The sequence below is a fragment of the Cornus florida genome, unplaced genomic scaffold (assembly GCF_030987335.1).
Source record: "Cornus florida cultivar Cherokee Brave unplaced genomic scaffold, ASM3098733v1 CherokeeBrave_3.0.0_Hap2_Chr08, whole genome shotgun sequence".
Taxonomy (NCBI): domain Eukaryota; kingdom Viridiplantae; phylum Streptophyta; class Magnoliopsida; order Cornales; family Cornaceae; genus Cornus; species Cornus florida.
Window position 1 is genome coordinate 83793225 of NW_026775578.1, and position 72089 is coordinate 83865313.

Consider the following 72089-nt stretch of genomic DNA (forward strand, 5'->3'; position numbering starts at 1 on the left):
TGAGCTCAGCGATATCAACAAGAACTCTATTCTTCTTCCATTCAAGATTCCCAAACACTTCTTTATTCCATCTCTTTAACTCAGTTGTAAGAAATTGAAACTTTCTAGCTAACACATAACTAGCAGAGCCTGTGAAATTCGCTTTCTCCCACCAAGACTGAACCTTCCCTTGAAAGTCCTCGGATTTAAGCTATATGTTTTCAAAGCGGAAAGGAGTGCGTCTAAAACTCAAGCCACCACAATCAAGAATTAAAGGCACATGATTAGATGTGACTATAACCAACACAGCCTGAGAGACATCCGGGAAATGCTCTTCCCGCGCCTCAGAAATCAGAAATCTATCCAATCGGGAAAAAGTAACCGGTTCCCTACCATTAGACCAAGTAAAGGCCGCTCCTTCCAATGGTAGGTCAATAAGGAAATTACTGTCAATGAAACTTGAAAACATGGTCATTTTTGAAAACTTTGATTTTTTATTTTTGTTTATTTTTATTTATCACCAATTATTCACACACAACTTGAAAATCTGTGAATTTCAATGTTGTTTTAGAGGGCATTTTTCGTTCATAGTGACATTTTCAATTTGAAGCATCAATGCTCTATAATTTTATTTTATTTTTTTGATAAGTACAATGCTCTTTTTTTTTTTTTTTTTTAAAGTAGAGTAGGGCCCCTAAACACTCGAAGAGTCCAAAAGATCAACAAGCTCCTCCAAAGACTTGCAATTTCTCCCAAGAACCCAACAAAAAAGGGAACCAATAATGGAGAACTTTAGTGTTCCAATAGGATTCTCCTTTCCTTCAAAGGATCTCCTATTCCTTTTGAGCCATAAGCACCACTAGATGCACAAAGGCGTAACCCTCCAGAAATCACGAACTTGGGCCCCCCATTGTACAACCTCTCCAAGCCTCAACCAAGGTTCTGGAAGATCTGGGCATATAACCCATTGAACCCCAAACAAAACCAACATCAAAATCCAGCAGTCCCGGGCCACTGGGCAATGCAAAAAAAGGGTGATAAACCGTTTCCTCATCATTCTTGCACATGTAACACCAATTGACCACTATTTGATTCCTCCTCTTCAAGTCATCTTGAGTCCAGATCTTCCCCAAAGTAGAAGTCCACGCAAAGAATGCCACTTTGAGAGTGGCGTTTGAACGCTAAATGGCCCTCCAAGGAAAGGACGTCCCTGGGGCTTCCGACAAACACTGATAAAAAGACCTAACATCAAAGTGACCCTTAGAAGAAGGAATCCACACCCAAAGATCTGAAACCTCACCCATTATCTCCTAGCGATAAAGCAGCTCCTAAAAACCAAAAGCATCCTCAATCTCCCAATCTTGAAAACTCCTCCAAAATTGCACATCCAGACCGTTCTTCCACCATCAAGACGATAGTAGTCGACCACCAAGGTTTGTCTATCTGTAGCAATCCGGAATAGTCTCGGGGAAGTGACGACAGGAAAACGATTGCCACGTCAAACGTCCTCCCAAAAACGAATCCTCCTTCCATCCTTAAATCGAAATCATGTGTTTGGAAAATTCATTCCCACCCTTCCGAATGAATTTCTAAACCCGAACACCAAGGGAGTCTCCCCTCAGAAGAAAACCAACCTCCTCTCGCCTCCCAAATCTACTCACAAATCATCCTCCTCCACAGCCTATGCTTCTACACCCCAAATCTCCAGAGCCACTTCCCCAAAAGAGCCTTATTGAAAGGCACCAGTCTTCCAATACCCAAACCGCCCTTCTGAAGCGGAGTGCAAACTTGCTCCCAACAAACCAAATGGAGCTTGAATTCCTCCCCCATATAATCCCATGGAATGTTCTGCTGCAACCTCTCAACCCCCTCAGCCACAGAAATGGGAATCTGGAATAAAGAAAGGAAATAAGTAGGAAGGCTCGATAGAGTGCTCTTTATTAGAGTGACCCTCCCCTGTTTAGAGAGATATTGCTTCTCCATCCAACCAACCTCTTCTCAAACTTCTCAACCTCCCAACTTCTCTCCCTCCTGGATGAAACCCCAAGAGGGAGCCCCAGATGAGAAATGGGGAAAGAGCCAATACTGCACCCTATAATATGAGCAAGAGTGAAAATCTCAGGAACCTCCCCAACTACACTCTTTCCCACGTTCACCTTTAAGCCCTAAACAACTTGAAACCAAATCAAAACACATCTCAAGTATCTCATTTAAGACATCTGCATCACTAAAACTAACTTGTCATCTGCAAACATCAAATGAGAGATCTCCAATTGACTAGCAGCATCCCTACCCACCCTGAAACCTCTCAAAAAACCCAGATCAGCATCCTTACCCACCCTTAAATATATTTTACGAGACTGAATGTTATAACACTTTTATTAGGATTCTAAAGTATAATAATTATTGACCGTGTGAAACTATGAACAAGTTATATATATTTTATGTGTTCGGTTATAGACTTATGTTTTACATACCCTTTCTCAGTTCCTAGATATTTCATACTACTATATTATTATGCATTTTGCATTCGAGAGTTCTTGTTTTCCTGAATTTTGGAGCGTATTCCTGGTTCTTCTCTGATTTTGCATATTTTCGGCAACATGTGTTTCGTTTGTATTGGCTTGCATAAATTCAATTCACAGGCTATTGGGCTTACGTGCTTGCGTCCTTAACTTCTTTTTTCCTTGGCTGATAAAAGAAGTTAAGGATCCATTATCAAATGTATTAGTAGCGCTACAAAAACTTGCGTGCTTCTACGCTGCACTTAAATTCTTTCTGTTTTGAAAATTGAAGGATTATAGATCGTAACCCTAGGCTCTGATAGTTGAGTACAATGTCCCAGTCTATAAGAACTAGAGGGGTGTGAATAGGTGTTGCTAAATGGACTTTAACATGAATTTAAAACCATGTATAATGAAAATTTGAATTTCAACTAACAATTAAGCTAGTAAAAATCATTCACAATGCAAATATAAAGCAAGCAATAAATAGATCATCCACACATGGAATTGCTTTTTACATTGATGGGGAAAAAATATGTGGCCTAGTGCAAGCAGGTCAAGAATCCCAATGCAATCTGCTGCTTCTTTAGCACAATGATTACAATGGCTAGTATAGTTTGTTCTTCATAGTTGTGTGTAGATGTTTCTATTGTGGAAGAATTTTTGGAGTACTTGGATTGTGTGATGATCAACACTAATGCTCCGTTTGGTTGGAGGGATGGAAAAATAGATGGAAGGGGGAGGGTGAGGGATGGATGATGCATCCCTGGGGAAGGGAATTTGTCTCCCTCACTTTTTGTTTGGTTGGATGGAATGGATAAGAGAAAGGATAGAGGTGATGACGCTTTTTATTTTTTATTTTTTTATGTTTGGTTGGAAGGAATGGAATGAGGGTTTTTATATTATTTTTACCAATATACCCTCATTATTGACATCTCACTGGGTTTGGGAAGGTTAAAAATGTAAATTAAGAAAAATATTGGTACTTTTCATTATTCTCTCTCTTCCTCCCAAATTTCGGCGGATAGAAACATGTGAAGCAAGGAGGGATGCTTCATCCCTTTTTGCTTCCTCCCTCTCTTCCCTTCCCTCCAACCAAACACGGAGACTTTTCTTTTATCCCCCCTCTCATCCATCCCTCCTCAATCCTTCCTCCCTCCCAACCAAACATAGCATAAGTCATACACTCGCCATTTAAGTATATGATGATGAATACAAAAACGAAGAGAACTATAACAATTGAAATGCTTGAATGCACTCAATATGATTGTATATGCTTGAGTTACGTTATCCTTGTACATAGATGTGTTAGGTTTTTCTGAAACCATAAGATGTCTATATAGAGATAGAAGCATAGAAGGATTAAGGTTGAAAGAGTTTGAATCCTATTTGGATACTTCTCATTTCAAGTTTCACTTGGTCGAAGTCAATTTTGATCTTTCGAAATTACTCCAGTAGCCTTCTATTGATCAGTTGTGTTGGATTTCGAAAATTACAACTTCAACAATTTTATGCATTTTAAAAGTAAATTTTATGAACCAAAACATGTTTTTTTGAAAACTCCTAGTGTGGTTAAATCATGAATGCATATGAATCATAAGCGCCCCCCCCCTCCTCCTGATCTCTGTCTCTGTTGTAGCTTTCAATTTCACTTTTTCCCTTGAAGAGGTAACTCGTCTAACTAACCTAGCTTTTGAAATATAATCAAAAGATAAAATTAAAATAGGGACCCAAAGTTTGGAACAAAACTAGTTACTAAGCCCTGTTGACCTGAAAAAAGGTTTTCTTTTGTTTCCTGCTATGTTTACTGTTATGTTTTCTTCCATTTCTTTAGCTGACCAGAACTTTTCCAGAAAGAAAACTTTGAACCATAACTGCTTGTTTCCTAATCTGAGATTCCCAAGGGGGCTGTTATTCTATGTTGTGATTAGAACTGGTACTGAATAATTTGAGATGGATTCGGACAGAGACAAAGTGACGTCGTGATATCTTCAAGGATTGCATGCCATTTACAATTTCAGCTTTTGCACCTGATTTTTTTTTCCTTCTAATAAACATACTTTCAGTATTTCTTTATTACCATTGCATTTTAATATTATAGTCGATCTCTGTTGTAACTGATGTATTAATTTATAGAGTAAAGTGCTGAATCTTCTATAAAAAAATGATAAAGTGAGGTTCTTAAAGCTAAGTCTATAATCCTTTTGTTAAAGATTGTCAATCTTTCGTTCTGCATTTTAATTCTTCTCAATTAATTCCCTTGGCAGATCACGTTGACCTTGTGGTCAATATATTTGCTAAGGGATTTCTTCACTTAATAGAATTACTTAATTAATTCCATGCGTCAACATTATTCACATTTTCTTTTGCTATTGGAGAAATTTGTATACCTGTTCCTTTAGTCAATTTATTGTTTAGAATTATCCATGCTCCTCGTAGGTGTTGTTTATAACTCAATTAAACGCTTAATGCTGAACGGATTAAGTGTTTATCCAATTAAGCGTGTTTGATAACGCAATTTAAGTATCACTGAAAACGGTAAGCGCCACTTAAAATGGGATGAAAATTTAAGTGACAGACCCTGAATGCTTAACGCTGAAAATTCAAAAAAATATAAAAGCATATCTTTTTTAATTACCACTTAAAAACTTAGGCACTTAAAATTCAGCTTATGAGATCTCAGTTTTATTGTTCCTTCTCTCTTCTCAGTGGTCAATTTGGAATCTGATTGTAAATATTTTCTACCTCAGCAATTTCTCAAATCGCTGATATTCTCTGACCATTGCAGAGCTCAAATTATGAGTGGGATCAGAAATGGGTTTTTCTCAAAATTGGTTGGGCTTCCCTTTACTTGATTTTGGGGGTTGGGGGGAAGGAAAAGAGAAACAGTCCCTTTAAAAAGGCAAAAAAGAATGATAATTTGTTTTCCCCCAAAAGGGAACACTTCCTGATGCTTAAATGCAGTATATATTTTTATTTATTTATATTTTGTATTGAGACTGTTGTAGCATATGCCAATATGAACAGTTTATGAAGTATCATGGATTATTGTAGTAGCCCTAGCGGGAGATAGAAGCCATAAAAATATTTACGTTCTAGATCCTAAGGTACAGAAACTGAACATATGATGTACACATGTAAGATTCTAAGGTACTGAAATTGAACATACTTATAAACTGAACGTACTTATAAAAAAAATATAGGTAATGAAACTGAACATGATATAAACCATTGGAAGCTATGTAGTATGGTTTCTTTTGATAAGTAGAAGCTATGCAGTATGCTTAATGAACTTTTAAACTCTTCTGGAATCAACTCCAGATGATGGTCTTGGTTTACAATGGAATTCCCCACCCTTTTTTTTTTTTCCCCCTTCTGTAAATTCCAACCCCCCCTCCTTTTTCTTCTCCTCCTCCTCCTCCTCCTCCTCCTCCTCCCTCTTCTAAGTCCAAAAATAAATTATTAACAAAGTCTATGGTTTCCACCAGAATGAGACACCAAGTAAAAAACCATACAAGACATTGCAGAATTATAGCAGGACTTTGGCAATTTTGAGAAGCCGTCGAACCAAAAGTGTTAGGTTAAATCATTCCCCAAACACTTCTTCCTTCTTCTAGACTGTACGAGCAAGTATGATATACAAAGAAGCGAAATATGATGGCAAATTGACCAGAACCCTGCAAGGACTACACTTCTTCTTTACCCCCGTTCCAAAGTAATTAAATAATGAAAAATATGAAACTTCATTTAAGCTGTATTTCCAGAAAGATTAGATAACAAGAACAGATTGAATAGTTGGAAGAACACAGTCTGTTGGAGTGCAGCTTATGTTCATTGTCTGATCCTGATGATTAACTATACTTGCCCAGGTTTGTTTGTTTTTTCAGTATTTAGGTATCAATAAATTCTTTTTTCTTTTTACTTTTTACTTGTCAAAAAATAAATATATAATTTTTTTTTTTTGCCTTTTAGAATTATAAGCTGCTTTTTTGGTTAACAACTGTTGATTTAAGTAGCAATGCTTTTTCTCTTTTGCAAATGCACACATGCAATGCTGTATTCCCATTGTATTGATCCTGTGGAATTTGACCCATTAACATCACAGAGTTATTATAATGTATTTATGTATGATGCATATATGGTTTTGAGTCGGGATGCAATGGTGAGGAACTGAGTAGGAGGCTTAAATTGTTATCCAGAATGGAGTCATTATCTTAAACATCACTGGATATGTGCGTTATTTGATTTTACACTTTCATTTCTCAATAACTAAAAAATAAGATGTAATTTGAACATTGCAGGTTTTATAACAATAAACGTTGCAAATACTGTAGCAATTTGATTTCGAGGAGATGTCTTCGGCATCCAGATCAAAGTCCAAGGACAAAAAGGCTACCAAGGAACCACAGAAGGTTTCTTCCAAGCCCTCAGTACACACTAACACTGGTAGTAGTATTGCAGCTAGTGGATACAATCCACTTTTGGGAACATTCCATACACTTGAGACAGCACCGGTAGCTTCTACTCAACCTCTTCATGTAAATGGTCGTTTCCAGAACATAGATGAGACAGATGACCATCTTGGGAACTCATTTGGAACTGTGGTTGAGTGCGATACTGTTTCCAACAATGGTAGCTGGTCTGGCGAGTCAGAAGATCACAAAGATAAAGTATCTCATCCTCCTCTTCGTCAAGAGGCCATACCAGGAGCTGAAAATGACAAGCGAGAAAAAATCCGTCAAAAAAACGAGAGGAAGCATCAGCGTCAGAAAGAGAGGCGAGCCCAAGAGTTGCATGAGCGATGTAGTGGCTATCTCATGTCTAGAAAGCTGGAAGCACTTGCTCAACAGCTAGTGGCAATGGGATTTTCTTCAGAACGGGCAACAATGGCTCTTATTTTGAATGAAGGCAAAGTAGAGGAATCAGTGGCATGGCTATTTGAAGGGAGTGAAGAAGCAGATAAAAATTGGGAGCACAACCTTGATGGTGGGAGCAATTTAAAAATTGACATATCGGAGGAGCTAGCACGGGTTGCAGATATGGAGACTACATATAACTGCTCTAAGCAGGAGGTTGAAAGAGCGGTTGTTGCCTGTGAGGGTGATCTTGAGAAAGCAGCAGAAACCTTGAGGGTGCAGAAGAATGACCCACAGTTTGCCGCACAGAAGCAAGAAGAAACTGGTGACCCTCCAACTGTTACTAGTGGCAAGCTTTCAGTAGATTTTAGTCAGAATTTATTGAGGGCACAACCAAAATACAATTCGTCTACTACCATGCAACAGAAACGGGATGACAAAGATTTCAATTATACAAAATCATCCGTTGTGGCCACAACTTCTGTGGAATCCATGAGCAAAAACGTACAGCCTTCAAGGAGAGCTCAGCCAAAAATGGAGTGGGCAAAACCGCAACAAACTGCAATGCCAGCAGAGAAAAGATGGTTGAGTTCAGGATCAAACCCTTCAGTTTCTTTTTCTGTGGCATCTCCTTTGCAGGCAACAGCTGCACCAGCCAAGATGGAAACCCGATATGCGGCAGTTGGAAATGAATTGAAGAACCTTCAGCTGGGAGCAGTGAGGGAACCAGTTGTAGTGATGCAACGACCCCAACAACTCAATACAAAGCAGCCCCCTGCGACGAGCATAAGCTCATCCCCTCCAGGGACGGCCAGTAATTGGTATCCTGCCAGTATAGAAACAATGAAGCCTAATGGATTTTTACCACAAATTCCCAGCACTAGAAGCCTTAGCCCAAACGATCTAGGTTCTAATCAGTTGTATAACCAACTCCAGTATCAACGTCAGCATTTTGTGTCTAGTAGTAGCTCAATGGAGTCCCCAGTATCAGCCCGAGCAAATGGTAGAATGCGTACATCTCCTACACTTGCAGCGGCTTCCTCTCTTGGACTTTTCTCAGGTTTGGGTTCAAATGGTTCATCAGGGTCATCATCACCTGTAGACTGGAACACTGGTGGCTCAATACTGCAGTTGGATTACTCTAACATAGACTGGACTTTGGATCGGGGTACTTCTGGCCCAAGGTCAATCGAGATGTGGCAGGGCATGAGTTCTGTTATGCAAAACAACACTCATGTGTTTGATTCCTATAATTCCAGAGTGAGCGCTAAGACTGCCATGAGACCACCTTTGTCCAACGGGAATGGTGTTCCAATGGCGGGTTTGCAGGATGGAGTAGCGTCGTCTGAAACATCTGCCGGTGGTTCGCGTGAGTGGGCTTCTCCCTTCGAAGAGAAAGACCTTTTTAGTTTACCCAGACAGTTTGTTTCTTCTCCCTCTCTGTAGGTTGTGCCAGAGAGGAGTCCAAGAATAAAATAAAAAAAAGAAAAAGGACAAGGAAATGTGCTTGGATTTGTTATTTGTGTTGGTTCTTTTGGCGCTGCAGTGTTGATGATTGTTGGTGATCAACCTTTAGTGGAAAAAGCATCTAAAAGTTTTTTTTTGTTTTTTGGGCTTCACACACTCAAACACACACACACAGCAGAGATCACTTCAAATGCTGTAATGGGAAAACGGCATAGTGAGGCTCTGTTTCAGCCTGCCCCGAACATTTTGAAAACCTCTGGGAGCATAGTGTCCAATGATCTTTTGGGTTTTTAGCGTAATCATAGGGCAATCACAACCAACAACGTAAGTCTTTTTTCCACGAACAGCACAATTCCTGACCTGAGTTAAATCACGTGTTAGGGATATGATGTCTCAATAATTGACAAAATTGTTTTTATACCCTCCATTAAAATATATTATCTTAGCCTTGCGAGTTCAAATGATCAAGAGACTTGACAAAATTATTTTTATACTCTATTAAAAAATATTATTATTTTAGCCTTGTGAAATCAAATAAGCAAGAGACTGCTCTCAGCCTCTTTTCCACGGGTGAGGGATAAGGATCAAAATCCTCAAAATTTCATCGCCTTAACTTAATATACAAATACATAAATAAATATACTTTTTATATACTCTCTTTTTCTCACACGAAGCGTCTTTTCCACGGGTGAGGGATATGGATCAGAATCCTCAAAATTTCATTGCCTTGACTTAATATACAAATACATAAATAAATATACTTTTTATATACTTTTTTTCTCACACGAATTATATGTGACGTTCTAACTTTTTCGTAACATGTATGATGTAAAGTTTTTAACATAACAACTTAAACTTAACCGTGTTTCAAACACGAATTACATTCCTACTTTCTAACATGTATTACATGAAACTTTTAACCTAACGTAACAACTTAAACGTAACCTGTTATAAAGTTTTTTTTTTTAAAAAATAATAATTTAAACGTAATGTGTTTCAAACGCGAATTATATGTGACATCCCAACTTACTTTCTTGTAGCATGTATCACATGTTAATTTTACGTGACTTAAATAAAAAAAACATGACATGAATCAAACCCGAATTAACATGACATCTCAACTTCTCATAACATGTATCGCGTGTTATTTTTTATGATTTGATAACCCAACTGAAATAATACACGAATCTCTAACTCTAGAATCACTAGAAATGAAGAAGAATCGTTCAAATTTCTAAATGATGTAGTCAATGAGAACAAATAAAAGGATTTATTTTGTTAGACGTCTCAAATTTGGCATACTGATACAAAAATTTTGTTTTTCAATATTTTACCTTTCTCAATTTTACTCATCGGCTGGTAGCGCAGGACAAGATTTTTATTCACGGGTTGAAGTCTTAATGGGACAATTGAAAAGATAAGATGACCACTTAAAATGATAGTATCTACGCACTTTAGTAGAGGATTTTGGCGATTGCGAAAAAGGGTCAGGAATGACCACCATTTATAGATTCTTTTTTACTTTTTTCAAGGACTTCGGAATTGTGAAAATGGTGGAAGAACTATAGTGCTTGAACAGAGAATAAGTAAACGGGATTGCAGTAACCGAAGAAAAATTACACAGTAACATCTAACGAAAGTACAATTATGATAAACTAACTACATTAAACTAAGTGCTGAATTGATATGAAAGAACTGTGTTACAGTAGAATGAAATAAAATGTCAGACACTAAGGGGTCAGTGGCCTAATAACAGGGACGGAGCCAGAATTTTTGTTCAGGGGACATATTATACACTAAATAAATATAAATTAATATTTATGAAGTATATATACATAAAGAGAAATAGTTGGATAAATATAGATAGAGATTGATATTTTTGGAATGAGATAATTCAATAAATTACATATATAGAATATAATGAAACAATTTAAGAATTTTTTTTAAGAAAACATATAGAGTATATAAGGGAAGGAGAAATTTGAGGGGGGCACTTTTACACATTTTCAAAAATTATATACCTATTATAGGAAAAAATATATATAAAATAAGGAAAGAAAAGGAGGTCAGGATTTCAAGTAATGTCAAAAGGAGGTCAGGATTTCAAAAGGAGGTCAGGATTTCAAGTAATGTCAGCCCATTTCCTACAAACCAACCATCTATCATTATTCCTAGGACTTAAATATTTTTGAAAAAGGTGTTCTACCTAATTTTACATCTCCAACTGGTTGTTTGATGAGTCTGCTTCTGTTTGAATATCTGACTTTTCTAAAATGAGCCCTGAATGGTGTTTTCTTGCCATGCTGAATATTTGGCTTGAACTTTTGGACATAGGGATGCCTTAGGTTATGTTTGGTAGGCGTGGAATTAGGGTTTTAGAATTCGAATTGGTTGAATTAAAAAAAACAACTCACAAAATTGAATAAAAAATTTCTCCAATTTTAATTCCAATTCCAAGGCACCAATTACATGCCGTCAAACATAGCCTTACATTATTTTGATGACACTACCCTTTTGGGCTCACTTGTATTTTTAGGATGTTAAGTGAGGAGAAAGATTATTGATGATACTTTTTGTTTTATATACTTGGAAACCATATTGACTCTATCTTCACTGCTAATGTGACCAATAACATATGAACGCTTCTATAATTATAATTTTTTTTTGATTTTATAACTAAAGATGACTTCTTGTTATTGGGCCACATCAATTACTTTAACACACTGGTGAAGAAGAAATTATTACTTAGTCCCAACCAATCAGGAAGCAACACAAACAACAAGCTGATTAAAAATGGACACATTTACTTATTTATCACTTTCTGATTCACCCATATAAATATTTATCCTATTTGATTCGTAATTGCTTTCATGAATGTAGACTTTGATTCTTGATTATGGTGGTGACCTGGTCTTTGTAATTCTTGGTTTATAAGTGGATTGATATCTGGTTTCTTGGGTGATTTTTATTTATTTATGATTATTATTATATATATATTTTTTATGGATATCTTTATTTGGTTTGTTATATATTCATTAATGATTAATATTTGAATATTAAATTCACGAAGACGTGCAATTTGTGACAAATGTTGGATTGTTAAACCCTTTTAAAGCATATGGACCAAGGAAGCCTAGTTAGTTAATTCGCGTATGATACGCGAATTAAACGCGTACGTACGAATTTTGAAAAAATATTTTCGTTTGTCGATTAGAGTTGAAAGATACAGTAAAATATGCGTTTTTTTCATTACCTCGTATCTAACGCGTTTATTCGTTTTAGTCGCTCCGTTTAATTCGTAACCTAATTATTTTCTTTTCTTTTCTTTTCGTTCACAAACTTCACGCTTCTAATAACCTATTTTTCTGAAATACAAATTACTGTCTTTTCTACCCTTTTTTTGCTTCTATAACCATTATCTTTCGCGCTATCAAAATAATATTATTTGTTGTGCAATCTTGGGGAAGGTTGTGACCATTCTCTCACTCAGTTGTTCTACATTCAAGGTATCACTTTCTTTTTTTTAATCTCTTATTGTTGTCACTCCATTGTATGATCATTAATCAAAATAATGAAATATATATATATATATATATACTTGTGGAATACTATAATCTTGAAGAATTATAAGTTTTTATTGATGTTTGTAGATATTTATAGATTTTTTTATTTTGTTGTGAGATTTTTTAAATTTTGTTTGTATCTTTATTGTTATTATTTTAGAAGTTTGTAAATCACCACACTCCCTAGATGTTTTAGTAGAGTATCACATTATATACTTATGAATTTATTATAAATATATAGGCTATTAAGGAAAGATGGGAAAAAAGAGGGATGCATTTTGGGATCACGTTGAACAATTACAAGGTCGTTTCATTTGTAAGTACTGTAACTTAAACTATCCTGGAGGTATTTCAAAAGTCAAATCACACTTATCTGGGGTAAAAGGTAGAGGCATTGAAATTTGTTCAAAAGTACCTCAAGAGGTTCAAGCAGCTGCATTTTTAGCAATTGGTGGTCCGAACAAAAAAAATAAAACTACAGTTACCCCAATTAATGTTGAGCAAGGTGGGTCTGTTAATTTTTCCTCTTCATCTTCAAAGGGCTTACAACAATCTACCATGCCAGAAACAATTAAGAAGATGGACAAGAGTGAGGTGGATAAAAAACTTGCCAAGCACATTATTTTGAATAATATTTCATTTAATGTGGTTCAGACTCAATCTTTTATTGATTTCATGAAAAGTGTTGCTGAATTTGGGTTAACATACAAATTACCTAGTTACTCAACTTTACGCACAAAGCTAATACTAGATTCTAAGACAAAAGTAGAGGCATACATCGGGACTGTGAAGAAAACTTGGGTTGCTACAGGTTGCATACTAATGTCAGATATATGGAGTGATATGAAGCAACGTGCCTTTATCAGCATAATTGCATATTCACCTGGTGGGGCAGTATTTATGAATTCATTTGAAATTTCAAAGGATAAAAAAATAGGTGTTTATCTAAAAGATATTATGTCATCAATAATTGAAGATATTGGACCTAATCACGCTGTGCAATTCATTACTGATAATGCATCAAATTTTGAATCAGCTGGTGACATGCTTATTGGTAAGTACCCTCGTATGTATAAAACACGATGTGCTGCTCATGGGATTCAGCTACTATCGAAAGATATTTATTCTGAAGTTTTGTGGATACATGATATTATTGATGATGCAAAATTAATTGTGACATATTTGTACAAGCACATTATTATTTTGTCATTAATGAGAGAGCACACAAATAATAAAGAACTCAAACATCCTTGTGCGACTAGATTTGCCTCCAATTTTTTGATGGTTCAATCAATTTTAGAAGTTGAAGATGGATTGTGATTACTTGTGGCATCTTCTGAATGGAGGGGGTTGGATTACAACAAAAGAGGGATGGGACTAAAGGTTGCTAGTATTATTCAAAGTGTTGAGTTTTGGAGTAAAGGGAAAGAAGTAATACAAACTCTGGAGCCTTTAGTTAGAGTTCTTCGTTTGGTTGATGGAGATGGTTCAACTGCAGGATATTTGTATGAGGCGATGGAAAGGGCAAAAGAAACTATTAAACAACGTTGTTGTATTAATCAAGCTAATTACATGCAGATATGGGTGTTATTTGAAAAACGGAGAATTGAAAATGTAATCCACCCAATACATGCAACTGCTGCATTTTTAAATCCTGCCTTCATGTGTAGCGAGGACTTCAGAGAAAATCGTGAAATGAAAGACGGTATAGATTTTATATTAGGAAATTTTATTATTGAAGAAGAAAAGGAAGATTTTATTCGAGAACTGCAATTTTACCGTATGAAGACCACAACTTTATTCACAAATACAGCAAAGACAATGTTGAAAACATCTCATCCTCGTAAGTTTTTATTTTTAATTTTTAAAATATCTTGTTAAAATTATAATAAGCTTTATATATTTAGTTTTATTATTATTATTATTATTTTTTATTATGTGTAGGAGTTTGGTGGGATTATTGTGGGGATTGTCTTCCTGTGCTACAAAAGTATGCCATTCGTATATTTAGTCAGCCTTGCAGTTCTTCTTCATGTGAGAGAAATTGGAGTGCTTGGGAAGCTTCGCAAACAAAGAAAAGGAATAGGTTGTCACCTACAATGTTGGACAATCTTGTGTACGTAAGAATGAACACAATGATGATGGAAAAATTCAAGACACTCGAAGCACAAGATTTGGAGCCAATTAATCTTGACAAACTTAGTGATAATCTTGAATATGTTGATCATGAAGAATTGGAGGATTATTCCTTAGAGCCAACAGATGACGTTTCTAGTGATACAGTCACCAATAATGAAGATTTTTCTTGGTTAGATGGTGTTATCTAAATTTAGAACAATTTTTTATTTTTATTTTGGGTAACATAGTTGATTATTTGAATTAGAATTTTTTTCATTAATTTTGTGATGAAATTGATCGTGTTATGGACATATGGTTATTGTTTCATTATATTTAGATAGTTTATTTATTTATTTATTTTTTATGATTATTGTGATAGTGTCAATTGTAATATATTTATTTTATTATTTGTTACATATTATTTATTTTCCTTACAAATATATGATATATAAGAAAATAATAAGATGTGTATAGCCGAATTTTTTATCCCGAATTTCTAGTGTATATAACGTATTATACACGTACGTATCCGTATTCATATTTTTACGTTTCCGTATCTTTGTGCCGAATTTTTTAAACGTATTTTTTGAAAAATATCGAATTATACTCGTACGTTTCCGTACCCGTATTTTTTCCGTACTGTATTTTACTAACTATGCAAGGAAGCACCCAATATTTAATGATTAATATTTAAATTCATTAATGAATTAGAATATAACAAACCAAATAAGGATATCCATAAATAATAATAATAATAATAATAATAATAAATTAATAAATAAATAAAAATCACCCAAGAAACCAAAAGATATGCAATTTGTGACAAATGTAGGATTGCTAAACCCTTTTAAAGCATATTGACCGAGGAAGCACCCAAAATTGTGATTTTAATATGGAGCATTTTAATGCTTTCCAATATTATTTAGAGTAAAATGCAAAAAAAAAAAAATCCTGAATTGTTAGGAAACTTGCAATTAATTCCTTAAACTATCAAAATTGCAGAAAACTCCCTAAACTATACAAATTTGTTGCAGATCACTCCATCCGGTTATCGGCGGTTTCAAAATGACCACATGACAGACAAATTGAATTTTTTGAACAATAATGCCCTTTCATATATGAAAATACCAAATTGTCCTGATCTTATTTGGTGCCAGTTTATATACACACCCTTTATATATTACCCAAATCAATAGAACCCTAACCAAATTCAGATTGGTTGAAACGAGGGTCATACCCACCACCACCATCTGTGACCACCACCATAACCATCACCACCGTTTACGACCACCACCACCACTACCATTCTTCTCGCCTTTACAATTGCAATCAAAACCACCAAGAGCGAGACCAACCACCCCCAGGGCAATAGTGAACCATGACCCAATTTCATGCATACACACATACCTATATATATATAAACATATACACATATATACAGGGAATAGATCTGAAAAACATTGGGGCAACTTTTTGTATAGAGGTGGTGGTGCTGTTGTGGTGGTCATAACGGGGATTGAGATTAGAGGAGAAAATGGATCACCAAGGATGACGACGATTCCACACCATGGATGGCGACAATTCTAAAGGCACTATATTCGGCAACGATTGCAGAGTCACCATAGATGGCGACAATTGTCCTGAAAACCTCAACTTCGTACCATTCCAGAGTTCTGTTTTGAGAGGGATTGTGGTGGTAATTGTTAGAATATAATGTATAGGATGACAATTTATATAGTTACCATATACATATAGGGTTTACTTGTTCATCACACATAACACCTCATATATAAGCCCCTATTGTATCTTTTATATCAATACAATACATAGTTCTATAGTCTCTCTCTTATTTCTAACATGGTATCAAAGCCATCAATTCTTTCTTTAATTTTGTTTTAATTTCTTGGTGGTGTTTCAATAAACCGCCAAGAACACAAATCTGCCCATCATCTGAAACAGGTCCTCTACAAGTCCTATCGCTATTTTGATCATATCAGACAATAGTATAGAGTTTCACTGTCACGAAGCCACAAGAAAAGGTTGAAAACAATTCTGTACGCACCGCCACGCGCTACCATAAGATTTTGCCAGCCTTTTTGGTCAGACACACTCGTCCACATGCCACAACACATAACCCACGCGCTTCCACATGCAACGCGCGTCAAATCTACGCGCTGTTACGCGATCCACGCGCCAACTCAGTCTCTCAGCGCCACGCGCATCAACTCTAGCGTCATCTGCCATGTCAGCAGGACACATCATCTTGCCATATCACCTAACCATGCCAGTATCTGGTCAATCTGACACGTCAACACTCCCACGTCATCATCCAGTCAGCACTGCCACGTCACCTACCACATCAGCAGATCGACACACCAGCAACCAGTCAACACTGCCACGTCAGCATCCAGTCAGTACTACCACGTCAGTAGTGTCAGAAATTTTTTTTTTTTTTTTTTTTTTTTTTTTTTTTTTTTTTTTTTTTTTTTTTCCTGAAAACATCTATCCAGCCCAGTTTTTCACGCTGATTCCAAATTTGCAGTTTATTTTTGCATTTGAGATTTCTAAATGGCACAAAATTAGATTATTCCTCTCATTCAAGTTGTTCTGAAAGAACTTGACCAAAGGAAGACATGCTTGCAGACTCCCACAATGACTTTTCAGTCGACATCTTCTCATCACAACGAACGACATAGCCGCTATGATCACTCTTTTTACTGCACTTTTTTGTCAGATTCAAGGACATTCTTTTCAAGAATGTCGTACTCGTGTTAGACTAACTTCACCTACTCCAATTATGGCTACCTTTCATACTGTGCCACTTCAGTTACGAGCTCTTGCTCCAGTACATACTTCTCACACTGTGCCACTACAGTTATGAGCTCCTGCTCCAAGACCCGTGTCTAGCACTCCTAGCAAGTCTTCATCGTTCTCATCTGCATTCTCTGCAACTAACCTTGAGGCAATCATTAATCAGGTTTTGACTAAAATACAAGGTGCATCTTCCCATTATCTTTCTACCACAATACGTAAGAATACATGTTGGTATTTTGATTCTGCCTGCTGTAAGTACATGACATCTGATTCCATTGTTCTTACCACTGAAACTTCTATACCTCACTCACCTATCATTCATACAGCCGATAGATCCACCATAAACATTAGTCATATATGGACTGTTTCTCTCTCCCAATTATCCATTCCTAATGTGTTTCTTGTCCCAAAACTTTATCTTAATCTCTTATCAGTTAGTCAATTAACTGAGTTAGGCTTCAACATAACCTTTTCTTCTAATGGTTGTGTCATACAGGATCCTCAGACTGGATAGATTATTAGACCGGGCGTAAGGTTGGTCGATTGTTCGAACTCTTATCTCTCCATCTATCTACTCCCACCATGTCTACTCCCACCATCTCTGTTGCATCTACACAGGTCAATTCCTCTCTCTTGAATTATGGCATTCCCGTTTAGGTCATGCGTCCTTGCCTCGTGTCAAAACTTTAGTCTCTAAATGCTTGTTAGGTCAAGTTAAACCTGAGAATTTTGATTATATTTCATGTTAGCTAGGAAAACAACCTGCATTACCTTTTAGTATAAGTGAATCATGTGCATCTGCTCCTTTTGACCTTATTCATTCTGATGTATGAGGTCCTTCAGTGTCTACTATGGGGGGATCACGGTATTTTATGATATTTTTTTGATGATTTTTCACAGTTCACATAAATATTTTTTATGAAAAACCTTTTTGAGTTACTTGACATATATCGTGATTTTGCAAAAATGATTTTAACACAATTTTTCAAAAATATCAAAATTTTTCGTTTTGACAATGCTATGGAATATCAACAAAATGCATTTTTTCAAATTCTCAAACATTATGACACTGTTTCTCACTTATCCTGTCCCAGCACATCACAACAGAATGGTAAAGCTGAGCGTAAACTTTGACATATTCTAGACAAGGTTCACTCACTCACACTTTCTGCTTCTATTCCTCCTTCTTTTTGAGGGGAAACAGCTCTTACTGCTGTATACACTATCAATCATGTGCCATCACCTCTCTTGCATAACCAAACACCATCTGAGCATCTATTTGGCAAACCACCTGACTACAATCATCTTAAAGTTTTTTGGGTGTGCCTGTTTTGTTCTTCTCTAACCCCATGAACGCATAAAATTACAACCACGTGCGCGAATTTGTTGCTTTCTTGGGTACGGAATTGGACAGAAAGAGTATCAGTGTTATGATCCAATCGCTAAACAACTCAGAGTCTCTCGTCATGTAGTTTTCTGGGAACATAAAATGTTCCATACACTATCCAAATTTAATGTCTCTGAAAATGTATTTCCTATTCCTCCATTAACATATTCTGCAGATCTTTTTCCTGATTTTTACCCATCAGAATCATCAGAGGCAGTCAATCCTCCTTCGATCGAGTCCCAGCCATCTACCCAATCCGAGGCTTCTTCGACCGAGTCCCAGTCATTTGCCCAATACGAGGTTCCTGTCAGCATAACTATTTTATATCCTTGCCCCCATTCCACTTGGGTAAGAGCTCCACCTGCACATCTTAATGATTTCCATTACTATCATGCCCTTGCAACTTTACATGAACCTCACACTTTTCGTGAGGCCTCTTCTAACCCTTTGTGGCAGCAAGCAATGAAAGAGGATTTAGTTGCACTAACCACAACTCATATATAGGATCTGGTTGATTTGCCTTTTGGAAAGTCTGCAGTAGGATGTAAATGGGTATACAAGATCAAGACTCATTCAGATGGGTCTGTTGAGTGCTACGAGGCCCTACTTGTGGCTAGAGGATTCACACAAAAGTATGCCATTGATTTTGAGGAGACATTTGCTCCTATTGCACGACTTCCTTTCGTTCGCACTCTCCCGTTATTGGAGACTTTTTCAGATGGATGTTAAGAACGCATTTCTCAATAGAGATTTACTTGAGGAAGTTTACATGCAGCCTCCTCCAAGTTATCATCATCCTCCTAATAAGGTATGTCGACTCTGAAGGGCTCTGTATGGCCTCAAACAGGCACCTTGAGCTTGGTTTGCTAAATTCAGCCAGACTATCTCTCGTCTTGGATATTCTGCTAACTATTATGACTCAGCTCTATTCATCCAACGCACTAATCGAGGTGTTATTCTTCTTTTACTTTACGTTAATGATATGATCATCACTGGAGATGATTTGACGGGAATTCAGGAGCTCAAATAGTTTCTCAATTATCAGTTCGAGATGAAGGATCTTGTACCCCTCAATTTTTTTCTTGGTCTTGAGATCACTACTACTACAAATGGTTACTATCTCACTCAGGCAAAATACATATCAGATCTTCTTTCGAAATTAAGCTTAACTGACAGCAAGATTGTTGATACACCACTTGAGCACAACAGAAGACTTAATCTACATGATAGTGAATCTCTTCGAGATGATACATTGTATCGACAGTTGGTTAGTAGTCTAGTTTATCTCACTAGCACCCATCTAGACATCTCCATTGCTGCCCACATAGTTAGTCAGTTCATGGCTGCTCCTAAATCTACTCATTTTGCTGCAGTTCTCCGCATCCTTCGTTATCTCAAATGCACTATGTTTTTTGGGCTTTACTTTTATTCTCAGTCATCACTTGTTCTTCATGTCTATTCAGATGCCGTCTGGGCAGGAGATTTTACAAATCGTCGTTCCACCACAAGCTATTGTTTCTTTCTCAGCGATTCACTTATCTCTTGGTACAACAAGAAACAAACTGTGGTTGCTCGATCTAGCACAGAAGCTGAATACATGGCACTTGCTGATACTATGTTTGAGCTTCTGTGGTTACGTTGGCTCATTCAGGACATGGGAGTTTCTTCATACATTGCCACTCCTATCTATTGTGATAATAGAAGTGCAATTCAAATTGCTCATAATGATGTTTTTTACGAGCGTACAAAACACATTGAGATCGGTTGTCATTTTGTTCGCCATCATCTTCTTCAGAAGACCTTACAGTTGCGGTCCATTACTTCCCATGTTCAGACAGTAGATGTCTTCACCAAATCTTTTCCGCCAGGCCATTTCAAGGATCTTGTTTCCAAACTCAAGATGACTTCATATAACCCACATTGAGTTTGAGGGGGACTGTTAGAATATATTGTATAGGATTACCATTTATATAGTTACCATAGGCATATAGGGTTTACTTGTTCATCATACACAACCCTCCTATATAAACCCCTCTTGTATCTCTTATATCAATACAATGCAGAGTTCTATACTCTCTCTCTTATTTCTAACAGTAATGATAGGCACAAGAGGAAGACACACTTCGTCAGGTCTCAAAACGAGAATGGATTGTGATGAGATTGGGCACCCAGAGAGAGAGATGAACCATTATACCGAACCGAATAAGAAATCCAGATGTTTTGACAGTGGTGACGCCATCAACGACTTGATCACTGCAGGATTCAAAAACTTCACAAATTGCTCTAGATTCAATTTTGAATCATTTAATCCAAAACTTGATTGAGACGAATTGCTCCGATGTATTTTAAAAAACCCTTGAATTGACAGAGCGGCCATCAAAGTCATAACTATTGAATGCTAGGGTTTTTGATTTGGGACTATGGACTGAGAATTTTCTTCAAATTAAGGATTGAAAAGTAGAAAGAAAGAAGGCTATTGCTCTGCATTGGGAGGTCCGGTGATATTTTGTTTTTGACAACTCTGGGCATCATCCATGAACTTCAGAGAGAGATCAAGGAGGTGTATTTGGGTGTTTAAGAGGATTTTATATATACATATATATATATATATATAATTGCAAGAACAAGCATTTCATAAATGAATTGATTCAGATTCTAGATTCTATATATAGAACAATGTATATATATACACCGGATTTTTGGGAAGAAGATATATATCTCTATAGAGAAAGCGAAAAACTTAGCTGTTTTTTTTTGGGAAGGAAGGTTAAAATGACGCAGTTATAAAATAGGAAATTGATTTTTTTCTTTTTTCGACATCGAAAGCTGACTTGGTGGGATAAATTGCAACAAAATTCAAGGGGGTTTCTTGCAAAACCCTAATAGTTCAAGGTGTATTTATTTTTTTTTTTTTCACCCTATTATTTATACACAATTCCATAGTTTGTTATCATAAAATAAAAAATAAAAATAAAAATAAAGGAGGAGAGATTGTAAACTACAAAGTTTCAATTCAAGGGTTTTGGGTAATTTTGATGACAACAAACTATTGTAGTGTTATGTTGATCATGTTTAAAAACCACAAGCATTTTGATAAGCGGCATTATTCAAAGGAGGAATGGAAAGTTATTTTTAGGCCTAGACTTTGTTGGTTTTTTTTTATCAAGAAAACATTCATGCACTCATTTGTCGAAGTTTGGTTATTGTTTTATTTTTATTTTTATTATCTTGACAAAAAATATATTCATATATCTATTTAAAAAATGGAGATGTACTACATGACTAGCGCATTTAGTGATGGGAGTTTAGTTGTTTTAAGTTACACAATTTGCTTACTTTTAATTTTAAGCAAAATTTATGCCTTATAATATATTGTCCATTATTTTCTGATATAGTATTTTCCAATATATATTTTCGTTTACCTTTTTTATTGCATAGTTTGTTTGTGAGTGGGAGAGATTGCGCACTTTATAATAATTATGGGATATACACATATATACATGGGGGAACTTGATTATTACAGTGGAGTCGAAGGGAGCTTGATTTTTGTCTTATTTTATTTTGTTCATTTATGCAAATATTATTTAATATTGACAAATTTTGAGGCTGCTTTCGGCTGTATGGTTTTAGAATTAAAATTGAAGAAAATTTTTGTTCAATTTTGTGAGTTACTTTTTTTTTAAATTCTGATTCAAATTTCAATTCCATGCAGCCGAACATAGCCTAAGAGTATTTTATCGTCTTTCAAATAAAAAGTTAAGGGTTCAAGTTCTGAATTAGTGGGTATTGAGTATATTTCTTGTTGGGATAACTAAGAAAAATAAAATTGAACAAAGTATACTGAGATTTCTGATTTATTTGAGTTCCACGTTGATCCCTTGAACAAAAGACTTGAATAAAGTTGGGCAGAATTGGATAGACAGTAAAATGTTCCAGTACAATTAATCTAGTGGCCTCCAATCTCATTCAAATTGGATTTCCGTTTGATTCAAACTCCAACTTGAGCAAATTATTGAGACCCATAACTCTGTCGTCTAACTCTAAAATTTAAAAAGGTTGATTTCACTTACACTCCCTTAAATTTAATAATTTTACCTTTAATTTTTTTAATAACTTTTAATGTAAGATATAAAAATAAAAAAAAAACTAAAAAGACTAAAATACCCTTACCCTCACTGCAAATTTTACACTCCCCCTCTCTCGCTACAAACCCTGATTATCATAAACTTTTAACAGTGCAGCGACCATGGTGGTTGCTGTTATCGACGACCTGGAAATTAGTTGGAATTATTATTTTTTATTTCCGGCTACTGTCTATGGTAATCTGCAGGCACTTTACTTTTTCAGCATGTGACCAATTCAAATCTGATACCTGGGTTTGACCAGGAAAAACAAAATTGTGCAAAAAATTGCAGTGAAACTACATGTGCATATATGCACATCAATACACACACTCTGGTGGTTCCGGCATCGAGAGAGAAGAGGCGACCAAAGTGGTTGCCGGTGATGAGGAACCATTAATGGCTTCTCTGTCTCTCTTCTTTGCCGACAGTACTGAATAAGAAGGAAAAAAAATAAGATTAAAAAGAAAAATTCTTTACAGGCGGTAATGAAGAAGAAAAGGAAATTAGAAAATAAAAAGAAAAAAGAAAAAGAAAAAGATATAGAAAAGGTAAAGAAAACTGGTTGTGTTGCATGATGAGAAATATATATATAAAGAATAATTATATAGAATAGTTTTAAAAAATAATTATAATTTAGTTGATGTATATAAAGAGAAATATATATATATATATATAAAGAATAATTTTAAATTAGAGGTGGTTGTCCATGATGATATATATATAAAGAATAATTATAAATTTATATAATAAATGTCAAAGGATATTCAAGTCATTTCAACACTTTTTTTTAAAGCTAATAGATAGTTAAAAGGGTAGTAATATTATTTTACATACAAAAAAAAAGTATATGACACACTTGAAAAGTAAGTTTGTGATATAAGTAATAGTTATTTTCGAAAGATATTTCAATGTAATATTTGGCCAAATTAAGGGATATTAATGAAATTAACTCAATTTAAAAATTTTAAGGTGTTAGGTTGTATGATTTATTTGTTTTTTTAATTCTAAGAGCAATTTCAAAGGCATCTAAGAACTGTGTTAACATATTGACCTCTCTAAATTTTAGTTATTGCACTTTTTACAATGGTGCGTTTTTGCTCTATAAAAATAATAATAATTTAATATATATATATATTATTATTATTATTTACCTTTTTTTGTTTTAACTTTTTTCCGATGGCTATATTTTTTTAACCAAACGAATATATTTGTAAATAATTCAAATTGGTAAATCAATTTTTTTTAAAAACAAATAATACAATATCTATTATGGATTGATGTATTTATAGAGTGAAAAGAAAGGGAAAAAAATTCATTTTTTAAGGATAAAACTAAAACAAAAATTTGAAAATTAACTTTTTTGGATCAATATAGCCGTTAAGGCATTCTTTGCATCATCCAAACAGTTCTTTAACGGCTATAATATCATTATGTAGAAAAAATAAACAAAAAATAATTTTTTTTTTAATTTGTACATTTTTTATTTTAACCCAAAATAACCGTTTTGGCACGGTTTGTATCAGCCAAAATACAGAGAAAAAAAAAAGTTCAAAAAATTGATTTTTGGCTGTTTTATAACCCAAACAGGGCTTTAACACAGTGCTCTACGCCTGGATTTTTTTTTCTTTTTTGTAAGCCCGCGATTACCAACTGGGTCGTCGAATTCCGCAACCCATTTTTTGGGCCTACAAAATGGCGACCGCCATTGGAACGAATTGGATTGTCATAATTGGATTGGGCTCGCAAAAACTGGGTTCCATGGGCCCATTAGAGTTGGCTCCAATCGTAGTGTGAAAATTGACAAGTCTCCTACAATTTCCCAAAAAAAAATTCTCGGCAAATGTGATTCTGAGCAATGCATTGGCAGATCCAAAGTTGGCTTGTAACTATTTTTTTTTTTTTTTTAAAAACTTTTCACTAAAAAGATCTTGGCACTTCCATCCCTTTTAAGTTTCTGCTTTTTGCATTCCAAATTGAATGATTGCTTGAGCACACAATTAAACCTATTTACCGAACTTATGCAATCATCATTTGACACAAAAACAAATGTGACAAAAATGTGCAAGCTCTATTTATTTATTTATTTATTATTATTATTATTTATTTAAATGTCAAATAATAATTGGCCGAAACCATATAATAATTTCTCTTACTTTTGATTAATAAGTCCCATGATTTTCTCCATTGAGGTTTTCGGAGTAAAAGATTGTTTTCTCTTATCAAATGCTGTGGTACTAGGAAATATTCAAGTCATATTCTGCATTGTGCTCTCAAGGACATCTCGCATTGTATGTAATGGGTTTTGCCAAGTCTGTGTTGTTTGTTAGGAAAAAAAAATATATATATATATATATATATTTGGAACTCAATTAAATATTAAAAATCAATAATAACCAGTCATAAAACAAGCAAGTAGACCAACTTTACCCAATACTAATGCTAAATTTTGAAAGTCTACAATAGCCAGGGTACCGTAAGCCCGAGGTTCTCATCCGTTGGATGTGCACCTGATGAATGATCCAATTGCTGAGAGACCCGGGGGTACCGTATTGTAGACTTAATCAATCTAATCCTGTCTGTTGGCATGTTCAGCAACTATGTTTAGATCAACAACAATAATTAGACACTTTATTATTCTAAACTCGTTAACACTCGGTGAACACATTAATGATTTATCAATTCAAATTTCTCTCTACTACTGAAATTAACATGTCAAAGATGCTGACAATCCTATCACTAGATTTAGAAAAAGGCCTATATATCTGCAAAAGTTTCATCTACTACTACAAAATCAGACTTCCAACACCAGCAAAAAAAGGGCGAGACAGAGAGGAGAGGATTTAAAGTAAGTGTTGCAGATATCCATGCCTGCTTGGCATTCATTTTGAGCGGTCAAGAACAGCAGAAAGTTAAGGTTTAGCTTCATATGTGGGTGTCGACATCTGCGGTCAAGAACAGCAAACCAACCCACAACAGTAGAAAACTGATTTTGAAGTCTGGGATGCTATTCAGATCTTCATATGTTAATCTAATATCATGGCACAGTACTCCATTGTTGTTTTACATTTTTGTTGAAGTTTGACAAGAAACATAATATACGAGAAAATATTTCGCAACACTGTCTGAAAATATTGTCTACAACATCAATTTATCGAGTAAACAAACCGCCAGTTATAGTGTCCGTTGCACAATCTAGACTCACAGAGAACATGGCGATAATATGAGGACGATTAGCAAGGAAAAGTGAAAGCGGTGGCTATAAAATAAGGGGCAATATAGAGAACCAAATATCTATAACTGAAAAATGAAAGAACAAAAAAAAAAAGACTTCAAACTAGTTATGTAAATTTGTTACCCAATGAATTCTCCACTTGAATCCCACGGTCGATTTTCAAATGATTTTCCAATAACACTTCGCTTCACAACAATAGTCCCATCCTCACACTGGTACTCAGGAAAGTAATCCAAAAATGTTTTGCTGCCTAGTTTGTCAATTCCATCGAAGAGAAAGTTCCTCAACAAGTCCTATAGAATAGTGTCAAAGTAAATTAGCTGAACCGGGAATTAGCAGAATAACAACAAATCTCATTAATTCAAGATAATACCTTGGAAAGAGTCTCCCCAATCAACTTTTTCAGAACTTGATGACCGGGATCCTGGTTTCCAAAAGTTGCACCAAACAAATAAATCAAGAAGAAATACTTCAATTTTCAGTGAAACAATAAAAATATGGTGGTTCCTTTTGAGGGCTGATCTAAGTTTGGCATTTAAACTCATGGTTGATTCAAACTTGACCAAATTCGAATCAAGTTTGGCATCTTAGAATTGACCCAATGCTGGTTTTATGTAGTAGCATCAGCAAAACAAATCTATAAGATATATAACAAAAGGCCATAAAGCAATAAAATCAATTATATTAACAATTACAATTAAAATTTGATCCATGTGACCGAAGATTGATCAATTTTGGCATCTAGGCTCATGCTTCTTTAGCACTGACCACAACCCAACAGTTTTAATAGTTTGAAAAAGATATGGAAGCTAACTTTCAATGAGGTTACGTTATGAAAAAGTGTCTTGTGGTGTCATATTCCATGAGAAAAAGTTGTGTTATGGTCTATATGTCGGTCAAAAAGTGGAAGGGTTCACATCGACATTGAAGGTGTGACTGTAGATTGACGACTCAGCTAAAAGATCGCATTGACATATTGCTTCAACCTTCACTAACCACAAAATATAAAGAAGGTAAGTGATCTAAAAGACCATAGAATTCGAAGTCAATATATTAGGCAACTTGAATTAATTTAAAAGTACTTATTAGCTACTTTTAATAAAGTTATAAAGCTTAAATTGAATATCATTTATTTAAGGGTAAAGTGCAAAAACCCCCCTGAACTATATTTGAATTTGCAAGGAACCCCCTTGAACTATATTTTGTGCATAATACCCCCTCAACTATCTCGTTCAGTTGCAAAATACCCCAATGCCTAGACTATTTTTTATTAAATGACCATAATGCCCTTTCTTTTTGAATTACACTTAATTTATTTTTCTTATTGAAATAAATTATGAAAAAAAAACTCATACTATATTGATGACATATTCTACATTAAATTTTCATAAATTTATCTTTAATTTTTATATTAATTGTTTAAATAAAAATATTCAGTAGAAAATTTTAAAACAATTTAAGTAATTTTTATTTTTTTCCATAAATATATTGCATGAAAATGAAGGTATTTTTTATTTAAATAATTTCTTAATTTTTCATGAATATATTTGAGGATACCGAAGGCGGCATGGGCCGGATCCAACCCATATGATGAAGAATGGTCCTGGTAAATGACCTGGGCCCGAATCAAGCTGTCATCAGGCAAGCCCAATGCTGAAGAGTGAAGCTGGAGGCCCTTAAAGGCGATCCAGCCCAGGGTTATAAAAGCCTCGAGGATGAGCCCAATGAGAAAAGTTAGTTAGAAATCTTTTAGAACACTGTAAACAATCTATAAATAGGCAAAAAATAAAGGAGAGAGAGGATCGAAATGTTTGAAGTGTAATGAAACTTTGTCAATTTAGGGAGAGAAAATTATTGCATCTTCAATGGCGCCATCTGTGGGAAACGATGAGGATTGATTGATGTTTGATTCAGATTGATTCGATCCAGTGTAGTTCGTGAAGACGAAGCTTGATCGTTGAAGGCAGAATCAAGATCGGTGAAATCGTGATCTGTCTGACCGAATCTCGAATCCAGTTGATTTTGAGAGGTTGGCATTCGATCTACGCAGCTCTGATTTGTGCTTGTTCTGGTGAGCTGTGCGGTCGAGATTTGCTAAGATTGCTGAATTTGGCAAGTTCGTCACCGGAGCAACTCAGATCCGGCCAATCACGATCGAAATTCAACTAAGCTAGAATCCAAATCTAGAGCATTCGCATTGGCGAAGTTCAGATCTGATCGGAAATTTGCGTTTAATGACTTTGCTAAGATCCGGAATGATGATCGGAGGAGAGAGTTCAAATCTAGTGGAGAATGGCCAGCAGATGAAGCTTGACGAACTGATGAACATGATTGAGGCTCTGAAAAAATAAAATGCAGAGTTGAGAGCTAGAATGGAGCGCCGAGAGGTTCTGGTTGTGCGGCGACCGCCTCCGGTGGGCGAAAGAGGCGTGCGGCCAGATGAAGCACATCAAGGTGAGCAAGAGGGAGATAACCACGTCGATCTCCATCGCGAGGAGGTCAGGATGGAGAATTTACCACCAAATGCTCGTTGAGTTGAGGATCGAGAAGGATCTATACACCTCGATCCGCATAGTGAGCAGATCAGGCGGGAAGAAACTACAGCTTTCAATCTACATCAGGAAAGGCACAATCGCGAACAAATTATGGAGTTTGATTGTCACAAGATTAACTCGCCGTGGCATAATGAGTTCACCGAGGAAAGGTCGTTCGATCCACCTTATCGGCCTTCAATAGCCACATATGAATATAAGAGCTCGGAAAGAAAACCTACAGATCAAAGAATTGCCAAAAGGATTGAAAGAGAGAATGAGACCCTCCGTTCAGCAGCACGGACGATTGATTCGCCGTTTACTGACGAGATCCTGAATGCTCCGAGCTCAAGGAAGTTTTCCATGCCTGTTTTCATTCTGTTCGACGGAACAACTGATCCGATTGATCATGTGTATCACATTCAGTTGAAGATGGCACTAAACACGGAGAATGATCCCTTGATGTGCAAATGTTTTCGTACAAGCTTAGCTGGACCGGCGCTCAACTGGTTCAAGAACCTGCCGAGGGGCTCGGTAGACAGTTTCCGTAGTCTGTGTGATCGGTTCATAAGCCAGTACTATGGGAATAAGCGCCCGGCAAAAGATATCTCTAGTCTGTTCGCTATGAAGTAGCATGACAATGAGCGTCTCCAAGCCTTTCTTACCAGGTTCAACCTAACCAAGAGCATGGTGATAGAGTGCCATCCTTCCACAGCAGTTCAAGCGTTCAAGTTAGTGATGACCCGAGGGACACCGTTCCATACAAGTTTGGTGGTGAACACGCCGAAGACAATGGACGAGCTGAATGAGAGAGCTGATGGCTTCGCGCGTCTGGAAGAAGAGGAAGGAGCTAATGCTAGGAAGACATCTCTCATCTCCACAGAAGAGAAGTCCAAAGCCAAGATACGGCAGAAACAAGCTCCGCCACAACGTCAGACTTCCTGAAAGGCAGAGAAGAGGCCCAGGGAAGATGATTTGATTACTCCACTCAAAGTTACGCTGGCAAGGCTATACCAAGAAAACAAAGATAAGTTTCATCCTCCTTTGCCAAATAGACAACCTCTCGAACAGAGGGATCAATCTAAACATTGTGCTTTTCATAGTGATTTTGGTCATCAGACTAATAAATGCAGGAACTTAAGGAGGCAAGTGGAGATGCTGATCGCTAGGGGAGAGTTTGCAGGATATGTTCAAAGACCAACCCAAGAGCAAAATCGACCAATTGAGCAAGTCAAAAGAAATCAAAAGCCGAACCACCATAACACTCAGCCCGTTCGGATTATAAATGCAATTTATGGTCGACCTGAACGAGCCGAAGAGTCCGAGGAATTGATCCGAACGCGTCTTCGCTAAGCACAAATGAAGAGAAGAATAGGCAGTGTCAACACTCTGCACCAGCAGAGCACATCAACGCAGATAAGATTCGATAAAGCAGACTTGATGCGAGTTCAGATTCTTCATGAAGACCCCCTGGTCGTTAGTTTGATAGTGGCAGAGTGTTTGGTACGAAAAGTGCTAATTGATCCAGGGAGCAGTGCCAATATCATGCCTAGAGTCACCTTCGATCGGCTGGAAATCAAGCCAGAGGAGCTCAAATGTACTGGGAATCTATTGTTGGGATTTGATGGAAAACGAGTTGAACCGATCGCCACAGTAGAATTGCTTGTTTGGGCAGCCGAAAGGGAGCTTATCGAGAGCTTTGTGGTGGTGGAGATTCATCCCTCTTACAATCTGTTGATGGGGAGAGGGTGGATTCATAGGGTACAGGGAGTCCCATCGACCCTGCACCAAGTGATGAGATGCCTGAGTCCGGACGGGAGCAAGGTAATTGACATCCATGGGGATTAGATTGCCGCAAAGGAATGTTCCTCAGTGACTTTAAAAGCCGCTGGGAAGGGAAAAGCTCCCATTCGCTCTGCTAGCACACAATAGCAATTAAAGAAACCTCCCCCTGGCACGAACGGGGAGGTGCTTTCGGTGCAAACCGAGGAACCCCTAGTTGAAGTTCAAATTGATCATTTGAGGCCAGATCGAACCACAAAGATAGGTTCAGGGCTTGCCGAGGAAGAAAAACGTCAGATGATTGATTTCCTCTCCCAGAACGCAGATGTATTCGCTTGGAGCCATCTGGACATGCCAAGGATCGACCCCTTAGTCTCTTGCCATTCTCTTAATGTAGATCCGAGCGCCAAGCCTATGAGGCAGAAGCAGAGAAGGTTCGCCCTGGAGCGCAACCAGATCATTCCAGACGAAGTTAATCGATTGTTAGAGGCTGGGTTCATTAGAGAAGTACAATACCCGGTCTGGTTGTCGAACGTGGTTGTAGTGCAAAAGAAGAACGGAAAATGGAGAGTTTGCATTGATTTCGCCAATCTGAACAAAGCCTGCCCGAAGGATAGTTTTCCACTTCCAAAGATTGATCAAATGGTGGACGCAACAGCTGGGTATGAACGGCTGAACTTTCTGGATGCTTATTCAGGCTACAATCAAATCCCAATGGACCCGAGCGATGAGGAAAAGACCTCTTTTGTCACTGAACGAGGGATCCATTGCTACAACGTCATGCCGTTCGGACTGAAGAATGCCAGAGCTACGTACCAAAGGTTGGTTAGCAAGATTTTTAAGGATCAAATGCGCAAGACAGTGGAGGCTTACATCGACGACCTGGTGATAAAAAGCAAACAGAAGGACCATCACTTGAAGCATTTACAAAAGGTGTTCAGCGTACTAAGAAAGTATGGAATGAGGCTGAATCCAACTAAATGCTCGTTTGGCGTAAGATCCGGGCAATTCCTTGGCCAAGTGGTCAACAACAGAGGGATTGAGGTTAGCCCAGCCTAAGCGGAAGCTTTGCTAAAAAATGCTGAACCAAGCACTGTCAAAGAAGTCCAAGCTCTCACCGGACGCATAGCGGCACTGAGTCGATTCATCTCTAAGTTATCCGACCGATGCAAACCATTCTTCGATACAATTAAGGGTCACGGAAAACAGTCCTGAAGGGATGAACAGAGGCAAGCGCTGACCAAGTTGAAAGAATATATGCGGAACCCACCAATCTTGAATGCCCCAGAGCCAGGCGAAAAGCTTTTCTTGTACCCTGGAGTTTCTAACATTGCAACCAGTGGTGTGCTAATACAATGTGCCGAGGGTAAGCAGTTCCCGGTTTTCTATGTAAGCAAAACGTTGACCGAGCCAGAAAGAAGGTATTCAAAGGCCGAACGAGTAATCTTATCCTTGGTAAACGTAAAGAGGAAGCTCAGGCATTACTTCGAGTCCCATCCTATAGTCGTTCTGACCACATTTCCTATAAGGGTGATCCTGCATAAGCCTAATTTGTCCGGACGAATGACGAAGTGGGTAATAGAGCTTAGTTCTTTTAACATAACATATGAACCCCGAACGGCCATTAAAGGGCAAGCTGTAGCTGATTTCTTACTAGAGTGTGATGTGGATGAGCCAAATGAATGTCTTGAAGAATCTTCATGGAAGCTCTTCGTTAACGGCTCCTCAAATCAGACGGGGGCAAGAATCGGGGTCAAGTTACAAACACCAGAAGGCACTACGCTAAGCCAAGTGATCAGGTTTGAGTTCAGAGCAACCAACAATGAAGCAGAGTATGAAGCGCTGCTGGCTGGGTTAAGGTTGGCCAAGGAGCTAAAAGTCAAAAGTTTAGTTGCCTTCAGTGATTCGCAGTAAATAATTCGGCAAGTGACTGGGGAATATGGAACAAAGGATGAGACAATGGAGGCATACCGTTCCGCCGTTATGCATGAGGCCAGAAGTTTTGATCAGATCAAGTTCATTCAATTGCCGAGAGAGCGTAATGAAGATGCCGATCGGTTGGCCTGCAATGCGTCAAGCTCAGGTGGAACATTGGTAAGGGTGATTCCAATTGGGGTGATATGCCAGCCATCTATCCTTGAGGAACCGTCAAGCTCGGATCCCTGGCAGGTGAATGTCATACCATATGAGCCGAGCTGGATAGATCCAATTATTGCGTATATACGAGATGGTGTTTTTGCCCGAACAGAGGGATGAAGCAAGAAGGATCAGATCAAATGCTGCGAAATATGCCATAGTGCACAACCAACTATACAGGAGGTCTTATTTAGGACCTTACTTAAAGTGTGTAACCCCTGCAGAGGCTCAGCAGATACTGCGGACTATCCATGAAGGGGTTTGTGGCAATCATTCAGGGGGAAGGTCTCTAGCACACAAAGCGATGACACAGGGGTACTTTTGGCCGAACATGTCACGAGACGTAGAGGAATTTTCGAGAAGATGCGATAAGTGTCAAAGGGTCGGACCACTGATCCACCAACCACCAGAAGATTTGCACATAATGACCAAACCATGGCCTTTCGCGCAATGGGGGATGGATGTGGTTGGCCCATTACTGACCGCCAGATCACAAAATAAATACGTTCTGCTTGCAACAGACTACTTTACCAAATGGGTGGAGGCAGAACCGTATCCCAGAGTGACTCAGACCCATGTCAGACGCTTCATTTGGAATAATATCATCTGTCGATTTGGTGTGCCAAGGTCGATCGTCACAGAAAATGGGACTAACCTTGATAGCAAGCAGGTGAGAGAGTTGCTGGAAGAATATGGAATCAATCAAAAGTTAGCAGCGGTCAACCATCCACAGGCGAATGGTCAGGCTGAGATCACAAACAGAACGATCTTTGCTTGTATAAAGAAGAAGCTTGAAGAAGAAAAAGGGAAGTGGTTGGATGAACTCCCGAACGTCCTGTGGGCGTATAGAACGACTCCAAGACGACCGACCGGAGAGAGCCCATTCGCCATGGCATATGGTACTGAGGCAGTAATACCGGTAGAGCACCAAGTTCCCACCGTTCGGAGCTTAGCGTGGAATCAAGAGCAGAATGATCATATGTTGAAATTCAACCTCAACTTGCTTATAGAGAAGAGGAATGTTGCAACAATAAGGCTTGCGTCATATCAGTAAACACTCATGAACAATCACAACAGAAAGGTGAGGCATAGGGGATTTGCGCCTGGTGATCTGGTTCTGAAAAGAAAAGTTGGTATTATCAAGAAAATGGTGTCACCTTGGGAAGGACCGTATAGAGTTGTAGAAGTTATAGGAAATGGGGCATACGTCTTGGAAACCATGGCTGGGAAGTTGGTAAACAAACCTTGGAACACCACCTCTTTAAAAAGGTATTATCATTGAAAATTGATTTTCAGTTTAACCAGTGTTTATCTTCAATTGTATACTTGCAAAAGGGCAAAACTTCGAAAGATTTATAAAGAGTATCGTTTTCAATAAAATGACCGAGTATAAGCAAAGTAAGTGGCCACTGGCACTACGAGCCAAACGCCAAACACTTGCTAAAAATAATGAAAAGCCAAGTGGCAAGTGGCATTCTAGCCGAGCGCCAGGCACTTAAGCAAAGTAAGTGGCAACTGGCACTACGAGCCGAACACCAAACACTTACTAAAAATAATGAAAAGCCAAGTGGCAAGTGGCATTCTAGCCGAGCGTCAGGCACTTGAGCAAAGTAAGTGGCAACTGGCACTACGAGCCGAACGCCAAACACTTGCTAAAAATAATGAAAAGCCAAGTGGTAAGTGGCATTCTAGCCGAGCGCCAGGCACTTAAGCAAAGTAAGTGGCAACTGGCACTACGAGCCGAACGCCAAACACTTGCTAAAAATAATGAAAAGCCAAGTGGCAAGTGGCATTCTAGCCGAGCGCCATGCACTTGAGCAATGTAAGTGGCAACTGGCACTACGAGCCGAACGCCAAACACTTGCTAAAAATAATGAAAAGCCAAGTGGCAAGTGGCATTCTAGCTGAGCGCCATGCACTTGAGCAATGTAAGTGGCAACTAGCACTACGAGCCAAACGCCAAAAGCCACTCACTTGTTTTTTTAAAAAAAAAACAAACAAAAACAAAAAAACAACAATTACTACCAAATGATGCAAAGATTGAGATCGGATGTAGTCAAAAATTATCCTTTTCATTCATGATAAATCGAAGATTACAAAGAATATCATAAGGAGATGGGTACAATCAAGTTCTGTTTGTCTCCTCGTTCACCTGCTCACCCTCGGTAGCCTCCCCACAATTGTTAGCATTCACTTCCCCATCATTGGTCACGGCATCTCTGTGAGGGGGGGAGTCAAGCTGGATCACCATTTCATTCTACTGAGTTCCGCCCTCAGTAGCAGACACAAGGGGAACCATAGTAGAGAGAGGAGGTATGTCTAAAGGCTGAGCAGGAGGAGGGACAGGGATAACTCCGGATGAGGCAATCCCCTCACATTCTTCAAAGATGTGTTCGGCAGGAGTGGGGTCTGGATCAGCATAGACTCCTGGGGGATCAATTTCCAGCTCCTTGTCAACTTCATCCGGGCCTGTGCCTGAAATGGTCTGACCCTCAGCAGGAAGGCGATCGTTGAAACCCTCTCGGTATCCTTTAGCATACCTGAGTGCCCCAATGCGGGAGAAATGACTGTGCAGAGCCATCATCCCTCCATTGACCCTGCCGATGACGCTAAGCAGGGCATTACGCTTATCCAAAGCCCTCTTCTCAAAGGCCATGCGTTCTGCTTGTTCGTCATGAAGCAGGCGCTGAAGATTGTCTCTTTCGGCCTTAAGCGCTTCGCTCGGTCTGCTAGACGCTCTTCTCAATCTGAAGGGCGTCTTTCTCATCTTGAAGGGAGTCTGCTTCCTTTTTCAGACTATCCCTTTCCTTCTCAACCTTGTTCAGCTGCACCATTAATTCAGCATTTTTGGCGCCAGTAGCATTATTTTCTTTGGTGGCTGCGTCAAGGTTGTTGGCGAACTTGCGCATCTTAGCGTTGGCAGCCTCAACATGCTTCTGCATGGCCATCATGCCAAACAGAGTCTGCAAAACAATGCATGAGTACTAATTAAGCCGAACGTGAGTCCAGAGGAAATGTAATATGAGGACATTTTTAAATGCAATAAGGAAAAGGTTAGGGAATTACCTCCATAGCCGCCAGAGGAAAGCGGCTAAAGACCTCCTTTTGAGACAGAGATTTGGCAACCCCAATGTCTTTGGGAGACCACATGTTCTTGTAATAGGCCATGGCTGTTAGGCCTTCTCTGAACATAGTTTCGCTTGGCTTCACTATCGAGCCATCAGCTCGGACAAATCTGGGGGTCCACGGAGCCTCTCCAGAGGGGGAACCGGTGGCAGTACCGGACCCGGAAGGAACAGTTAGTCTGACCTGAGGAGGGATAGGCAAGCCCGGCCCAGAAGTTCGAATCCTCCTTGCTAGAGGAACTTCATCGGGGCTGCCTTCGCTTTCAGGCTGAGGCCTTTTTCCTCGTTCTTTATCCTGAACGGATGCAGTGGGGGCAGAGGTATTCCGAACTTGAGGAACAGTGTTCGGGTTGACAGGTGGAGCGGTGACGATCGGATGAACAGTCACCACGTTCGGAGTAGTGCTGAAAGTGGTGGCAGATGAAGATGCCGAGGCTGGGGAAGAAGAAGCCGCGGAAGCAGCAACCCTAGGAGGATCCTTCCTCCTGCTGAAAGATGGAATCCGAAGCTGACTCATTGTGGTGCCGAGGAGTGAGATATCACTTAAATTCTCGGACGTAAGGAGTTCCGAACAGGAAGGGATGTCGTTCAGAACGTAGTCCTTCAGATAATTGAACCTATCCCTGCAAACGTTGTAACTAAGTTCGTTATCCTGCGGGATATCTAAAGAATTGCAAAGAAACGAACAGAAGCGAAGAATGCAAGTTTCACAAGGGCAATTTGTCTTATGGGTTTTGAATTTCTTATAAGAAGACACGAAGCATTCGCCGAAGGCAGTTGGGACAGGGCAATCCTTGGTAGCCGGAGCAAACCAAGCCCCCCGAACGCCAACAATGCCCTTCTTCCACCCCTTCTCGAACTTAAGTTTGTCCGTACAGATGGATCTTTTTTCAATAGGGTAGAAATGGTAATATAAGTCCTCTAACCTAATCTTGCACACCTTGTAACAAAGAAGAACATCAACTAAGTCAAGATCTAGGCCTCTGTCACGGTTCAGAAGTAACAGAACGGACAGAACCCTAAAAAAATTGGGGTTAACTTGGAAAGGAGAAAGGTTTAACCTATTGAATACATAGCAGAAGAAAGGGTGTAGAGGGAAATGTTGAGGTGATGAAGGGAAAACAAGGTTTCCCCGGGAAGAAGGCCGGCACTAGTTATGATATTTATGTCTTTGGGGCATTCTCTAAGGTGAATCTCGGAAGAGAGATGGAGCTTCATGCACAGAATATCTAAATCTATAGGCATGATGTCAACGACTATGATCCTTGGGGGAAATATACAAATATTTGAAGAAGAAGAAAAAGCATAACTAACCTTGAAAGGACTGAGAGCAGCAAAGGATGTTGCAAAAGAATTGAGAGAGAAGAACCCCCACGTGATCATCTTGAGCCGTCAGGTCATCATTAGCCGTCAAGTCATCATTAGCTTGGTTGATAATCACACCCTAATTAATGAGGGAGTGATTATGGGGGCAATTGAGGATACCAAAGGCGGCCAATCCAACCCATATGATGAAGAATGGGCCCGGTAAAAGACCTGGGCCTGAATCAAGCTGTCATCAGGCAAGCCCAATGCTGAAGAGTGAAGCTGGAGGCCCTTAAAGGTGATTGGGCCCAAGGTTATAAAAGCCTCGAGGACGAGCCCAATGAGAAAAGTTAGTTAGAAATCTTCTAGAACACTGTAAACAATCTATAAATAGGCAAAAAATAACGGAGAGAGAGGATCGAAAAGTTTGAAGTGTAATGAAACTCTGTCAATTTAGGGAGAGAAAATTATTGCATCTTCAATATTGTATGAAAAAAAAAGGTATTTTTTATGGTAAAAAAAAGTTTAAATTGAGTATAAGAAGTTTTATTATAAATAGTATAGTTTAATTATAAGTTAATCATATTAGAAAATATGATTACAAATCTATTTAATTTTTTCCATTTTTTATGATAAATCGATACTATTTTTTCTTTTCTTTTTTTCCTAGTTGGTACTCACACACACTTGTTTCTTCTGAAACTTGAACCCTGACCTCCCTTCGAGAAGTAAGAGACTAATATCGCTAGGCCACTGACCCGTTAGTTGATAAATCGATACTAATAATAAAATTAAGGTAAATAAGTATAATTATTATTTAGATAAGAGAAAAGATAATAAAAATAATTTAATAAGAAATGACAGATTTAATGAGAAAGGGTAAAATAGTCTTTTGTGATGGGTTTGTCCTTAAGTGCAACAAATCAATAGTTCAGGGGGGTTATTTGCAAAAGGACAAATAGTTTAGGGGGGTTTATGCACTTTACCCTTTATTTAATAATTGACTTTGGAATCCTTAATGTTGGTTAGAAAGCTTAGATTTTTAGTTTAAGTTAAAGACCAATTTAAAAATTATTTTCGGTAAGGAATTCAAGTTGTAAAAATTGACCTTTGTGTCTTTAAAAATTGACCATAACTTGTTTATGAGAATTGAGAGAAGAGTCTTTACTTGAGGATGACAATGGGATAGTGTGAAGCAGGGAATGTCATCCCCATTTCCATTACCATTTAGCATAACTATCCCCGTCCTCGTCCCAGAACCATTTATTGAACAGGGCGGGGTGAGGTGGGACGATAATGGGGCATGAGGAAATCTATAATAATAGAACTATCTTAGGAAAGAGCTGGTTACCCAATAGTGTGAAAACTGCAATAGGTAGAACAAAAAGGGCTCGAAGGAGTGTTAAATATGCTTGCTTGAATTTCTTTTGGGAAAAAAAATAAAAATAGTTTGGTCTGCTTTCATATTATAGATAATTCTTGATTATTGTTGTGACTATTATGAAGTCACATAGATGGATGATGATTAATAACAATTTCATAATTAATTTAGCTCACTTTATAACCAAAAAAAAACCTCAATGAAAATATTATTAAATTTTGTTAAGTGGATAACACTTGATGAAAGTGCAAGCGGCAGAACCCGAGGATCTAATAGAGAGTCACATAATATCCACTCTTTAACCTAACATTTAGGTTACTCAATATATACATCCAGTCCTAATATTTTGAGTCCATCTTATCAGGTGGATTATCTGTCAAATATTTCAATTTACGTTCCCCACGCAAATTTTTTTATTTTTTATTTCAAAGCAAGTGCCCAAGCTAGGTAATTCAGACCATTTAACTTCTTTGAGGTAATAGATATGGGCATATCATCGTCCTTGACCAGTGGTGCTTTTTCGTCGGCCATGGCAAATCAAACACAACCAATCCAGACCAAAACTCAAACTAAATGCAAGTCAATGCAGAATCCCAACCAAGAACGAGGAAAAACACCACTGCCAAATGCAATTTGGTGAAGGAAAAGAACCAAATATAACCACAACAATACTGATGGGTAGTATTCAGTGAAGAGTAGGACCAAAACTAACCAAAACAATGCTGTTGGGAACCATTCAATGAAGAAACGAACCAAAAAAATATGTCGTCACCCACATCCAAAGCAACCAAATCGATAAAAATGGCATTAGGCTCTTCATAAATCAAACAAAAGGGTCCTAGAGGCTTAATCACACCTCTCTGTGTGGATTAGTTCCAGATCTTTGGGCCAAAACTCATCCAAGAAACAGATCAACCAAAATGAGAAGAAAATTCCTAAAATACTTTGAAATTAGAAAACACATATCAGATAACCTCAAAAACACTGCACAAAAATCACCATAATTACCAAGAGTAGTAAATGATCCTGGGGATGGGTACAGCACACGCTAACATCACCTCGATTTGAAGATTATGATCTCCCAGTGACTTTCAGATGATTTTCAACGTGTTTAATGGCTTCAGATTGGTCGCTCTGATACCAAGTTAAGTATAAAACACTGGAAAGGGTTATGTGAGAACTCATAAGGGAGAGGAAGAGAAAATGATTAGAGAAAAGGTTTAGGGCACACTGCAGAATTAATCTTCTGAAATCAGTATACCCCTTCACCATGCCATATAACCAAAGGAAATAACAACTAACTCCAAAGCTCTAAAACATAACAACTCTCAGGGTAGGCTGAGGTGATGGTTTGCTAAGCATGTGATTATTTAGTTGGCTAAATTAGTTATAGTCGAAATTAAGTAAAAAATATCAATGTGCAAAAGACTTATTCACCTCACTCTTGGTCTAATTGGGTATAGTGTACTCCAACATATCATGGTCTTGGGTCCCGGGCCCTAGATTTCTCAATTGGTATTAGAGCAGATCGACTTTAGACTAGACAGATTATAATGTCTTTGAGGTTTTATACATGATTGGTAATGGACTTCCCCTTATACACACATGCATTTTATTAAAATATAACATCTTCAGTCCCATTAAATTATGACAACATCCTAAAAGACTCTGGTGGTTTTATTTTAGATGCAAACATAATCACCATCAGGTAAATAAAACAAGATCCATACTTTTGACAATAATCAACATGTTTTGAGGTTATTGCATGCCTCCTTACTGACCTTTGTCAATCTAGCATTAACTTGAAAATATGTTCTCTTCTACCGACTATATCATCTTCATCAGCAAAATCCAAATAGATGAATTCATTTAGGAATAACGCCATTAGAGCGCCACAACCAGTCACAAGGATAGCTGAAAATGTTTGTAACAAAAACCTGGGGAAGAACAGAAATCACTCACCTTTTCGGCTCTCCATGTGAGATACCTATGTTGTGCTTCGCAATTGCAAATGATTCGAGAAGCATCTGTTTCCTTTGTTGCTTGGTCAATTAGCTCCAGCCATGCCTGCAAGTGCAACCAAAATTGTAACCACATTCATTGTATTTCAAGATCTTTAGTCATTCACTTGAAAGTAGATATTACATAAAAGTCTGCAAAAATCTAACTAGCAATTTGTAACACCTAACATCACACTGCACATATATTTTACCTTGTAGTAATCCATGAAGGCAGAATATAAAGCATTGTGATTGTCCTGGCTTGAAGGAAACTTGCTCCATATTACTATTGGTGAGAAAAATCTCAGAGACTCACTGGTAATCTTTCCTCCCCAAGGCAAAAGCTGCAAGAAATCTGCGTTTAGTCACCATACTATAATTTTCAGACAGGGTGCAGGCATTATTTCAAAGATTCAATTAAATTGTAACTTAATTGGAGTGACAGTAAGCATTTTTCTTACCTCAGTGTACTTGAGAGAAAGAGGCATTAACCTTTTATAGTACTTCTCTCTGTAATCCCTTTGACTGACGACATCATGCAATGGATTAAGGTCCCTGTAAATGATCAATCAATGCCAAGCTCTAGAGTATTCGAGCTCTCAAAATATTCCATAACCACATTGATTAGGTTGCAGGAAGATTAAGACAAATATTTGATTTCAAGAGAGGCAATTTCTTGGTACAATCTAATATTGATAAACTCCATATTCTTCAAATCACAAGATTCTGTAACTGTTGCACAGCTCATGGAATTTTCCTTTTGTTTCTTTTTCCAGGAGATAATTTTGAAAAGCCCAACGACACTTCTTAATGAATTCTGATCCAAGAGATTGAATTGAGGAATTCGGAAAACAAGGATGAAAAATGAATGAATATAAGTAAAAATAAAAAGTGATTAATAAAAAGTGATTATAAAGATTGTCCGTTAAATTCCATAATCATAGTAGTCCATGAACCAAAAAAAAAGACGAGACTCCCAAATGTTAGGGTTGGTGTGTGCCGTGGATGTAGGTCGTACTGGCCAAACCATGTATATCTTTGTGTTGTTTCATTCTTGATTTCTCTCTTCAATCTTTTTATTTTTTTATCAACATAGTATCAGAACAAGTTTATCATACCGTACTCTAGTCTCATTCGGCTCCCCTCAACTCGCTCGAATTTTGTGATCGGATCTACTCATCTCGGATATTAATACTTTTTTTTTTTAATAAGTAAGATTGTATTAGAAAGCGTTCAAAAGGAGAACGCATCCCGAAATCTATACAACGGCCAAAGCCAGAAACAAAGTCCTAAGGACCCACCGAACCCAAATAATCAATAAACTCCTCAATAGATATACAATTTCTCCCCAAAATCCAACTAAAAAGAGAGCTAATAATATGACTTCAAAGCCCCCAAGGAAGATTCCTCCCCATCAAAAGATCACATCATCTCGGATTTTCTCCTCTCACTTGAATTTTGTAATCATATCTACTTGTCTTGGATATCATGGGCGACAAACTCAAAACCAAGGACTCTCGACAACTTTATATTTAGTTTCAAGTTGGTACACTTGAGTTAAAATCTCTGTGTACCAACTTGAGGGGGAGTCTTATGTTGGTCTATGTCCTAAGGCAGTGTTTGTTTTAGCATTTTTCCTAAGACCGTGTTTGCCTCTTTAATGACAAACTTACGCTTTTATAGATTCATCCTTTAGTCTCTGCAGGATGCCTATCATTTTAGTATGTTAAGTATCATGCTTTACCTTCCAGCAACATTTCTTAGAGGTCTTCATCAAACAGATGTGCACTAACAGCCTGTCAAGGGCAGTTTGGTAATTGTACAGGAGAGTCGAGTACAAAGCCAGCTCACTGAAATCTAGAAAGATCCATTATGAGAAAAGGTCTCAGCTGTCCTTTCAAAAGGTGCAGAATTCAAATTCTGCAGGGTAATTTTGCCAAAATGGAAAGTTGTTTAAAGCAGGGGCATTATGGTCTTTTCTAGTCTCCCAACGGACTAAATATTCTCTGGCATGCTTTTGGGACAGCTGTCATTCTTATCCATTATCTGCATCAGCATTCTCTCAATATAATCCAGCTGCAACTGCTCAGAATCCTTGTCCTTGCTATCTTTGAAAAAGCTTGAGAGTGTGTATTGTGTGCTGAGGATCATTGACTGAATTGTGTACGAATTCTTGTGAAAGTTATTTGAAGAAACAAAAGCTGGAATTCAATATTTAATTCAAGGGATTGAAGCCTAAGGAAAATTGCAGACTTTTGAGTTCATGCTGCAGATTCTGCAATTTTGCTGCTGGACAAGAGCCTTGGGCTTCTATCATAGCTGCAAAATCCTATCTTGAGCCAAAACTTGGTGTGAGCAAGCTTTATTCATCACTATCTACCTATTTAATCCTAACCAAGCAAGATTTGAGGCTGCAGCAATATTCAACTACCTGAAACCTCATTCTGCAGAATCTGAAGCCGCTGAGAGCCAAAAAACTACAGCAGATTCATGCTACATTCTTGTTTCTGAAGCACATCTTGGTGTGAACAAGTTCCAATCAACAATACACATCTATTTAAGCCACAACCAAGCAAGGAACAAGCTGCAATAATTTCCAACTACCTGAAGCCTTGGTTTGCAAAGTAAAAGCTGCTGTGAGTCCTATTTTCTGCACATTCATACTCAGTGAGCTTTTCTTCAGATTTTAAGCTAGGTCTTGGTGTGAGCAAGATTTTATTGCCATTACCTATTCACTCAAGTCACTACCAAGCTAAAACTGAGGCTGCATCAAAAGTTTACCATATGAAACCTCAGTCTGCATATTCAACAGAAGCTGAGAGCCTTTGTTGCTGTCTACTCAAGCTGTTTGTGCTACGTTCTCATTTCTGAGTGCTTGAGACTTCTATATATTCCTTGTTGAGTGAATTCTGGTGTATTTGTGAGTCAGTGTCCAAGCATTGTGGTGAGGCAAGTGCAAGGGATAGGGGAGTGAGAATTACATGGTATTATGAAACATTACGTGGTGCTATGGTAGTCAGACAAAATCACCTTAATGCAAGTGCTGAAAGGAGTGAATATACCCTTGGAGGCATGTGTGTGTGAGTACCAACTATGGAAAAAAAAAAAAAAAAAAAAACAAACAATAATATTGATAAAAATGGTCACAACTCTCAAACAAAATGTGATATTGTGGACCAAATTTGGTGCCGTAACGCGACCCGCTTATGACCCAACGACTCGTTGAATGAGCTTTGTGTGGAAAACTTTTGACCCGTTATTTTCTCTTGGGTTGTGGACCCTAATTAGTCTCTTGTAGCCCGATATATAAGAGCGCTTAGGGTTTGGAGTGGTGTAAGAGTGAGACTTTGAAATTCGTAAGGTAACAGAGTGGGGCTGAAAACTTGTAATCTCCGATTTTACACATAGTGAAGACTTTTGTCGGACCCCAACCGTGGACGTAGGTTGTTGCTGAACCAAGTATAAATCTTTGTGTTCTTTGTGTGGTGTGTTTACTTTTCTGTCGTAATAATATAAGGTAGTAAAATTTTTGGGGGGCCTTCTGGGGCCTAAGGCGACTGCCTAAGGTTCTAGCCAGCCATGTGCACAGAAACATTATACACACACACATACACAAACCGACAGATAAAGATATCTAAACACACACACACAATGGGTTGAGAAAACATACAAAGAAACTAAAAAGCTAAATGTCAACTTATTGAAGCACTGGGAATCACTTCCATAGATGTTCTGGAATTGTTTGAAATGGGAAAACAGTTTAGTGGCTGGGCATTGCCAATGATCGAAATGTGATCCCAAATGAGATTTACTGATTTTTTGGAGAAACTTCAAACTAAGTTCTGCAAATAGGTAAGACCGTAAGAGTAAACTAGATGGTAACTACATCTCAACAAATCAAATAAGGTAAAGCATATGGCTTACAACACAACTATGTTCATGGAAGAAACAGTGAAAAAGTTGGCACAAAATATAGGTACATCGAAATCTGGTTCTGGAAACACAGCAAAATCCATAACCTGCATATAAATTTTGTAGGAGAATCAGAACAAAGAAAAAGTCCATACATTCTTTTATTCAACAGAAATTAAAGCAACAAGAAGGCACAAGTTTGGAGCAGATATCCTGCAGCTCAGAGTTCCTAATCCTGTTTTGTCGTTCTTACCAACAGTCTAAACAATATTACTGAGATCTGGACTGGACCGACTGGTTGAGATCTAGCAAGGAAAAAATCTTCTTTTCTTTTTTTCTTTCTTCTCCCTTTCTTTTTATACTCATCCGATTGCTTCCTCCTCTTTCCTCCTCCTACACCATCATAAGAGTTTTGTTGCTTAGATCCATCACGTAGATCGGATTTGATTGGATAAACCATTATGATTGTTGCGTGATTCGAGTTTTAGCAAGGAGATACATCAATCTATCATTGAGATTTAATCAATAACCTTCAATTTGATCGCATATTCACATTAGAGTTTGGAGGTTCTAATTGTTATGAATGGGTAATGGCTAGGAAGCACGGACACTCCAAAATGGGCGAAGAATCTGTGTCGGACACACCAAAAAACGTGTCTGGAATTTTTTTTTTATTTTTTTTATTTTATTTTCGGACACGGCTCGGACACACTTTTCTGGAATTTTTTTTATTTTTTAATGCTGATATGTTAATTTTTAAAAAAATTTTTTTTAATGTTGATATGTTCTAATTTTTGTTTTGTACTACCCTTTTGGTATTGTAAATGGTAAAAGTCCTAGGTCAAATGATGAATGGGAATAGATGATAGTACACTGACTTGTTTTTGCATCTTTTTTGGGGACTAGCCTTTAGGTTTTTGTGAATATTAAGTGCTAACAGTAAAGTCCTGAATGTTAAACAGTCATGAACGTTAATAGTCCTTTCTGTCTATGCTTTTGTATTTGGAGTAAAGTTGCAATGATGACTAAATGATACTAGTTATTATTCTAATGTCTTGTTTTTTATTTGATTTTATAACTATGCAACATTGTTCTTTTATAGTTTATTAGTTGTGAGTTATGATTTGTGTTTTTTTTCATTGTGAGGTTGATGAAAAATAATAACACTCAGTAATTTTTAAAGTACTACATCACATATATATATAATTATATACTATTCGCCGTGTCCGTGTCCGTGTCCGTGTCCTAATTTTTTTGGATTTGCCGTGTCGCCGTGTCTGTGTCGTGTCGTATCCGTGTCCGTGCTTCTTAGGGTAATGGTTTCTAAAGAAGGCGAGTAATGAGGATTGATTGTGTTGACATGGACAAGAACATCAGTGATTCCAAGAGAGGAGTCTGGACCAGTGAGTAAAATTGTACGGCAAGGATAAATCAATGGCTAGTAACTTCAGGGAGTGAAGCCTGTAACTTCTACTTCTTCTTCTTATGGTAAAGTTGTGGGTCCTAGTCCAGGTCTCGTGGTTTTTCCACATTGAGTGTTTTCGATTTAAAACCTGGTCAATATATTATATTAGGATTTCCTTGATTGATGAATTGAATGTTTAATGATTAATTACTAAAATTAATATAAGGAAAACAGTAAGTAGAGATTGATCAAGACCCATTCAACCTAGTATACGTAATCCACTGTGTCACATCAATTTCAATAGCTTTTATTACCCCATTAGTAGAAAGAGCCACACATCAATCAAAATATTTACAGGTTCTACATTTGCATTGAATAATTCTTGTACAAATTCTTAAACATGAATAATATGACAGGAAGGAACCCTACAAAAAATTAGATGTTATAGTGCACAAAGCAACAAATACCTTCATTGTTCCACTCCCTTCGATGCAAAGACTACGGAGGAGTCTAATCTTGGAAGCTTGGAATGAGAGCATTTGAAGCTCTGTTTTCCCATCCATGGCCATCATGGAACTGAAATTCTCCTGATAATATATAAAATTTAGGTAGTCTGGAATAGAGTAAACAGGTTATGGAAACTCATAGCATAAAAAAAAAAATTGTGAATAATGATGTAAATTTGTGGTTCTTATAACATATTTAATTTCTTAAAATTTGTTGACTACATATAAAAAATCCAATAACTTAAACTTAAGTTTTGATTAGTGATTAGTTTTAGTTTCAGCTTTTCTCCCACCTTCATAAGAATAGAGCATGGACATTTCCCCTATCGTTAGAATTTTCTGATAGGTAACTATCTCGGTTTCGTATAGAAACTTTGAAAAAGACTTCATAAAAAAGAAAAGACTGAAATAGAACAATACTAAACGTTTTGGGAGCTTTTTATCGTCCTAGGAATGTTAAGCACATATTAACATTTAAAATAATATGATATCATCATAAAGGTATAAAGATTTTAAATATATACATATATAGAAACAATTAAGTAGGAGACAAAGAAATGGTTATATAATTAGTAGATATGGCTAATGTGATGTTGTAAATGCCCAAAAAGTTTAGATACCTAATAACAAGGAACAAAAAAAATTGAATGATCTATTATCATTGCTCATAAAGTTTGGGGAAAAAGAAACACTCTTATACTGATTTAATACAAGGAAATAAACAAATTTAAAGCGAATCCCTAAGTAGACCATATATAATATACCGCATGTGAAGAATATAATACATTCCCAATTCCTAGTGCAACAGAGTCAACACACAAAGTCACAAAACAGATGACCTTCCACAAAAAAGAAAATGTAGAATGTTTAAATATGATTTTTTTTTTTTTTTGATAAGTAAAAATGTATAGGAAGCATTCAAAAGGGGAACGCGTCCCTAGAATACATAGAGGCCAAAGCCAAAGCCAAAAGAAGGATCCTAAGGACCCACAGAGGCCAAGAAATCAACAATCTCCTCTATAAACGTACAAAATCTGCCCATACCCCAACAAAAAATGAAGCTAATAATACGGAATTTCAAAGATCCTAAGGGAGACTCCTCCTAATGAATCCCAAATCCACAGCCCTCCTCATCAACCTGCTAAGAGCCTCCATAACAATAATGAACAAAAAAGGAGAAAGAGGATCCCCTTGTCTCAAGCCCCGAGAACTACCAAAGAAGCCAGACGGAGCCCCATTCACCAACACCGAGAATCTCACTGACGAAATGCAAAACTCGATCCACCTCCTCCATTTCACCCCAAAACCCAGCCTCTCCATCATATAAAGCAAAAAACTCCAACTAACGTGATCGTAAGAGAAGAAATATATAAAAATAAGAGAAATGAGAGAATTGCGTAAAGGCTTGAATGATATGAATTACTCATTCACAGCTCTAGTATTTATAGATAAAATGAGCCCATACTCATATTACAAGAAAGGAAACTAAATCAAATCAAAAATCAAATCACAACTTATTCTAAAACATATTCTATGGCATATTCTATAGCATAGTCAAATCTCTGCTATTATGGTAAGTCATACCATAAATCGTGGTATCATATATATTAACATATGCATAGTCAAATCTCTGCTATTATGGTAAGTCATACCATAAATCATGGTATCATATATGCTAACAGTAAGCTTTCTCAATATCAAGCTTACACATAACTCTCGAAACACCACTACTCAACCTAGAATCCACACACTCACTAGCAATGAGCGTTGAATCCAGGATTTGCCGACCCTAATGAAAGCATTTTGAGATTCTGAAATAACTCCATCTAAAACATCCCTCAACCTCGCGGCAAGAACTTTAGCTATCAGCTTGTACAAACACCCCACCAAGCTAATAGGTCTAAAATCCTTCACATCAGTGGCATCACCCTTTTTGGGAATGAGAGCAATAAAAGTAGCATTCAAAGATTTCTCGAACCGCCCAACAAAATAAAACTCCTGAAATGTCCCCGTCACTTCACCCCTAACCACCTCCCAACTCTCCAACAGGAACCTCATAGTGAAACCATCCGGACCTGGGGACTTGTCGCCTATCCATCTATGAAATCGAATAAAAAAGCAAGCCACCAAGTCTAGGTATCCAACTGTATGTCTCGGTGTATAGTCTCTGATAATACGAGACAATCCCCGTGCACACCTCATCCTCCCTACATAGATCCACACCATCAACACAAATCCGCCCAATATGAGTACCCCTCTTGTGAGCATTAGCCAACCTATGAAAGAATTTTGTATTGCGGTCATGCGCCGGGAGCTCTCCCTCCACAGTCCAAAACCAACGGAATATAATCTGATGTTGGTCTGGCTAAAGCTGCCTATACCACAACTATTCCTCCTAATCCCCGGAAACTAAGAATCCATCCAGCCGAGAAAGTGTACCATCCTCCCTGCCACTAGCCCAAGTGAAACAAGTGCCTTCCATTGGCAAATCAATAAGGTGATGGCCATCAATAAAGTCCGAAAACTGCTCCATAGTTGAAGACCACCTTTCTCCTGAAGATCTCTCCGACAGGGATCTCACCGCGTTAAAGTGCCAACCAACACACCATGAAGGGCCCACAAACCCCTCACAACACCAAGCTCGTGCCACAGAACGTGTCTCTCCCCATCCTCCACCGGGCCATACACATCGGAGAAAGCCCACCTCAATCCATCCTCCTCCATAACAAAAGCATAGAAAATAGAGAATCTTCCCCTCCAAACATCCACACTTGACACCCATCTCTTGTTCCACATGACAAGGATACCCCCTGAAGTCCCAACAGCCTCCAAAGTATCCCATTACAGGAATAATGAAAAATTATACAAATGAGTCAATTTTCCTTTTTCACTTTTTAGAAGGCTTGGACAGGTAGACGATTTGTGTTGCTTGTCAGTTTTAAACCCAATAGTAGTCTGTACGGGGATAGATCATCAAATGATAAGCCAGGCACCCAAAGGTTGATTTGCAAAAATTATGGATAACTCCAACAAGATTGTATTTCCATGTAGTTGTTAGCCTAGCCTACTCCCTAAATGAGTTCAAACAAAGAATGCTCCAATCAATAGAAAACCAATCAATAGCAGATCAATGGTTGTGTGAAGCATCCCTTGATGGAAATAAATAAAACGGACTATAGAGCCTACTAGTTGAATGTAGACTCGTTTTAACCTCAAATTTTGGCTATGAACTTTAAAGGGAAAGAAGTTGCAAATATTGGAGGTAATGTGGCATTGTGGCATGAACCCTACAGACCATTTCCTCAACATCTTTTGGGAAATGGAATACAGGGTAAGTGAGGGCACTAGTCGGATGCATAATAGTATAGAAAACTGCGAATATTACCTAGAGAACTGACTGAGAAAAAAAAAATCAAATCAAAGTAGCTATGAAGCAACATAAAATGAAGATTGATGTGTGTGTGTGTGTGTGTGTTGTGGGGAACTGATTGAGAAGAAAAAAAAAAATCAAATCAAAGTAGCTATGAAGCAACATAAAATGAAGATTGGTGTGTGTGTGTGTGTGTGGGGGGGGGGGGGGGGGATATACCAGCAGCATAGATAAACAGTAACAATATTAAAAATAATAATAATAATAATAATAATAACTAGACTCAACATTTCATTACTACTATCAAATAAGAAACAAACCTAAAACCCCAAGTACTCTTAGTCCTCAGTCATTGCACATATAACCCATTTCAAATTTACTTATCAAAAGATAATACTGTATTAACCCATTCCAAATTTGAAGTAAATCTCAAAAACTGGAGTTAATTATCAGCATAAAAGATCAATATATGCCAGTGATTCATGACATTGAATCCATTGTGACACATCAAATTCAATTCAATGGGAATATACAATAGTAGCGATTCAAGCCAATACAAGTTGTGACGCAGAATCCCACAGTAGAAAATCAATAACACGTTTACTTACTCCAAGACTTCAAAAACAATTGAAATAAATACCGAAATTTAAAGTAGTAGTAGTGTACAAAAGGAACCCAAATCTCTCCCGCACCAATAACATATATTTGCATGCCTGATTATATATACACAAACACCGACACACGCATGTGTGTAGAGAGAGAGAGGGGGTGATAGTTACCTGTAAGGGAGAAGCAACCAAATGAGTATGGCGTTTGGTTTCATCCAAAGCGAAATGAATGAATTTCTGGTAAGAGAAAGCAGAAAGTTCCATGGAAAGTCCCATACTCCTCCTACTACTAATAGTAGTACTGCAAAAAAATGAGGGTTTCAAAGTTGAGAAAAAGCTTAATTCCATTGAAGAACAGCCTTCGAAACCGCCACCATTAAACGCAGCCTCCTCCTCCTCTCATCAGTGTGTACCTTTTTTTATTTTTTATTTTTTATTTTTTATTTATAAGTAAGATTCGCTTTTCAGCGTGCTTGAGTTTGCTTTCTCTGGGTGCGGATAGCGGAAACGAGTGTGGCCGTAACAACTTGTAGTCGTAGGTCCTAAATTATTTTCTCACCGACCAAACACTCGGCGCGTTGGTTAATCACTCAGGAAATTTTTGGTTTTTTCCACAAAACCATGTTATATAAAGTAGGATGCACAAAAAATCACTGGAACCGAATCCGGAATCGGTACTTCGGTTTCGATTTCTAACACTTTCAGTTTCAATTTTTGAGAATCATTAAGAATGGTTTCGGTTTTCAGACTCCGTAACCGTACAATAAATATAAATATAATGTTTTTAATTATATATCTATTGATGCATGTATATATATATATATATATATGTATAATAGTATAAATATATGTTCTCATGTACAATATCATATATCAAAATGCACTGTGAATGTGTTTAAAGTCATTAAAATTTTAAAATATATATATATATATATAATAAATAAATAATATATGGAATCGTTTGGTTCCGATTCTATGTCCCAACGATTTCGGTTTCGATTCCAATTTCTAGGAACCGTTGGGACCAATTTTGGTTCCACTAGGAACCAGAACCATGTGCACCCCTAATACAAAGAGCTATTTTTGCCAACTGTCTTTTATAGTTCTTTCAAAAAAGTTTTATGATGTGTTTTTTTTAGTTCTTTGAGAGGTAACTAACCAAGCATGTAATGACCCAGTCATTTCCTTCCTTTCCTTTTTCTTCATAATTTTACGGATGAATTTTTTTTTCGTTGAAATTTCTTTTCTGAGTTTAGTTTCTTGTCACTTAGTATCGTATCGAGTGCCCAGAAATGGTTTCTGAGACTCCTTCCTTTGAATTGACAACTTTCTTTGAGAACCGAGTCATCTCCACATTTTTCGTTTTTCGACACTATTCACTTTTCGTCCTTTTCCCTATTTGTCACTTTGTTGGCATAACCTCACTCTTTGTGTTCGGAGTTGATTTTTGACTTCACGTATCTTCATTCTAAGTGGTTTCCACGAAATACGTATCTTTACTTTTGCAGAAAAGTACCTTGGTGACTCCCGGTGTCCATAGGGGCATGGATGCATAGTTCTTCAGAAACTTTTTCTTTTCTTCGCGTATTTTTCGTAAATATCTTTTGAAGATATTTTATTTCTGGAGTTTTTAAGAAAATGATTTTTAGAAGATATTTTCATTCTGGGCCAATTGTGCAGTTTTTACTTTTTTGAGGGACCATTGTGCAATTAATAAAAGTTATTGCAAAATGCCTTATTTTGAGCCTGGATTCTCGTGTGGGACTCATTTTCACTTTTCGTCGAGTCGCGTACTCTTAGAATTTCCTTCTGGTTGGTTTTTTCCAGTTTCAGGGTTTTTGGCCCCCGTTGCCGCTGAACTTGTTCGGGGCATATCTTCCTGCACAGGACTCGGTTTTTGACGTCGTTTCTTCTGTTGTTCATCTTTTCTCATTTTGGTTCTTTTTCATTCACAGAGTTTTGCCGTTTGAGCACATTTGCTCAAATTTCACTTTTTCAGACCCTACAAGACCCGTTCGGGGCAATTTTTGAAATTCTATAAATAGGAAATGATAGACAAATTTTTTAAAAGCTCTTGTCTCTCTCCCATAGCCGGCCCTAGCAGCCGAAAGGGCTGCCATGCTTCTTCTCCTCTTTTGAAGCCCTTCCCTCGTGATAAATACCCTAGTGCCTTGGTATTTTATGTTCGTCTTGGCGAGGCTTTTGTTTCCACCGATTGGAATCTCATTTTAGCCATTTTTTTTGAGTTCAGATATAAAGTCAAGTTGTGATTTTGATGGGGCTTCCTTGGGGTTAATGATCATTGTGTTGTCCCTGACAAAATCCCGCAGTATCGTCGGATTTAGAGCGGTTTCCATTTGGTGGCTTTTGAGATTTTCATCTCAAATTGAGGTAGGGGGTGTCATGGGTTTATATTTAAGTTATATTGATTGTTTTATGAGCATATATAACTTATGAGCGTGCCTTGTACAAGTTTTAGAATTTAATTTAATTATTTTCTACATTTAAGATTTAATTCATATAGTTGTGTCTAACTTGGAATTAAATTGTGGCATGCTAGTAAGTTAGGCATTGGCATGTTTATCAACATATATTACATTGGGAGCATTTGAATAAGAAATGCAAATTTTATTTAATATTTATCTTTTGTGAAAGATTAATTCACATAATTGTAACAAACATGAAATCAACTTGTAATGTGATATTAAAATAGGTCTTGGTATGTTCTTCAACCTATGTAAAATTGAAGATATTTGGAGTTATTTGGAAATCTAGAGAAAAATTAATTAATAAGTTTAATTAATTTTATTTTAAATGTTTAATCCCTTGATTCGATATTTAATGTGATATATGTGAAGACTATGCTATGTCCCCTAACATATATTAATTTGAGATTCTTTGGGATTGATTTGAAATCTAGAGAATTTAATTATTTTAGTTAATTAAATTCTATCTACTTGTTCCATGGATTTAACTATGTCTTTGAAATTGTTTCTATATTTAAATCAAGGAATTGGACTTAGCATGATATATGATATCATTGTCTTGCATAGCTTGTTTAAATGTATCTTGTGTAGGTATATAACTTGTTAGAATATTACAATTGTTTACCTTGGAAGCTAGTTACTAAATTAGAGTTTATTCAGTACTTGTGGCTTAGGATGTTAATGTGGCTCAATTGTTGTAAAATATTCTTGCTTTGTATATAATTTGCATATTGAGGACATGACATGTCATATGCTATTTAGACTTCAATTCTAGGACATGGTTTGTGTGGACTCAACCTTATTTGTGTATGGAATGTGATAACTTGCATTTGATTTTGTATAAATTTTGAACTTATTGATTTTGGAAAGCTTGTGGGGACATAATTTATGTGATGGCTAAGGTTTGGCTCTAGTACGTGAATAAGTATCCTCTAAGTCATAAGTGCGCACTAGGTGGTACCTTGTGGGTTATAATTACCCAAAAATACTTACTTAGTCTAGCGACCACATGTCCTAATTTTTCCACTATTTGATTTCGTATTTAATTTCAAATTGTTAATCATGGATTACTTGTAGCTTAAGAATTGATGCTTGCTTTGGATATTTGAATTCTATTTAGTATACTTGAACTTGTATACTTGCTTCGTGAGTTTAAATTTCATTTAGTATGCTTGTGTCGTGTATACTTGTTTTAGGCGTATCTCTTTTAGCTTAGTATACTTGTGTTCGTATACTTGATTTATGAGATTTCCATATAAATTGTATACTTGTGAAAATATGCTTAGACATTGCATGACTTGTCTTAATATGGTTTAGTATACTTGGAAACGTATGCTTGTATGTTGTATAACATGTTTTAACATTGTTTAGTATACTTAAGCATGTATACTTGTATGCTGATGTTCACTTTAAATTGCATGAGTAGCCTAGGATGCTCCTTGAGTCTCATTTTGACATAGACGTTAGGTGACATGAGCCCCCTTTGACATGTTTCACCTTAAGGTGATAATTTTGTAAAATGCTAGGTCAATGCATGCTCATTTCCTACGAGTAGCTTTATGTTACTCACCCCGAAGTTACTAGGGATTTGTTTCAGGTACGAAGGCTTGGTTCGTGATGCTCATCATTCCTTAGATGACTTGTAATTTTTAAATTTCCATTTCATGCAAATGTTAGCATGAAATGCCATTTTGTAGTTTATATGTCAAAACTTGTATCATTGATTCTACATATGTAATGTGTACTTAAGTACACTTTTTTGTAATGTATTTGACATGTATAACATGAGGCCAAGGGTCAAGCATGTTTATATTTGCAATTATGCTCATTTGGTGCCACATTTTGTTTAAGAAATGTATTTTTATTAACTTTGAAAGTTTGGCACGTCAAAATTTGTAAATGAATTGTAATAAGGCCATGGGCCATTGTAACATGTCTAAAATGTCGTTTTACACTTGCGAGTATGTTCACATCATCACACATTAGCATATAATGTAAATTGATCATGCCATGGGGGATTCAAATGAGTTTAAGAATTCTTTTATCATTTGGTGCATAGCAGGCCTGATTTTTAGTTTTTCGACCTATTTCAGTCGACCAGTGGCTTATTTCGGTCAACTGGTTCATTGTTCAAATTGATTTGAACAGTATTTTGTCAATCCCAGTAGCCAATTTCATCTTGAGCCACAAACCAGTCGACCGATTTGTCATTTCGGTCGACCGAAATGAGGGCTCATTCTTCTTCTTTTTTCCTGGCTCACTTTGGCCGACCGAAGCTCCATTTCGGCCAACCGAAATGGAGCTGCCTTGTTGATTTTGTTGGGTTGTTATTTCTTCAGGCTTGTACCAATTGGTTTATTTCCACTCAATTTCATTAATCTTGTTTGGGCCATTTAATAGTATATGTGATCTAGTTTGAACTAGATCTTGTTCCCTTGGTTGTCATTGGTGCCATAGGGTACCATTTGACCCCTTTCATTCTAGCTTTCGCTTTCAGTTATTTCTTTGAGTTCCGTGACTTTATGGAAGGTCACTCTGGTGTCTTAGGGATGATTGATGTCTTTATAGACCTTGTTTCGGTTTTGCTTCCTCATTTTTAGATCCGGTTCGGGTCATCACATGACACACTGGATTGAAAAATCCAGGGCCGCACAGGTGGTATCAGAGCGTCCGGGTTCGAAAACCTTAGGATGATGGGTTTTAGGTGCATATCATGCTTATGTCGCCATGTTCTATGTTTTTAGTTGCTTCTTGATAACATGTTTACATGCTCATGTGGACGTATGTTTAGAAGTTTTCTTTAACTGTCTCAGCATGATATATATGGTTGTTGCTTTAGTATATTGTATGTGCTTGTCTGCCTTAGCATACTGCATATGCTTGTCGGCTTCAGTACATTGTATGTGCTTTTCTGTTTTAGCTGGTTGATTTACGCTTGTCTGCTTAGCATGAGGGTTATGCTTGTTTGCTCTGGCGTATTGCACGTGCATGTCATCCTTAGCATGATTGTATGATGCATACATTGACATGCCTTATGTGATTCTTTACTACTTGCGTAAATATGTAGTCCGTTGCTATGTTACTTAGTAGCTATTCATTTCTATGTCTTGTTTTGGCATCAGGGGTTGTTCCAGCTTAGTTGGTAGAGATTGATGGTAGGGCATTGTCTCTTAGAGTCTGTTGTATCCCTCGGATACATTCTTGTTTTACGGAGTTTCTTTCTTGGGTAAGAGAAATTATTCCATAAGGACCCCATGCCGGGAACCTTCTTGCTTGTTTTGTTGGTTTGGGTGTTTCACAACCTTGGTCTGACGTTTGATGTGAGTAAGGCTCATGTGAGCATAGAGTCACAGTCCTTGTCTAGTGGAATAAGAAGTGGACCAGGGAGGCACCGTTTCATTTTCCTTTTTCTTTTGTGGCTTCACGACGTGGTCGGAGAATGTCAGGGTTGGTATCGTCACTTGGGTTTCATGGTAACCTTGATGTGATGACATCATTGGGGTCTTATTTCTAACGTCATGGGGCAATGAGTCGGGTTGACTCGAGTCCTTCATTGGGGATTGGGAGTTTTGTTTTTTTTAGCCTCAACGGCGAGGTTCTCGTATCTTTTCTTCTTAGAGTGATGGTTAGGGATTTGATAGGTATATTGACCTAGAATTCTTCTTGTTTTGTCTTGGACAGCCCTTACGAGCTTAGGTTGGGGTGTGAGTGATTTCGTGTAATTAATTGCATTGGTGCAATTAGTTACTCTCCCTCATCTTGGAGACTTGGGATTTTGTGTTTACGGTTTCGATAGGATCCTGTAGAGTTCTTGTCGAACTCATCGACATCTTGAGTTGAGTTCTCTTGTTGGTGTTTTATAATGGTTAGTATTGGGACTATCCATTGCATCATTTTGTTTCGTGTGGCGTTACGATTCCATCTTATGTTTGAGCCAGTCTTGGGAAAGACTTGCAGACTCTTTGTTTTAGGAACCTTAGTGTTCATTCTGGGGAGATGATTCCTTTCCTCACGGAAAGAGATCGGACTCATCCAGGTTTTCAGATTCCTTTTTGTAAGTTGTCCTTCTGAGAGGCATTCCATCCCTTCTTGTTTTTGATTTTGTGGGATTGTTATTTGCATAACCATTGCTACATGTTTATATGCCTTGTTGTTTTGAGCATGCCTTAGAAACATGTTAGGGGATGTGACTATTTGGTAGTTATGTGATGATGTGGATGATGTGTTTTCCATTTACTATATATGTTTGTCATGCTAGCGTCATAGGCGATGTGTAGTATGTCTCTGATGTTTAACCCATATATGATAGGTAGTATATTTGATTGCCCTTGTACACTATGTGTTTAGCTGTTTGGTGTATAGATTTTCAGTTACGTTTAGTATACTTGTACCTAGTATGCTTACACGTTGTTTATTTCATTTCGCTTTGGTTTAGTATACTTGAGCCCGTATACTTGTCTACCATGGATTTAGTAATGCTTAGTATACTTATGAGTGTATACTTGTACATATACATATATTGCGTTTCCGTTTTGACATTTCTTAGTATACTTGTGAATGTATACTTGCATAGATATATATATGTTTCATGACTAATTGCCTTAGTAGTTCATTCCTTTTTATCATTCTGTACTGTGCTTGGGGTTATATGACCTTGGTTGTCGGGATTGTGTTTGTGAACTTAATCCGATGTCTAGATTCCTAGGCATTGCCTTGTAGTAGGTGTAATGACTCGGTCATTTCCTTCCTTTCCTTTTTTCCTTAGGATTTTACGGATGAATTTTTTTTTTCATTGAAAATTCCTTTTCTAAATTCGGTTTCTCGTCATTTAGTGTCGTCTTGAGTGGTCGGAAATGGTTTATGAGACTCTTGCTTTTGGATTGGCAACTTCCTTTCAGGACCGAGTCATTTCTACATTTTTCGTTTTTCGACACTATTTAACTTTTCGTCCTTTTCCCTGTTTTGTCCTTTTTCCTATTTTGTCTTTTCCCCGTTTGTCACTTGGTTGGCATAACCTCACTCCTTGTGTTCGGAGTTGGTTTTTCACTTTACGTATCTTCACTGTAAGTGGTTTCCACGAAATACGTATCATTACTTTTGAAGAAAGGTACTTTGGTTGCTCCCGGTGTCCATAGGGGCATGGATGCATAGTTTTTTAGAATCTTTTTCTTTTCTTGGGGTGTTTTTCGTAAATATCTTTTGAAGATATTTTATTTCAAGGGTATCTAAGAAAATATCTTTTGGAAGATATTTTCATTCTGGGGCAGTTTTGCAATTAACCCTTTTTGTAGGGGCCATTATGTAATTAACGAAAGTTATTGCGAAATACCTTGTTTTGAGCCTGGATCCTCGTACGGGATTCATTTTCACATTTCATCGAGTCGTGTACTCATAGAATTTCCTTCCGGTCATTTTTCTCCAGTTTCAGGATTTCTGAAGCCGGTTGCCGCTGAACTTGTTTGGGGCATATCTCTCTGCTCGGGACTTGGTTTTTGACGCCGTTTCTTCTGTTGTTCATATTTTCTCATTTAGAATCTTTTTCGTTCATGGGGTTTTGCCGTCTGAGAGCGTTTGCTCAAAATCCACTTTTCCGGACCTGACGGGACCCTTTCGGGGCACTTTTTGAGATTTTTTATAAATAGGGGATCTTAAGTCAAAAAGTCAGATTTCCATCATCTTCTTCACCCTTTTGGCCGGCAGCCATGGGAGCCCAAGGGGCTGCCTTCATTCTTTCTTCTCCTCCACTTGATTTCCTTAGTGGAAACTCTTCGGCCTTAACGTTTATCGTTCCCCTCGACGTGCTCTACCTTTCCCCCTTATTATAATTCATTTCTGACCGTTTCTTGAGTTTGGGTTTGATTTCAAGTTGTGATTTTGATGGGGCTTCTTGGGGGTTCATGTAGATTGTGTTGTCCCCGACAAAACCCTTCGGTACCGTCGGATTCGGAGCACTTTTTTTTCAGTGGGCTTTTGAGATTTTCATCTCAAATTGAGGTAGGGGATGTCTTAGGTTTATGTTATTGTTGTATTAATTGTTTTTTAAGCATATACAACTTGTGAGTATGCCTTATTCAAGTTTTTAGAATTTAATTTATTTATTTTCTTTGTTTAGGATTTAATTCTAATGATGATATATAGTTTAGAATTAAATTGTGGCATGCTAGTAAATTAGGCCTTGGTGAGTTGTGTAACATATATTAAATTTGGAACATTTGAGTAAGAATTGCAAAACTTATTTAATATTTATTTTTTGTGAAAGATTAAATTACATAGTTGAAACGAGCATGAAATCAACTTGTATTGTGATATTAAAGTAGGCCTTGGTGAGTTCTTTAACATATTAAATTGAAGACATTTGGATATGTTTGAAAATATAGAGAAAAATTAATTAATTAGCTTAATTAATTTTATTTTAAGTGTGTTAGTCACTTAAATTGATATTGGATGTAATAGGTTGATAATTCCTTGAAATGTAGTCCGTTTAATTACCTTATGAACATGCTACTAACTTGTGGTAGAATTAGTACTTGTCGCCCCTAAAGATGGTAATTTGACTTAGCATGATATATGATATCATTGTTTTGCATGACTGGTTTAAATATATCTTGTGTAGGTATATAACTTGTTATAATATTACAATTGTTTACCTTGTAAGCTAGTTGTAAGCAAGTTACTAAATTGGAGCTTATTTAGTACTTGTGGCTTAGGATGGTAATGTGGCTCAGTTATTGTAAAATATTCTTGCTTTGTATGTAAATTGCATATTGAGAACATGACATGTCATATGCTATTTAGACTTGAACTTTAGGACATGGTTTGTGTGAATTCAACCTTACTTGTGCATGTAAATTGATTCCTAGACATTATTTGAGATGTATAAGTTTGGTCTAACTTATTGATTTTGCATAAGTTTTGAACTTATTGTTTTTGGAGGCTTGTAAGGATCATATTCATGTGATGGCTAGGGTTTGGCCCTAGTACGGATTCGTGAGTCTCCTAAGTCATATGAAGTGCGTAATAGGTAGTACCTTGTGGGTCGTAATCACCCGGAATAACTTATACACGTGCGGACTAGGTAGTACCTTGCGGGCTAGTAACTCGGAATAACTCAATTGGTCTGCAGCCAAGGATCCTAGTCTTTCTACTATTTGATTTCGCATTTAATTTCAAGTTGTTAATTATGGATTACTTGTAGCTTGAGAATTGATGCTTACTTGGGTATTTGAATCCTGTTTAGTATACTTGGAACTATATACTTGTTTTGTGTATTTGGACCTCATTTAGTATACTTGAACTTGTATCTTGCTGGAGTGTCTAAACTCTATTTAGTATACTTACGCTTAGTATGCTTGTTTTATGTGTTCGGATTTCATTTTAGTATACTTGTGCCATGTATACTTGTCTTATGCGTACTTGTTAGCTTAGTATACTCGTGCTTGTATGCTTGACTCATGAGTACTCTATATTTATATTGGATACTTGTGTATGTATGTTAGATATTGCGTATGTTGATTAACATGATTTAGGGTACTGGAACATGTATGTTTGTATGTCATGTATCATATTTTAATACGGTTTGGTGTACTTGAGCATGTATACTTGTATGTCGTTGTTCATTTCAATTGCATGAGTAGCTTAGGATGCTCCCTGAGTCTCACTTTGACATAAACGTTAGGTGGCATGAGCCCCTTTAACATGTTTCACCTTAAGGTGATATAATTGTAAAATACTAGGTCGATGGATGCTCATCTCCTACGAGTAGCTTTATGTTACTCACCTACGTAGTAGGGACATTTTTCAGGTACAAGACTCAAGATTTGGAGACTGCACTTGCCTTGGGCGATTTGTGGCTTCTCATGACAAAACTTGTATATTTGTTTCTAATTATGTAAAGTGTATATGAGTACACTCTTTTCAATGTATTTGATATGTATGGCATGAGGCCAAGGGCCAAGCATGTTTATATTTGTACTTGCATTCATTTGACACCACATTTTGTTAAAAATGTATTTTTATCAACTTTGGAGGTTTGACTTGTCAAAAGTTGTAAATGAATTATAATAAGGCCGTAGGCCATAGTAGCATGTTTAAAAATGTTATTTTCCACTTGCGTGTATGTTCATATCATCACACACTTGCATTCAATTAAGTTTGATCATGCCATGGGGGATTCAAATAAGACTTAGGGACTTTTCTTCATTTTTGGTGCATAGCAGGTTCATTCAGCACATTTTTGACCTGTTTCGGTCGACCGGTGGCTTGTTTCGGTCGACCGATGCTCTTTTGAATCTCAACTCCAGTAGCCATTTTCACCATCGAGGCTTATTTCGGTAGACCAGTTCTCTACATCGGTCGACCGAAACTCATTTTTTTCATCTCGAGCCTTAAACCAGTCGACTAGTTTGTCACTTCGATTAACCGAACTGAAAGCTCTTTTCTCTTCTTTTTCCAGGCTTATTTCGGCAGACCAATGCTCCATTTCGGTCGACCGAAATAGAGGTGCCTTGTTGATTTTGTTTGGTTGTTGTTTCATTTAGGCTTGTACCAATTAGTTTATTTCCACTCGACTTCGTTAATCTTGTTTGGACCATTTAATGGTATAGATGGCCTAGTTTGAACTATATCTTGCTCCTTTGGTTGTCATTTGTGCCATAGGGTACCAAATGACCTTTTCATTCTAGCTTTTGCTCCCGGTTATTCCTTTGGAGTCCGTGACCTTATGGAAGGTCATCTTCGGGCCTGAGAGGTGTGTTGTGCCTTGGGAGACCATTGTCTTATTTCTTTTGCTTCCGTATCAGGATCCGTTACTGGGTCAACTTTTGGGTCATCGCTGACGCACCGGGTTGAAAAACTCGGGTCGTTACAGTAGGTCAGTGTTAGGATGACGTGGAGGATTTTAGGTGTATTGTCTTGTTGGGAGTCATTGTGGCTAGGGCGATGATGATAATGTTTGATTTTGTAAAGTCCGATCCATTGGCTTGAGGGCATGGACTTGTCAGGCTTTGGATTCGTGACTGATGTGGTTGACATCTGTGTTTTAAGATTTGGAGTTGTCAGTTTTTCCAGTATTGAGGATTTAAGGCCTTAAGTATAGCGGCGTCTATGACATTGTTATCAAAGTTTAAGATTGGCCAAAATGGTCCGGCCGAACATTTTGGACCATATCGCAACTCTCACAGAAGGCTTGGTTCCCGTGGTGGTTTTGGTAATGATTGTTTGACATTGATATCATTTGTATCGATAAGTTTCACGGGTAAGCTTGTTGGGGGCAGATGACGAATTAGGGCTTTATACTATCATGCTACCGTACAGGTTGTGTATGGTCGAGTGCTCGTTGCCGTCGATGCTACCTTGCATTACCTAGCTAGTAATGTGAGTGTAGGCGGGCACTTGACACTGTGGATGCTACCACACCTTGGGTACGTTGTGGGCATGTTCTAATCGCTATTCGTGTAACCATGTTACTTCTGATTGTGCTCTTGTTTCGACGTGCAGTCGCCTTGGACTCTTTTCAGTGGTTGACATTGGGTTAGTATGTCAATTCGTTTGGAGAGGTGTCTTACTGTTCGCGGTTTCGTGTCTCTTTGTTGATCTTGAGACCCTTGGAGTTATCCTTGGGTACTTTATGATCTGTTCCTTGGTATGACCATGTGTATGGTTCTTGTTTGATTCTTATGATACCCCTCGGATCCGAGACACGGGTTGATCAGGCCCAAGCCCGAACCCAACGGAAATATCAAACAATTAAAATTTAAAACGAACACGGAATACAAAAATGAAATAAGAAATAAATAATTAAAAGCTAAAAGAAATCTAAGTTTAAAAATCCTTGAATAAATAAAATTAAAATCCAGAAATCCAATCCTCCATAAAACCTCCAATAATTAACAACTCGAGAATCCAACCAGTGGACCCCTAATAAGAAAATCCCAACTGAACTGTAAACCTAAAAGAAATCCATAACTAAATCATGAAAAGAGATCCTACGTCGTCGGAAGAATGAGTGATTGTCTCTGCTTAGCACGAACAACCTCTACGCCTGGAACTGACAAACACCTGAAAAATAGAAGTGGATCAGGCCCACGAACAAGTTCTATCCTACTACAATCCAAGCAGAGACTCGATACGCATATACATCATAACCAACTCAACAATAATTATGTAGTCCGTACATATATATATCCACACTACAGGACTCTCACTGAACTACGAAGAGGGTCTCAACCTGAATTGAAGGCAACATGCAAAACGCACCTGAGTGGGCATGAGTACCTAAGCCTAATAGGGTATACCTCAACCAACATAGCCAGCTACGCATCTTACTGCATATACTCTCCCTAACCGTCGACTCTGAGACTCAAGCTCATATCGCAGTACCATAAAAATATATTTAAAGTCCTATCCTATCAATCCATAACAATCCAGTAAGCCGTTCAGCTTGTTCAGCTGCACTGACTTACATATCTATAGCAAATAATCCAATTAGTCATTCAACTTTGTTTCAGCTAATCTGACTTAAATTTAAGTAGGATTTATTTTATAATCCATTCCCTTATTCCGTGTAGGTAGGATTTAGTATTTTGAAACTAATCCGTCCCTAGTATGCCACCATCCCATACCGGTGCATACAATCTGGCCATCCAGCAGTTGATAATACAGATAATAAAAGTAAATATCAACTAATCCATACATCCAACAATTGATAATTAAAATATTAAATATAAACATAAATTGTTCCATACTAAGCATGATAAAATTCTGTAATTTAACAGGCTTATTTGATACAACTCCGTATAGTCCAATAATTGATAATACAGATCCTATATATAAACATCAATTAATTCCAAGTAAGCATAATAGAATATATAAATTCACATGCTTATTTTATAACACTGGAACATGATTTAACTATTGAACCATTCTTAAAAAGTTTGTTAAAATCATGTTAAACAATTTAAATTCTCCGCATCGGAAATAGTATACCAATTCGTGTAAGAATTGTATATTGTTCAAGCTATAATCCAAGGTGGTTTATTATGCATTAACAAGGCCCCTAAAGTTTTAATTTGCACTTAGACATCAATTAAACTTCCCACGTACAAACCTAATCCCGTCTGGAATAGCAAAAACCAACCCAGAAGTCCAAAATTCGCCAACAACCAAGAAGAATGGAGAAGAGCCGCCTCCTCCTTGAGTGGAGCCGCCTCCCTCTTGAGTGGAGTTGCCTCCACACACAATGGAGCCGGCTCCCCCTTGTGGGGAGCTACCTCTTTGCCCAGGTGACTTGTTTCATTCACCTGTTTTAACTCCGGTGACTTACTTTCCTTCCGTCCTCCATCGTTAAGGTTCCTAGATGTCTGAACTCGGTTCCAGTATGTTCCAGAGATTATAAAATTCATTATTTGTTAATCGACATCAAATACAACAAGAATTATGCAATAAGAGTTAAAGCAACCAATTACCGATTCATGAACACATACTGTGATGACCTTATGGGCGGGTGTGCTATGGGCGGGTGCGAGAGACACTGTCAAGCTACCACACTGGCGAGTTACAGGTGCATGGTCCCACATCGCCTGGGTAGAGGAAAGGTGAAGTGCTTATATGTAAGTGTGTCACCTCCAATTTGTATGAGGCCTTTTGTGGTAAAGCTCAAGAGCAAAACAGTGCGGGCTCAGGCCCAAAGCGGACAATATCATACCATTTGGTGGAGTGGGTCGTTACAAATGGTATCAGAGCCTGACCCAGCCGGAAGTGTGCCGACGAGGACGTCGGGCCTCCAAGGGGGGTGGATTGTGATGACCTTGTGGGCGGGTGTGCTGTAGGCGGGTGCGAGAGACACTGTCAAGCTACCACATTGGCGAGCTACGGGTGCACGGTCCCACATCACATGGGTAGAGGAAAGGTGAAGTGCTTATATGTAAGTATGTCACCTCCAATTGGTATGAGGCCTTTTGGAGTGAAGTCCAAGAGCAAAACCGTGCGGGCTCAGGCCCAAAGCGGACAATATCATACCATGTGGTGGAGTGGGCCGTTACACATACTGATATAATCAAATCTAGCATGCAAACCAGATTAATTTTAAGGTTTCCCAATGTGTTTCAGAACTAATAAGATTCTTTATCCATCAACTGACATCACTTAAATCATGAATTATGTAAAAAAAAGGTAAAATAAACAATTAACAGTTCATAAACACATGTTGATTAAAACAGTGCAAGCATGCGAACCAGATTGATTTTAGATCTTTATATGTTCCTGGAATTGAGTTAGACATGTAAAGAATACGAGTCAAAGGGAGAGAGTTAGGAATAGAACTTGCCTTTGAGGTTTCGGTTCAAAACCCCAGCGTCGTCTTCCTAAGTTTTCCGGCGATTCTTACTATAATTCTCCTTTGTTCTCTCTCTGCCTCCATAGTCGTGAATAGGGTTCTAAAACCCTAAGCAACCTTAATACTTATATTTATAGGTTTAAGGAAACACTAATTCTAATTTATAACACGATACAGAAACCTAAACTAAATAACAATTAGTCGACTAACTGTGAAACATATCAAACCCTAAACTGACTTACTCGGCCCATAAAACAAAAACTTAACTTATAACTATGTGTGCTACCAATTAACAAAGCCACGTTAACTGAGTAAAACATTTAAATTCAATTAAAACAATGAATCACGTAATGTAATTCAAATACACAATTAAACAGTTAAATCACCAATTAAATAAAAACAATTAAATAATTATTAAATACAATTAAACAATTAAATCAAATCAAATAATTAAATAATTAAATAATTAAATAACTAAGCAAATACGCAATTAATCACACAAAATAAAATAGAACAATAAATAAAATGTCAAGACTATCCTTTTAAAATTAGGGGTATTACATTCTTCCCCCCTAAAAAAAAAAATTCCGTCATCGGAATTCGCTCTTACCTTCTTCCAATACTTTAGGAAACTGCGAGCGAATGACATACTCCCGTTTTTAAGTAGACTTAGCCTCATTGTGATGACTCCACTGAACACGTACCAAAGGGATAACCTTATTATGAAGGATCTAATCCCGACAGTCGACAATACGACACGGTAGCTCCAAGTAAGTTGTATCCAGCTGCAACTCAATCTCCCCAACATCGATATGCTGATACCGATCCTCATCTCGCAGAAATTTCCGCAACATGGAAACATGGAACACATTATGCACACAATCCAAATTATCCAGAAGTGCCAACCGATAAGCGACAACTCCAACTTGATCCGTAATCATAATTGGACCGACAAATCGTGGAGACAACTTCCCTTTCTTCCAAAAGTGCATCACTCATTTCATACGAGACACTTTGAGCAAAACTTGATCCCCAACCTGAAACTCCAAAGCACGTATGCGACGATCAACATAACTCTTCTGCCTACTCTGAACAGTGCGCATGCGATCCCGAATAAGAGCAATCTTCTCAGAAGTATCCTTGATGAACTTTGGACCGAAGAATATGCTCTCGCCAACCTCTATCCAACAAACAGGCGGTCGACATGGTTGGCCATATAATGCCTCAAATGGTGCCATACCAATAGTCTTCTGGAAACTATTGTTATATGCAAACTCCACAAGCGGTAAATAATCCTCCCAGTGGCCCTTGAAATCAAGAACACACGACCGAAGCATATCCTCTATGATCTAATTAACTCTCTCAGTCTATCCATCAGTCTGAAGATGATAAGCAGTGCTAAGATACAACTCTGTACCCAAAGCCTGCTGAAAACTCTTCAAAAATCCCGACACAAAGCTTGAATCCCTGTCCAATATAATAGACAATGGAATGCCATGCAACTTCACAATCTCGGTAACGTAAAGTCTCGCCAACTGCTCCGAGGTGAAGTCATTGTGAATAGGCAAGAAATGAACTGATTTAGTCAATCTGTCCACGATGACCCAAATGGAATTGTGATCCTTGAAGGAATTAGGCAATCCCTTCACAAAATCTATAGAAATGCTCCTCCCATTTCCACTACGGTATAAGTAGTGGCTATAGAGCTCCTGGTGGCCGCTGATAATCAATCTTAACCATCTGACAAGTACTATACTGAGAAACAAAAAGAGCAGTGTCCCTCTTCATACCTGCCTACCAAAACTGCCGTTTCATATCCTGATACATCTTGTCCCCTCTTGGATGAACAGAAAACTCAGAGTGATGAGTTTTAATCATCACATCCTTCCTCAAACCATTAGCAGAAGGTACTACTAAACATCCCTTGTACCTCAAACCTCCATCAGCCCCAACATTGTAAAATGGGACCTCCCTGGAAGTTATCTCTGCAACTCTGTCAATGCACAGCTGATCCGTAAATTGTGCCTTCAAAACCTTATGAATGATAGAAGGTGTAACTACCATGCAAGCCATGAAAGCATCCGACAACTCATCCACCGTCCTCAAAGCATTCCACTCAGTAGTGAATAAAGCAGAAAGACTAGCAGCGGGTCGGCGACTGAGTGCATCCGCCACCACATTCGTTTTTCCTGGATGGTATTGTATAGAGAAGTGATAGTCTTTCACAAACTCTAACCATCTACGTTATCTCATATTCAGCTCCTGTTGAGTGAACAAATACTGTAGACTCTTGTAATCACTAAATAATCTGAAGGACTCACTTAACAGATAATGCCTCTAAATACGTAAAGCAAAGACCACAACTGCCTACTCCAAATCATGTGTTGGATAATTAAGCTCGTGAGGCTTAAGCTTACGAGATCCATAAGAAATCGGTTGCTCCTGCTGCATCAAAACACATCCAAAACCTTGCAAAGAAGCATCTGTGTAAATAAGATACTCAATCCCGCTCTGTGGAGTAGACAGAACCGGTGCAGAAGTCAACTTAGTCTTTAGCTCATCAAAAGCTCGCTGACAGTGTTCATCCCACACGAACCGTACACCCTTTTGAGTCAGATGAGTGAGTGGTCCCGCTATCTTGGAAAACCCCTGGATGAACCTTTGATAATATCTTGCCAATCCGAAGAAAATCTGAATCTTGGTAGGAGAAGTAGGCTGTCCCCACTCAATCACTGCTGAAACTTTGGCTGGATCTACCACTATTCCCCTTTCTGACACCACATGACCCAGAACTTCACTTCCTGCTGCCAAAATTCACACTCCTCGAACTTAGCATATAACTGGTGTTCACGAAGCGTCCGCAACACTATACGAAGATGTCTTGCATGATCGTCCTCCGACTTAGAATAAATCAGAATATCATCAATGAAGACAATGACAAACTAATCTAACTAAGCCCTGAAGACCCTGTTCATCAAATCCATGAAGACTGCTGGTGTGTTTGTCAATCCAAATGGCATGACACGAAACTCATGAGAACCATATCTCGTGAGAAACGTTGTCCTAGGAACATCCTGCTCCCTAACCCGAAGTTGATGATATCCAGAATGCAGATCAATCTTAGAGAAGTATGTAGCTCCCTTCAATTGATCAAAAAGATCATCAATCCTGGGCAAAGGGTACTTGTTACGAATAGTAACCTTGTTTAACTCCCTGTAATCTATACACAGGCGAAGCGAACCATCCTTCTTCTTTACAAACAAAACCGGTGCTCCCTAGGGTGCAGTACTCCTACGAATAAAGTCCAGGCTGAGTAATTGTTGAATCTGATCCCTCAACTCTCGCATCTCCACCAGTGCCATCCTGTACGGTGCTCTAACAATAGGCGTAGTGCCTGGAGCTAAGTCAATCACAAAGTCGATCTTGCGACTAGGTGGCAACCCTGGAATCTCCTCAAAAACATCCGGAAAGTCCTGTATGATTGGTATGCTATCCAATGCTACAGTACTTTCCTTCTTCGTTTCATCCTCCATATGGAATAAATAAGTGCTAGTGACCCCGTTAGAACGTGGCATAGCAACGACGTACATATCCTGACCAGGTATGGTGAAAACAACAGATCTATCATAACAATTAACTTGGGCATGGTAGTAAAATAACCAATCCATCCCAAGTAATACAGTATAAATGTGAATGTCTAGGACCACTAGATTGGCTAAAAATCTGAGCCTGCAAATATCTAGTGTCACCAACTAAACTATCCAAACCAGAATGCTGAATACTCTGAAGAACAAAACACATAAGGTAACCAAAATACTCTGAAGCTGCTCCCTTTTAGATTATCGTGCTATCCTGGGTATTCCTCCTTCGAAAACCAACCTACCATATCAACTTACACAAGTTTGTTTATAAACTCCTTGGTAATCGTCCTGTCTCAACACAATGTACCCCAAACAAATATTTGTTTGCCTGTCTAAAAACCAAATCACTCCACTGTGATAATCATTTATTATCGCAACATACATATTCCAATACAGTTTAATATAACCATATGTGTATAAATCACAAAAATGCTATCACAAAACACAATAAAAATAGCCAAAACTGCGAGTTTACTTTATTAAGAACTTTTCCAAACCATAAACTGTCAAACGAATAATCGTAAAATATTCATTAACAAAATACTAGTGTATGTAATTAAATCCATACTACACTTTTAGTAATATCTCCACTACTACTAGTAATTAAAATTACTCCTAGAAGAGCATTCGTTCTTGAACACCGGTGCCCTCTATCTTGGATGCTCCGGTATCTCCTCCATCCTGATCTTCTTCGGGGTCTTCCTCTCCGCTTGGCTCAGCTTTGAGTACCACCGAAGTTGTGTTAGGTCCACAGTATGGGGGCGAATCTCGCACACTAGAAACCTTCCTTGACTTATACTTCGATGCAACACCTATTGGAACCAATTCCTTGGTCTCCAATTCTGCCTTCTTGGTCGGCCTTCGCAAGGGAATCACCGGAGTAACCTTCTTCTTCCTTGGGTCCTTCTTTGCTTTCATCGTAAACCACATTCTTTTCCTGGTGCCAAACATTCTGAAATTACAGAATAAATTTAACATCAGTACTTTCTAAATGAACCATAAAAGAATACAACGAATCCTAAACTTAAGCTCTAATCAAAAGAAAATGCTACGCGGAAGTCTTAATATGAAACACCCTAGAGACACTTGAACCTGGACTGCTCGGATACCTGATACCCCTCGGATCCGAGACACGAGTTGATCAGGCCCAAGCCCGAACCCGAGGGAAATATCAAACAATTAATATTTAAAACGAACACGGAATACAATTATGAAATAAGAAATAAATAAATAAGAGGTGAAAGAAATCTAAGTTTAAAAATCCTTGAATAAATAAAATTAAAATCCAGAAATCTAATCCTCTATAAAACCTCCAATAATTAACAACTCGGGAATCTAACCAGTGGACCCCTAATAAGAAAATCCCAACTAAACTGTAAACCTAAAAGAAATCCATAACTAAATCATGAAAAGAGATCCTACGTCGTCGGAAGAATGAGTGACTGTCTCTGCTTAGCACGAACAACCTCTACGCCTGGAACTGACAAACACCTGAAAAATAGAAGTGGATCAGGCCCACGAACAAGTTCTATCCTACTACAATCCAAGCAGAGACTCGATACGCATATACATCATAACCAACTCAACAATAATTATGTAGTCTGTACACATATATATCCACAGTACATGACTCTCTTTGAACTACGAAGAGGGTCTCAACCTGAATTGAAGGCAACATGCAAAACGCACCTGAGTAGGCATGAGTACCTAAGCCTAATAGGGTATACCTCAACCAACATAACTAGCTGCGTATCCTACTGCATATACGCTCCTTAACCGTCGACTCTAAGACTCAAGTTCATATCGCGGTACCATAAAAATATATTTAAAATCCTATCATATCCATCCATAAGAAATCGAGTAAGCCGTTCAACTTGTTTAGCTGCACTGACTTACATATCCATAGGAAGAAATCCAATTAGTCATTCAACTTTGTTTCAGCTGATCTGACTTAACTATAAGTAAGATTTATTTTATAATCCATTCCCTTATTCCGTATAGGTAGGATTTAGTATTTTGAAACTAATCCGTTCTTAGTATGCCACCGTCCCATACCGGTGCATACAATCCATCCATCCAGCAGTTGATAATACAGATAATAAAAGTAAATATCAACTAATCCATACATCCAACAATTGATAATTCAAATATTAAATATAAACATCAATTGTTCCATACTAAGCATGATAAAATTATGTAATTTAACAGGTTCATTTGATACAACTCCGCACAGTCCAATAATTGATAATATAGATCCTACATTGAAACATCAATTAATTCCAAGTAAGCATAATAGAATATATAAATTCACATGCCTATTTTATAACACTGGAACATGATTTAACTATAGAACCATTCTTAAAATGTTTGTTAAAATCATGTTGAACAATTTAAATTCTCTGCATCCGAAACAGTATACCAATCCGTGTAAGAATTGTATATTGTTCAAGCTATAATCCAAGGTGGTTTATTATGCATTAACAAGGCCCCTGGAGTTTAATTTTCACTTAGACATCAATTAAACTTCCCACGTATAGCCCTAATCCCGTCTGGAATAGCAAAAACCAACCTAGAAGTCTAAAATTTGCCAAAAACCAAGAAGAATGGGGAAGAGCCGCCTCCCCCTCGAGTGGAGCCGGCACCACACCATGTGGAGCCGCCTCCACACACAATGAAGCCGGCTCCCCCTTGTGGGGAGCCGCCTCTTTGCGCAATTGACTTGTTTCCTTCACCTGTTTTAACTCCGGCGACTTCCTTTCCTTCCGTCCTCCATCGTTAAGGTTCCTAGTTGTCTAAACTAGGTTCCAGTATGTTCTAGAGATTATAAAATTCATTATTTGTTAATCGACATCAAATACAACAAGAATTATGCAAGAAAGAGTTAAAGCAACCAATTACCGATTCATGAACACATACTGATTTAATCAAATCTAACATGTAAACCAGATTAATTTTAAGGTTTCCCAATGCATTTCAGAACTAATAAGATTCTTTATCCATCAACTGACATCATTTAAATCATGAATTATGTAAAAAAAAGGTAAACTAAACAATTAACAGTTCATGAACACATGTTGATTAAAACAGTGCAAGCATGCGAACCAGATAGATTTTAGATCTTTATCTGTTCCTGGAATTGAGTTAGACATGTAAAGAATACGAGTCAAAGGGAGAGAGTTAGGAATAGAACTTACCTTTGAGGTTTCGATTCAAAACCCCAGCGTCGTCTTCCTAAGTTTTCCGACGATTCGTACTGTAATTCTCCTTTGTTCTCTCTCTGCCTCCACAGTCGTGAATAGGGTTCTAAAACCCTAAGCAACCTTAATACTTATATTTATAGGTTTAGGGAAACACTAATTCTAATTTATAACACGATACAGAAACCTAAACTAAATAACAATTAGTCGGTTAACCGTGAAACATATCAAACCCTAAACTGACTTACTCGGCCCATAAAACAAAAACCTAACTTGTAACTATGTATGCTACCAATTAACAAAGCCACGTTAACTAAGTAAAACATTTA

The 72089-nt window shown here is 37.7% G+C and overlaps 2 protein-coding genes across 2 annotated transcripts in view; one reads left to right on the top strand and one right to left on the bottom strand.

The window, feature by feature from the left end:
* LOC132268231 (uncharacterized) overlaps positions 1–8946 on the top strand; it is a 14389-nt gene extending 5443 nt beyond the window's left edge. Inside the window, exon 2 of the mRNA XM_059769044.1 lies at positions 6785–8946. Within this exon, the coding sequence (XP_059625027.1) occupies positions 6836–8785 (1950 nt within the window). The 5' untranslated portion in view covers positions 6785–6835 and the 3' untranslated portion in view covers positions 8786–8946. The remainder of the gene's footprint in view (positions 1–6784) is intronic.
* Positions 8947–25796: 16850 nt separating this feature from the next.
* Positions 25797–50845, bottom strand: LOC132268232 (phytochromobilin:ferredoxin oxidoreductase, chloroplastic). Its single transcript, XM_059769046.1, has 8 exons — positions 50277–50845; positions 46089–46208; positions 44229–44323; positions 40766–40859; positions 40517–40648; positions 40267–40371; positions 26418–26468; positions 25797–26337 (listed from the first exon to the last, which is right to left on the bottom strand). The coding sequence occupies exons 1-8, from the start codon at positions 50451–50453 to the stop codon at positions 26164–26166; spliced, it is 948 nt and encodes a 315-aa protein (XP_059625029.1). The 5' UTR covers positions 50454–50845; the 3' UTR covers positions 25797–26163.
* Between the last annotated feature and the right edge of the window lie 21244 nt (positions 50846–72089).

Bases quoted from the DNA above. Each gene is read 5' to 3' on its own strand.
- LOC132268232 (XM_059769046.1), bottom strand. From the start codon at position 50,453: ATGGAATTAAGCTTTTTCTCAACTTTGAAACCCTCATTTTTTTGCAGT. The intron at 46,209-50,276 runs GTAACTATCACC...ATATATTATCAG, and splicing joins TGGTTGCTTCTCCCTTACAG to GAGAATTTCAGTTCCATGAT. The intron at 26,338-26,417 runs GTATTATCTTGA...ACTATTCTATAG, and splicing joins TTGGGGAGACTCTTTCCAAG to GACTTGTTGAGGAACTTTCT.